At 35.6% G+C, this 53,489-nt stretch overlaps 5 protein-coding genes and 1 pseudogene across 5 annotated transcripts; 2 read left to right on the top strand and 4 right to left on the bottom strand.

The window, feature by feature from the left end:
• Window positions 1–2,314: 2,314 nt before the first annotated feature.
• On the bottom strand, window positions 2,315–7,941 carry LOC110801126 (zinc finger CCCH domain-containing protein 53). Its single transcript, XM_022006445.2, has 9 exons — window positions 6,615–7,941; window positions 6,351–6,524; window positions 5,701–5,880; window positions 5,497–5,591; window positions 5,135–5,377; window positions 4,424–4,562; window positions 4,023–4,223; window positions 3,837–3,914; window positions 2,315–2,862 (listed from the first exon to the last, which is right to left on the bottom strand). Exons 1-8 carry the CDS (start codon window positions 7,781–7,783, stop codon window positions 3,881–3,883), a joined length of 2,235 nt encoding a protein of 744 aa, XP_021862137.2. The 5' UTR covers window positions 7,784–7,941; the 3' UTR covers window positions 2,315–2,862; window positions 3,837–3,880.
• A 10,876-nt stretch (window positions 7,942–18,817) lies between these two features.
• Window positions 18,818–25,472, bottom strand: LOC110800799 (uncharacterized). The gene is made up of 4 exons (XM_056826873.1): window positions 25,374–25,472; window positions 24,915–25,156; window positions 24,565–24,735; window positions 18,818–19,424 (listed from the first exon to the last, which is right to left on the bottom strand). The coding sequence occupies exons 1-4, from the start codon at window positions 25,470–25,472 to the stop codon at window positions 19,331–19,333; spliced, it is 606 nt and encodes a 201-aa protein (XP_056682851.1). The 3' UTR covers window positions 18,818–19,330.
• A 1,451-nt stretch (window positions 25,473–26,923) lies between these two features.
• On the top strand, window positions 26,924–33,273 carry LOC110801134 (RNA-binding protein Y14). The gene is made up of 4 exons (XM_022006456.2): window positions 26,924–27,337; window positions 29,499–29,635; window positions 31,736–31,881; window positions 32,911–33,273. The coding sequence occupies exons 1-4, from the start codon at window positions 27,058–27,060 to the stop codon at window positions 32,957–32,959; spliced, it is 612 nt and encodes a 203-aa protein (XP_021862148.1). The 5' UTR covers window positions 26,924–27,057; the 3' UTR covers window positions 32,960–33,273.
• A 428-nt stretch (window positions 33,274–33,701) lies between these two features.
• LOC110800940 (disease resistance protein RGA2-like) lies at window positions 33,702–41,380 on the bottom strand (annotated as a pseudogene).
• A 4,298-nt stretch (window positions 41,381–45,678) lies between these two features.
• On the bottom strand, window positions 45,679–47,797 carry LOC110801140 (F-box protein At3g07870). Its single transcript, XM_022006468.2, has one exon. The coding sequence runs from the start codon at window positions 47,454–47,456 to the stop codon at window positions 46,275–46,277; it is 1,182 nt and encodes a 393-aa protein (XP_021862160.2). The 5' UTR covers window positions 47,457–47,797; the 3' UTR covers window positions 45,679–46,274.
• A 2,350-nt stretch (window positions 47,798–50,147) lies between these two features.
• LOC110801148 (40S ribosomal protein S2-3) lies at window positions 50,148–53,220 on the top strand. Its single transcript, XM_022006477.2, has 2 exons — window positions 50,148–50,882; window positions 52,863–53,220. Exons 1-2 carry the CDS (start codon window positions 50,214–50,216, stop codon window positions 53,022–53,024), a joined length of 831 nt encoding a protein of 276 aa, XP_021862169.1. The 5' UTR covers window positions 50,148–50,213; the 3' UTR covers window positions 53,025–53,220.
• The last annotated feature ends 269 nt before the right edge of the window (window positions 53,221–53,489 follow it).

Genomic DNA, 53,489 nt, shown 5'->3' with positions numbered 1-53,489 from the left:
GATTAAAATAACAAAGCGTTTAAATCAGGTGAATAAAACGCATCCAAAAATAGGCGACTATTGAACCAATTTCATTTATCTTTAAATGTGCGTTTGACCGTCTCATACAAGAATTAGTCATTTCCTAGAAAAACGCGATATCTTTGTATGATCCATGATCTATTGATCCATCCCTAAATGTTTCATACATTACCTAGAAACACATACCTATAAATTTTTACCCAATGAACAATAAAACTCCTAGGAAATACAACACTCAAAACCAGAAAAAGAATCCCCAAAATTACTCAATTAAATGCTCCACTAAACAAGAGCATGAAAACGAAAATCAGAAACAGAAAAATAAACAAAATTGCCTTTTCTAGGGCAGATCAATCCACCCAATTTAAGAGTGACTAATCAATACGGAGTTACTTCCCATTCAAATTCAAACACACCTTGGTAAATCAAATCTCTCTGACTCAGTCCACCCCAACTTTCAAGATCCTTCAATTTTTTTTACTGTCCACAGTAAAACAGTAAAAAAAAACAGTCACTAGTGGATTAATTAATTAGTCTCTTTGTTTATTTTTTTATTTTTTTTGGTGTTAGGCTGTTAACACCCGGTTCACCCTTACACTAATCCGGATTCTGGACGAGTTCTGGGTGGATAGGTTTCAGTCCCCTCTCAATTTTTGTTGCGGGAGATCGAACACGAGTACTCCCTACCAAATTCAGCTCCAATCACCACTGAACTAATAAGCAATTGGTTCCGGTCTCTTTGTTTGCTAATGCTCTTCCTATTTGGAGTCTTACAACTATTTACAATTTGAATTACGTGCTACGTAGTAATATACGAAGTACTCATACTAATTTATGCCCAATATATAAGAAAAATAATCTAGACTGTGCAAGACAAGATTGAGCAATAAAAATTCAAACCATATCAGACCAGACGATCATACGTCCGTCCATTATTGTTTGTCCCATTGCAAGGCCTACATCCATCCATTATTGTTTGTCCCATTGCATTTCTTAGATCAAACATTAAAAAAAAATTGACCATGAATTCTCATTAATCGATAAGAAATAAGATGGAGTATTACGTAGTCCGTAGTAATTTGGTGTTTTTTTTTTTTTTTTTTTTGAAGGAAATTTGGTGTTTTGTTTGATTTGGTTTAATACATTTTATATACGGAGTAATATAAACTTTTTAGAAGTTTTACACGTGCGAAATATTTATTCAGTATATTTTAAGTCACGTATTTAAGACCATAAAAAGTCAAATGGAGCAAATAAAAAGAAACGGAAGGAATAATTAATTATGGAGTATATAATTAATTACACCCATAAAAAACACAACACCATGACACAAGGGATTGGATTGATTGAGTAGGAAGAGGGAGAGTAGCACCATTACCCATAATACAACCAAAAACCAAGGACAAACACCACTCACCTAAATTACCTTATTACCCCTCCTTAATATTTTCTCTATGTTTTTTTAGTTTTACTTTTTCAATGAGGTTAAAAAACTTTTACAAAAAATAAAAGGAAGTAATATATAGTGATTACAAAAGATGTGTCAGCAACCATGTGACACATTTTGACAGTCATCTTTCTCTCTCACAAGTCTGCAAAAAATAAAATGCAAATGCAAAAACAACCATTCATAATAATTGTCAGCACCCATGTGACATTGTGGGACCCACATCCCTTCATGTCCAACCTAAAAGAAACCCACAAAATGAGACAAAAGAGTCCTTCCCCCCCTCCCTAAAGTTGTTGCCTTTTTTTTTATTTTTTTTTAATTTTTATTTCACATAAAAAGAACTCACCTTTTTCTTTATCCCAAAAAGAATTTCAAAAAAGTTTCAATTTTTAATAATTTTTTATCAATTTTTTAAACTAAATTTCTGCTAAATTTGTAGTTAATTCTATTAAAAATCTCAGCTTTCCTTTTTCTGAAAATTCTCTTCCTCTCCCTCCAAAGTTCCAACCTTTAAGTGGGTTACACCACAGATAGTATTTTTTTTTTAATTAAAATATTACAACAACAAGACCAATATCAAATAAAAAATTCCAAAAAAAAAAAAGTAAAAAAGGGGTAACTGAGAAAAACAGCTTTTCCAATCCACTTGAGTCACTCCCTTTACCTTTTTTGAGTATCTATATAAGATTATCATAGTTAATACTCCCTACTTAAAATATACACTTTCCGTCCCTAAAAGATTATCCCATACTCCTTATTTACGACATAATAATAAAAAATAAAAATAAAAAGCAAGTAAAAAATACGCGTAAAAGAGGGTGAAACGCGATCACAAACCGAACACGAAAAAAATTTAGAGAAATTCTATTTATATATATTAATCATATGAACTTCTACTAGTATAATCAAAAGGGTTACCACTAAAAAAAAAAAACTTTAGTAAAAATAACTAGCTTTTTTTCTTCTTCTTCTTGTTGTTCTTAAATCCTTTTGTTGTGTGGTCCAGTACCAGTACACACCTACAGAGAGGATACAAAAGTCATGAAAGACCCCCACTATCATAAAATCAGTCTATCTGTACCCCTAAGTATGCATTTTTATCTATTTCTTGTAAAAACCAAAATATTTAAAATTAAAAAAAAAAAAAAAACTATTATGTATTTTGTTGAAGATGATGTTGATCATGATCATAATGATGATGATGATGGTGATCTCTGAGAAGACCTTCCTTTTTCCTACTTGATCTTTCTTTCTTTCTTTTTTTTCCTTTGATGTTGTTGAGTATGGGTTGGGTTGAGACGGGTCGGGTCGGGTTTTTCGGGCTGTACAGCTTTTGGGGATTTCCCTTCCCATCTTGTGCAATCTTGAAATACATTGATTGTCAAACTTTTCTGCATGGACAAGGAATTATGCCAAATTATCAAAAAGAATTGCACAAAAGATTTGAATTTTTCCTACTCTATGATGTTAATGTAATGATTGATTAATCCACCCTTCGGTGCAAAAGAGAAAAAGAATCTACTCTAGAGGGTATTTTCGTAAAATCATGGGTTAACACCGAACATAAAACATTTTCGGAAACTGATTTTGCACACCTCTATGTGAGTAGAGCTGAGGATGTCCCAACTAATGATTAATCCATCATTCTACTCTCGAGGGTGTTTTCGTAAAATCATTGGTTAATACCGAACATAAAACATTTTCAGAAACTGATTTTGCACCTCTATGTGAGTAGGAGCTAAGATTGTCCCAACTAATGATTAATCCATCCTTCGGCGGAAGTTGGAAAAGAATCTACTCTCAAGGGTGTTTTCGTAAAATCAGTGGTTTAAACAATGAACATAAACATTTTCGGAAACTGGTTATGCACACCTCTATGTGAGTAGACCTAAGGATGTCCCAAACAATGACTAATCCAACCTTCTACTCTCGAGGGTATTTTCGTAAAATCATTGGTTAACACCGAAAATCGAACATTTTAGTAATCCATCCTTCTAATCTCGAAAGTGTTTTCGTAAAATCATTGGTTAACACCGAACATAAAACATTTTTCGGAAACTGGCTTTGCACACCTCTATATGAGTAGAGCTAAGAACGTCCCAAGTCCCAAACTAATGATTAACCCATCCTTCGGCCTTAGAGAGAAAAGAATCTACTCTCAAGGGTGTTCTCGTAAAATCATTGGTTTACCACCGAACATGAAACATTTACGGAAACCGGTTTTGCACACATCTTTGTAAGTAGAGCTAAAGAAAAGCTCTCACAAAATGTGTGCCAAAATCAACGGATCGTTTTGTATGTATATACGTATAAATTACGAAGAACTATGTATATACGAAACGGAGTAGGAATGTAGGATCCTTACAAGCAAGGGAAGTCCCCAAGTTGCTGTCCATAGTTTGAAACTAGCTACATTCCTAAAGCACCTTGCCCAGGGGAAACCCTATAAAAAAAAGAACACATAATTTAGCCACATTATCCAATAATTTAGCCACATTATGGAGATAATCAAGAACACGAGTCCAATTAAGATCACTAATAAGAATTATACCTCGGCATTTCGAAGTAACACGATTTATGAGCCAACCCAAGAGGAGAAGAGGCAGGCAACGACGAGTCACTACCATTGACGGCGCTATTATTATTATTAATATCAAACTCCGGCAGAAAAACCGACGATCCCCGTTGCTGCTCGGTGGCTGATTTCTTCGGCGAAGCAAAGAGGCTATCAGGAAGAATATGCTCCAAACCACTGCAATTTTCATGATAATCATTTCATGATAATGATTAAAAGTGTTTAGCAATAATAATAATAATAGTGATAATAGTAGTAATAATAGTAATGTGATGATGAATTATGAGGAATAATATTTTGCACGAGTGTGGCTAAATATAGGCAAATAATATGGACTTTTTTGAAAAAAGATAAAGACTTTAATTTATTTCTTTTACCTTTCAGCCAGCTCACTTTCTTCAGTTTTGGGTCTATCTTCCTTATTACTTTGGCCATTGCAATCACTACTCAGACTAGCATTGACTCCTTCCTCAGCAACTTGCTCATCACTTACCCTAGTTGGACTCCCATTATTTTCTGCATAATTTAACACAAAAACATATCATCAAACACCGATAACGACAAAAATCGATGTTACTCGGGTATGGGTTTGGAAACCGGACACTTGATTTGGGTCCAAAATCATGAGTTCTTTTCACAAAATACCCGAGTTGGAGACTTGTGTGGACACATACCCGTTTCCGATATGGGTACCCGCCCGATGTTACTCGGACATGGGTGCGGAAACCGGACACTTCATTTTGGACCAAAATCATGAATTCTTTTCACAAAATAGCCGAGACATGGGTACTCAATGTTACTCGGGGATGGGTACTCAATGTTACTCGGGCATGGGTATGGAAACCGGACACTTCATTTTGGACCAAAATCATGAATCTTTTTTCACAAAATAGCCGAGTCGGACACATACCCGTGTCCAACATGGGTACCCGATGTAACTCGGACATGGGTATGGAAACGGGAACACTTCATTTTGGACCAAAATCATGAATTTTTCGCAAAATACTCGAGTCGGACACATACCCGTGTCCGACATGGGTACCCGAGTGAATATTTTATGAAACAAGGGGTAAAAAACTAACAACAACCTTCTGAACCATCAGGACTGATCCCATTCGGAGCACCAGTTTGATTCGGGTGAAAATGGGTGGGCATATGAGGAGAGGAAATGGGTGATCCAGCATTGTGTTGTTGTTGTTGATTCTTCAAATCTAAAAGCTGCAAACTCATCATTCTTCTTCCTTGAAACTCAAGAGCTTGCTGGAAATCAGCTTGTTCTTCCAACTTCTTCCTCAACAACATTTCTTGAGTACTGTACATCATTCTCCCTCCTAAAATCACACAAAAATGAATCAAAATCACACAAAAATGAATCTAAATCAACTACATTGTCATTTTATTGATTTTTAACACCAATTATGAATTATAACCATCAAAATCAGCAACTAACCAAGCTGAAACTCATATGGATCCCTACAATCATGCCCAGACGGGCTCGAACACGACGAATACTCCCCTCTTTCCATCTGTTGCTGGTGTTGCTTCCTACAAACATGCATAAAAATGATAATGATGATGACATTTAATCAAATTGAAGTAATTTAAATCCAAGAAATGTTCCAGAATTCAAGAAAAAATGGAGAATTTTAATTACTTGTCTGGAAGTTTGCTCTTCTCTTTGTATGGTTTAACAAGAACACGAGAATCACAGACAAAATGAGGGTTTCCTTTAGCCAAAATGAGCTTCACAGTTTCAGGATACACAAATGTAACAAACCCAAACATCCTCTTTTGCTGATATGGGATCCTCACATCTTGGACTGGTCCATATAAGCTGATCATCATCAATCAAACAAAAAAAATCAATTTTTTTTCTCATGAAACATAAAATTATAGTATTAATTACTCTATAATCAAACACCCACCAAAAAAAATCAATCTTTTTACCCATGAAACATAAAATTATAGTACAGTACTAATTACTATATCAATCAAAAACCCACCAAAAAAATCAGATTTTTTGGCCATTTCAAAGTTTGTAACATGAAGTTATAGTACTAATTACTATATTAAGTTACTTAAGTTTGAAGTAAGAAGAAACATCATTCTTCTTCAACATTTTGAAACATGAAATTGTGGTACTAATTACTAAATTAAGTTACTTGAAGTTTGAAGTAAGAAGAAACATCATCATTCTTCAACATTTCAACGTTTGGAAACATGAAAATTATGGTAATAATTACTAAATTAAGGTTAACTAACTAGAATCTTTCTTGTTTTTGCTTTTGTTTTTGGTTTTCTTACTTGAAGTAAGAAGAAACATCTTCTTCTTTGAAAGTGCTATCAGCAGGAAATGTTAAGTAAATCTGTCTAGAACCAGGGTTGGAATCCATGGCAGCAAAATCATTTCTTGACATTCTTGAACGACCATGTAATTTATGAAACTCTTCTCCCATCATCAATGCAGCTGCTGCAGATCTATCCAAAAATGTCACAGATTAAAAGATTAATACCCACATTAAGAAAAAACATTATAATAATTATAATATAAAGTTGAAAAAATGTTACCTTTGAGCTTCAGATTGGAGGAAATTCAACTTGTTGTAAGGTAAACTCATACCACCACCACCAGCGGCGGCGGCAGCCATTAACTGAGCAGCAACTAATCTTTGTTGTTGTTGGGCAAGTTTAGACCTAAAAATCTCTTCTTGACACTGTTCAAAAGCGTCGTATTTGTTGCTACAAGGAGAACCAACCATGGGTGGTGGTGGGCCACAATTATCACCGGAATCTGAAAACCCGCCACCTCCGCCGCAACTACCGCCGCCGTGGACGAACTTACAGGAACTCCCATTTTTGCAGAAGCCTCTAGTGTAGTAAAGGCAAGGCTTGAACCCGAACCCGGAAGTAGAATCGTCAGATCCGTAGTACATGTCGTTGAAGGAGGCACTCCGACGGTGGTGGAAATGAGCGGCGGCCGCGGCTGCGGTGGTGCTATTCTCCATCCCATTAGGAGAAGAAGAGGAGTTTTCCCAGAACGACGGGTAAACCATGGAATCACTCCTGCAACCGGGGCTCATTAAATCCATGGATGACTGCTCGAAAAAGTCGACATTTTTCGAGAATAACGGGTCAACAAACGACATGCCTTGTTGCTCTTGTAAGTGATACTCATCACTACCACTGTTGTTATTATTATTATGATTCCCAGAAAACCCAATTTGAGGAGAACCCAGTGAAGAAGAAGAGAAAGACCCACCATTTGTGGTAGTATTGTTACCGTTATTATTGCAAGTTCCATTAACAACAGCAGCGTAGGAGAGAGAATTAGGGCTTACAGACTGGTTGTTGTTGTGGTGGTGGTGGGCCCACACCGAAGGCGAAGAAGGAGAAGACGGGTTAAACCCGACACCATTACCGGATAATCTCGGAGAAGAGAGAGGAAGTGAAAGTGGGTTGGGTCTAGAAATAGTAATAGGGTGCGAAGAAGAAGATGAAGTAACCAAGTTTAAGTTTGGTGTTTGGGATGATGCAGATGAAGTGTTCGACGAAAGTCCTAAGTCAGTTTTGGCTCTGTTAGCAATTGAAAGTATGAGTGTTTCTGGGCCGTAAGCAAACCGTATCATATCCTTTTCACCATGGTGTAGAAGAATGTAACCTATGATTTTTGATGCGTTTTCTGGATCTATGCTTTGTACTCTGGAGAAAACTGCTCGTGTTGCGTCGTACGACTCCATGGGAAGAGCCGAGGAGAGAGAAAGTTGAGCAGTTTTTTTTTGTTGGTAGAGAGAGAGAAATGGTGGAAAATGGAGGAGGAAGAAGACGAAGAAGATGAAATGGTAGAGATGGGTTTTGAATTTATGGAAGATGAAGATGAAAAGGGCAAAAAATGGAAAAAGAAAATGGGAAAACAAAAATGAACTACCCAAGTTGTTAGATAAAAAAGGTTGTAATTATTGTAAAATGGTAAAATTGTTTGGAAATGTTTTTTTTACTTTTAGATTTGGTCGAACAAATAGGGAAGGTTAATAATAAGTCTCCTATATTTTCTAAAGGAGTATTTGGGTTAATAGAGATGGCAATTTAGTCCGAATTCGATTTTTGAAAAAGTGAAAACCCGATTCCAATCTCGTAAGAGGTGGAGTTTGTTTAAAATTCGACCACTATATGATTGCATTTTATTGATTAATGAGTTAAAACTCTTAGTTTTGTTATTTTAAGTGTTAAGATAATCTGAATCTGACTTAATCCGACTCGATTCGATCCGACGGAAAATCTGATCAGAATCCGAAAAAATGAAACCCGATTCGAATCTCGTAAGAGGTGGAGTTTGTTAAAAAAAAATAGACAAATTCGACCCAAAACTATTGCATTATACGGATAAGATAATCTGAATCTGACTCAATCCGATTAAATTCTACGAAAAACCTGATTAATTAGAATCCGAAAAACAGAAAACCCGATCAAAATCTCATAAGAGATGGAGTTTGTTTAAAATCCGACAACTTCAACCCGAATTTTTTGTTTATTTAAGTGTTAAGATAATCTGAATCTGACTCAATCTGACCCGATCCAAGGCAAACCAATCAGATACAAATCCGGAAATATAATTGGAGTTCCAAGTTAAAAAAAAAAAAAAAAAAAAAAATTGAGCCCGAACAAAAGAGGGTCCGATACTAAAATCCTATAGAGGTTGTGAAATCCGACCCGATCTGATCCATTGTCATCCCTGACTCTGATAGTTTACGCATTTCTTTTAGGCCGGATTACCGGGTTCGGGTTGTGGGTATTAGAAAATTTAAGAGCCACAACTTTTGGGAGAAGTGCTATGCTAATGCTATTGCTATTGCTATTGCTATTGCTGCAGCCTTGGGAGAGTAAAAAAACTAGGACCCTTTTTCTTTTGGTGTTGTGTTGTCTTGTTTTGTGATGTGTTTATCTCCCCTCCTTTATCTCTCTCTATAGTATGGTGTACAACTTTTGAAAAACCCATTTTTGTGTAATACGTTCATACCCATAAGATTTAAAAAAAATATATAAATAAAATATGAAGCACTGCGTATTACTAGTGGTGTTTATCCGTAGATTCAACTAGTTTAGTTGGTAAAGTATTTAGGTGTGTTGCTCAAAATTTATGATCGAATCTCGTCTACATCATTTGTCGTCTTGCCCTTTGTGGCTTTCTATACACCCAAAAAATAAACTAGCGGTGTTCGCCTGTTCTGCAGTGAAAGAACTCGTTTCATGCAATGTTCATTCCACAAATGTTTCAGCCATTGCCTTATTACCAAGGTGGAATTGTCTCATGATATGGCGCAAAGAGCCTGTAAATCTATATCTCGTATACTAATTTTCTATTTGTATCCTATATCGTTATCTCTTAAGTCTTAATCCATAAACTATATGTCAATTGGGTTATACTCCGTATAAATAACACATTAAAAAACGAAGGAAGTAATGAGTATGGAAAAATTTAATGATTTAATTTGATCTAATGCTTTCTCACCAAAAAAAAGAAAAAAAAAATTGAAAAAAAAAATCGATGCTAGGGGATTTATATATATGCCACTCTCTCGATGTCCCTAATTAAGTAACAAAAGGTCTTGCGTGCACAAGTTGTACAATAAATTTATTGTGCACCAACATAACTTTAATCCAGTTTTCTCTAACTTTTACTCAGTTTTCTCTAACTTTTATACTATTTAAAAAAAAGTAAATAGATAAACATTTTAACGTGTTAAATGATTAATTTTATACATTATTAGTGATTTTAAATAAATATTTTTGACTAAAATAAAATTTTTTATTATTAAAAAGTAGCTAACTTTTACATATATAATGGTGACTTTTAAGCATTTTACGTCAACTTTAACTTCGGTGTACAATATTTATCGTACACCTCATGTAAATAAGAATTTGTGATTAAGTAATTAGGGCCAAGTGCCAACCAGTCACCCAAAAATATAAAAAATATAAAAAATAAAAAAAAAGGGTTAAAAATAAATTGACTATTCAATTATTGTACTGTACTCTGTGCACGAGTGCAACCATTCGATCTATGAATGTAAAATAATTGAGAAAATGCAATTATATCTTCCAACTATAATAACCAATGATCTGTCTTAAAAGATTCTGTAAATATATGAATATGGTTTCACCTTGGTATTTTGTTATATGGATTAATTGCCTTACACTTCAAATTATCAGTTTGTGTCGTTCACTTGATCTGACCTTTCTAATTTTTGGTATCGATTTTTGTTTTTACGGTTCTAATTTGATATGGTATGATCTAAAAAGTAACAAGAACAAAGTTATGGAGTAATTTATATTTGATTACTTAAAAAGAAAAAAAAAATCATTATCGAGGTAAAACTTTTAAAAAAATACGGAGTATACAAACACTACAATAATTTAGATCTTTAACGACAACCTAATTACGACGGGTCAAAAATCCTGTCGCAAAAAACTTTTGCGACAGGCTAACAACCAAACAATGACGGGAATAACCGTCGCAAATGTCTATTACGACGGGTTTACGATGGATTTAGGACGGGATTTCTATTAACGACGGCCCCCTTTTATGACGGGTTCACGACAGGAAATCCCGTCGTTAATCAACGATTATTGGCCTTTCGCGACGGGATTTCCCATCGTTAATAGTACAATTTCTTGTAGTGAAATACTACAAATGTTCACCACAAAATTCAATACCAGATGATTTTATATTAGAAAAACATTGTTAGTCTTTTACAGTCATAACAAAAGTTATATTGTGTTACTCGAGCTCTCAAATGATGAAGCGTGTATCACGATTATCACTCGTGATAAAAGAGAACCACTTCCATAGTTCTCCTGTCGTTAGATCTATTCGAAATAGAGCTAATATAAACCTTTAGAAAAAATCAGGAAGTGGTTTTCTTAAATAAATGTGGTATCTCCGGCGACTCAAAAACATTGCATGATTAACATTCTTGAACTAATTCGTAATCAAAGTTTCTCAACTTTATAAAGGTTTCTTTAAACCACCCTCTCTTTATCATTTAATTTATACAATCTTCTTGCATTTTACCCTAATTGGTTGACATATCAGATACAAACTTCATGTAACTTAATTGGTTGACACATCATATACAAACGTCGTTGAGTGTGAATATGCAACCCCAGAAAATTATAGAGCAAATACGTAGAGTTTGAGAAGAATAAATAATACAAAAAAAATATGTCAAGAAAAACACAAAATGGACTCACATCCAATGTGGGAAAATCATAACATCGATAAATCGACTATATTTAAGTGTAGAAGAGTATATAAACCCTAAATCATTGAAGAAAATGCTTAAAACTTTCAACACACAATCAAAGGAAATAATCAAAGGAAATAAGATGGTAGATACAAACATATTGTAGTTGAGGAGGATTCATAAGGTGGATCATGGTAGTCCCTCCAAATGTTGCCAAACATCTCACATATATATAGGAGGTGGTGTAAGGCTTACTTGAATCGGCATATCAAGAATAATGTAGAGCTTCTTGATATTTCAAAAATGATTTGTCTTGCCAACCCTAATAAACTAGAAGTATCATGAATCTTCAATAAACATATTACTAAATTAGAAATGTCTAGAGAATGTCATGTACATGTAGATAATCCTTGTCATTTGTTATTTACTACTCCGTACAATATTTACTAATATGTAGTTCAGTTCAGTTCAGTAGAATTCTGCTAAAAATTAAATGGCTATACATAGCAGCGCGATAACGATAGAATGAAATTCGAGTCACTTAACCTGACAACAATAACTATGATCTTGTTATCTTCACCTGATCTGGTCTGATTTTTATGGTTTCTGGTTTGGCCTGAATGTTTTTTTGTCAATGTTTTTTGCTTTATCTTTTCTGGCATTATTTGATCTGGTATGATTTTTTTAATTTTATTTATTTAATAAGTAATAAGGATAAGATGGAAAGACAAAACTTATACACACTATACAATCAATTTTTTTTTGTAAAGTTACGAGTAAGTATTTTTTCATATCTAATATGTGATTGCTAATGCATATCATAACATAAGACAAAAGTAGGGAAAAGACAAAAAATATACCTTTTAAAATAAAAATGAGAGTACCTTTTTACAGAAAGATACTTTTTTTTTTTTTACAAAATGGTACTTTTAGCTATTTATCTGATATTCGAAAAAACGACCCGTAAACTACACGTACAAAAATTACAAACACAACATAAATCGATCAACAATATGACCACAATAAAAGCTTGTTAATCTTTCGACTCTTCATTGATGCATAGGGACTTCTATCAACAACACATAATATATTTGCTCAACCAAATCCAAACCCCACTATATCCAAAAGGATCAATTTTTTCTATTTTTCTTCCTATTTTATTTGAAGAAAACAAAAGTAGTCATGTTTAAATTGTCAGTTAAAATCAGATATTCAGAAATAAAAATAAGAGCATGAATGTCACATACAGTTATAGAAATTTCAAATTTTGGGGAGTGATGAGCACGCTCTTTAGCATCACGTGTGGGAAATCACTATTTTAAACCTGCATTTGCAAAATATAAATATACATAAAATTAAATAAATTAAATTAAATATATTAAATTAAATACACGACCCAAGATCATCCAAAAAAATCTGACAAGCTTACCCTCACCGTACAAATTTAATTATGGATTTGACATCTCTTTTGTGTTTTGAATGCTCATACTTGATCCTTTTTTTAGTTGCAACGTTTTAATTTTTACGATATATTATTTGACTATTTACATGTAAGTTAAAATATACAGAGTACGTAGTAGTAATATACTCTCTAGTAATATGAGATCTTGTTATATTCATCTTGATATTACTTGATTACATGCAATTACGGATATTAATGATCAACGATGTATGTTGACAAACGTATAAGTCAAAATATTGCAACTAAAAGAGAACAGATGAAGTATCTAGGATATAAATAAGCTGATAAATCTATATATTTAGAACAAACTCAGTGAAACCTTGATCAAAAGTCCTTTATAGCTCGTTTAAACAAGTTTAATTAATGATTTCTTGACGTACTGGTTAAAATTGAGGGTTTTTATACAATAGGTATCAGGTTCAAATCTTGTCGGCTCTATTCGTAATTTGTATTACCCTGTTGTGGCTCATTCACTTAAGGCTCGTTGACTAAATGAGTTTCGCTCCAAAAACGTCATGTTCAACTCGTTTGTGTTCAAGAAAATCTCGTTTATAACTCATTTGATTTCGAGCTCGAGCTCGAGCGCGAAATACAGACGAGCAAGCCCAACCCCGACGCAGACGGATACTTTACTAAACAAGCCTAGTTAAAAATTTTAATTTTTTTTTAAAAAAAGCTCGTTCAAATTTGAGCATCAGAACGCTCAAACTCTATAAACACCCATTTTCCTTAACAAGCTTAGCTCGAACACTCTAATAATCCACTCCACTCTGTTTATACCAAACCAAACACCAAAATCTAAAATCAAAATACTTTACCAATCTAATTAAAATGGTCTTATACAATCCACACCGTACATTGGATTTGAAAAATCTAATCGGACGGTGGGTAATAAGAGTGGATCAGAAAACACAATAAAGCATGAAAGTAGTGACAAATAAGCACGAGGGTGAGGGGACATTGAAATTCCCCCACTAAGTTTTTGTGTGTTTTGGTGGGTCAAAGTATGCTCTTCTAATCAAGGCATGGTTTATTGTTTTTTCATATTCGAGGTTTATTACTAATTTAGCTCACTTATCCATAATCATTAGTGATTACTATGCTTGATTTAATTTGGTCCAATAAGTTTCAATCGGGTATATATCTTTACGTTTTATCAGGTTTAATCAGGTCCATATATTGATACCGAATAGATTGATAGAGTACTCCGTATATAGTACTACAAAGAGTAAATAGTAACATGAAGTAGTCAACATATTGTACTATAGTTTGTAATATGAAGTACTCCATACTACGTATTATGTTACGCGGTATTTAAATATTTATCTTCATAAGAAATGTCATTTAGGCTATGTTCATTTTACTTTATTGTTATTGCTTATTATTTATTTTTCTTATCGTCATATCGGACTAGAAAAATAAGATTAGACCAGGCCCAGAAAAAATAAGATAAAACTAGATCAGAAAAATAAAAAACACTCACATAAAACATTTAAACCATGGCCCTGTTCGGCGAAACTAGTAGTAGCGGGTAGCATTTAGCGATTGAGTAGTGACTAGCTGTTGAAGTAACATGTAGCGGTCAATAGTAGCGGGTAACAGTTGGCTTTAAAAGTAGCGGACAACTAGTATGAGTAGGGGTGTGCACATGCGGGTCCAAAACCGGACCGGAACCGGTTGGACCGGTGGACCGAAATTTTCAGAATTCGCGGACAAAGGACCGGACCGGAAAGAATCCGGTCCGGACCAGAAAATTCAGGTCCGGTCCGGTTTAGGACCAGCTTGGACCAGTTTTTTTTTTTTTTTTTGCGATTTACAATCTTAAATCAATTTGTTTTTACAATTTTATTTTTTTACGACCTATATTTCTCTTTAAGTATAGCATACATCACATGATAAGCTTAATTCAAAGAGGATAAAGGCCACTGATATACAAAAATTCTCAAAATTCTCAAATTCTCAATGTATGTGGGCTATAAATTGGGATCTTCTATCTAAAATTTATATTTTTAATATTATATTTCGGGTCACCGGTCCGGACCGGAAAATTCCTGGTTTTAACCGGACCGGACCGGAAAACCAGAATTGTGTATTTTCAAGGACCGAGGAGCGGACCGGAATCTATTGGTCCGGTCCGGTCCGGTCCAATTTCAGTCCGGTTCCGGTCCAATTTTCGGTCCGGACCGGACCGGACCGTGCACACCCCTAAGTATGAGTGTTTGGTAAAATTAGCCGATTGAGATTGCAATATACAATAAAAGCTATATATTTTGTTTAAAACTTTATTATAATTTTATCAAAAGCTATCCGCTACCTTCAAACGCTACTGTATTTAACATTTGACAAAAGCTACTCAACCGCAACCTCTACCGCTAACTCCTAACCGCTACCTTACCCGCTACCACACCAAACACTTACATACTTCCTCTATTCCTTTTTAAATGACACAATTATTTAGGCACGTTTGCCAATGCACGATTTCAAACGTTAATATCTTTTATTATGGATAAGAAAAAATTATATAAAGTTGATATTTAAAAAATATTTATTGAGACGAATCTAATAAGATCCCACACGACTATGTTTTTTCTTATGTATAAATCACAAAAGTAAGTCAAAGGAACATGTGTGAATAGTGTCGAAAGTACAATTGTGTCATGTAAATAAGAATGGAGGAAGTACTTTACAAGTAGCATTTTGAATAGGTTAAAACGCTACCCGCTCCTTCAAACGCTATCGCCGAACACACTCCATAGCAGACCATATGAAACTAGACCAAGATGAGAACCATACCAGAATAAATCAGATCAAACCAGACTAAAAACTAAAAATCAGACCAGGTCAGATTAGGTGAACAAAACGGAACACATTCATCAGCATTATTGGCGATGTGTAATTTTTGATAAAATTAAATTGTAAGCATACTTTTTATAGAAATAACTCTTCCAATCACTATGTACACCCCTTAAATAGTAACGCAACAAATGGATCCACCTGTCTATGTTGAACAATTATTTGTTTCAAACATTATAGGACATGTTTTTTTTTAAAACTCTCATAAAAAATGCTTTTAAAAAAAAAACAAATTCAGCCAATTATCTCACTTTGCAATTCTTGAAACTTCAATTTTGGAAAGGGACTGTAAAATTTCCAATCGCAAAGGTCTATTGTAAACTAATGCAACATATACTTCGTACTTCTTAGTTCATTTTTGTTGTTTTAAACGTGACAACTCTTATGCCATAAATTAAAATTATCTTTAGATGTCTTTGGTCTAATAGCATAGTCTATTATCTAGGTCAATCTTAGTCTTAGGCCGACTTTCGTCCCTGCTCGACGGGTGGGTCTTGCAGTCAAGCTCCCCTTATGCCTTTGCACTAGAGGGCCAATTTCCGTCCGGTCCAAGGAAACCTTTGCACGCCTCCATTATCTTTTGGGAGGCCTATGCCGTAGGAGCCTTATTGTCAATTGTCCCTACATTTTTCGTGTCTCTCCAAATATTTAGAACTTTATAAAGTTATAAGTTCCATTGTAAAGTTGTATCAGACGTGTCTTTCGTGCAATATTTATTTGTTATATTTTTTCGAGTTATAACAAATAAAGCATTCTCATAATGAAAAATAATTCTCCTATACTCCGTCTGTGTAAATTCTATGTACAGTTTTTCTTTTTCCTCTGTATCTTCTAACACCGTGTGAGACATCATAATAAGATAAGTCACTGAGCTAAGTATTCATATATAGAGTATTTAAAATTACTCATAACCTTCTTAAACAAGGCATGAGTATTGAAAACTAGTACTCCGTACTTAAATCTTAAAAAAAAGACAAATAAAACATTAAGCAACAAAACGAGTAATGTAATTGATTTCGCGATTTCAAACACAGTGTTATGTGTTAATTTTGTTGGTTGATGAAGAAAAGTACCAAACTCCATGTACACTTTTTTCCCCTCAGTGTCTTCTAACACCGCATGAGACGTCATAATAAGATAAGTAATTGGACTAAGTATTCATACATAGAGTATTTAAAACTACTCTTAATCTTCCTAAACATGGCACAATTATTGAAAACTACTCCTTAAATCTTTTAAAAAAAGAGACAAATAGAACATTAAGGAAGAGAACGAGTAATATAATTGGTTTCGCGATTTCAACAGAGTGTAATGGTGGTAACTTCGGTTGGTTGATGATGAAAAGTACCAAACTCTATGTACACCTTCCCCCTCCCCCCACCCCCCTCGGTATCTTCTAATACCGTGTGAGACATCATTATAAGATAAGTGACTGGACTAAGTATTGAAAACTTACTCTTAAATCTTAAAAGAAAAGACATATAGAACATTAAGGAACAGAACGAGTAACATAATTGATTTCGCGATTCCAAATACAGTTTATGTAATGGTGTTAATTTTGTTAGTTGATGAGGAAAAGTACCAAAGTTGGAAATTGAAAGAAACAACTCAAAGAAGTTGAGTAAATGGAGCCAAAAGTGGCCACAAATAAACAGAACAACCTCTCTGGGTTCACCATTATTTCACATGGGTCCATATTTTTGATTGACTGGTGGAAATATGATTTCAAGGGCCCACACGAAAAAGCCCAAACATAGGCTTAATGGGCCCACATATTCGGGCTTCAAACCACACCCCCCAACTTGCTCACTTCTCAGCTTCCTCATGTCCCAAAATAGTACGGGCAGTTAATACTAAAAACTGTACAGTCTGTGTACCTCTATGTTATTATTGCAAATTAAGATCCGCTAAAGTTAAAGATATACTCTCTCCGTCCCTCAATATTTAACCTGTTTTGACAGGACACGTTTACCAATGCACAACTTTGACCACCAAATTTTTTAACTACATATTATAAAAACTTATAAAAATATTAATATTCTGAAAACATATACTCTGTATTAAGATGAAACCAACAATATATTATATACTAACATTTGTTTTTATATATACTAGAAATAAAACAGGGTCAAAGTGAATTATGTGAATAGTGCAAAAAGTCAAACTGAGTCGAGTATTAAGGGACTGAGGGAGTATTGGGGAGAAACGTTCATACAAACTAATTCAGAATTACCTTTTGTATCCTATCTAACCACAAGTTGAGCTACAGTATTCCCTGCTATCTTAACATGAGAAAAACTAAAATCATTAACATCATTATTGTTGTTATTGTTGGGATGTACATAAAATAATCATAATATAGAATTGAAATAGTTTGTAATTGGATTTTTCAAAATATCTTTGACTAAAATAAAGATTTTTTTAGTAAAATATACACGTCTACGCATGTTTCTTAATTTTAGAAATTTGGATCTTCTTATTGAAAATTTTAAAAATAGTTCGGAATAAATATGTATACATAGTAGAAGTCATAGAGCGTTAAAGAATATAAATGCATCAAAACTTTACAAGAGTTGTAACTAGATAAATCGGAGTTTTAAATACCTCCTCCCCCGTCTATGGAGAAAGAGGGGGAGGGGGATAACTATTTCAAGTTTCACCGCCATCAACACTCTAACCGTTTATGAAGAAAGGGCACGAGGGCTAAGGAAGGAAGAAATTTCTTCGTAAATGCACAATTTGCGCAATTATTTGCTTGGATAGAGTGACTTTCTTGGATGTTTGTACATTCGAGTCATGTAATCCTCGTATCCCAGGAATGAATCACGAACTCACCATAATAGGTAGGAATCTCATGATTTGGTGTTTTTTTTCTCTGTATGAATGAGCCACCAAGGCCAATACAATCCAAACAGGGGAAGGGATTCGAACCTGACACATATTATCATTCATATATCATCAGTCTTAAGTCTTAATCCACTAGGCCAAGACCTCAGTAGTTCTGCAGTTGTCATTGTTGTAGAATTGGGACAAATGAAGCAAACATCCCTCCCCTACTCCCCTAACTAATTCAAACAAATGACAAATAATACAAAGTCCACCACATTCATCAAATACAAGAATAATAATTGAACAAAAATGAATTATTAAAAACCAATTTATAATTTGTCCAACATACTTAACTATTTAACATTGTCTTCAGGAGCCAGTCAAAATCACTTTGAATGCAAAATCTTAAATTAGATATTTTGTGTTTGTTCCGTATCATTGTCTCCCACTTAAAATACATACCATTTCCTTCTAGTTCATTTGGGGTCCCTTTTATGAGCCCTTAGAGGTCCGGCATGTCCTTATCTTTAAATGCTCCAATTTTATTTTTTTTTAATTTTTTTTTTGGAACACAAAAAGAAAATAATGATCACAATGAATTCAAAATTTTAACTTGTATACTGTCAGATGCAGGATTCAGACCTGCTAAACATCTTCAGACCTCTACAAACCCTGCTCGCTGAAATACTCGAGTTTTCCATACAACAAATTGTTGTATTTTTCTTATGGAGTTGTAGTTTTCACTTCAGCAATGTCAGTTTTCTAAAGGGAAAGATGGATTTACCGGTGTTTTTATGCGATCTTCTCTTGGATACTGAAGCTGATATGATGGCAAATCCAAAACTGTGTTACAGGATCCGGGTGCTTGTGTAACGGTCTGTGTCCCGTGTTTGAGTGAATCATGCATGCTTGAAGAGTTTCATGCTTAGCCAGTGGAAATATACAGCAACAACTAGGATGGGTAGTGATAATGGCACCAAGAAGCAGTAATATCTGGGCAAAACAAATCCATGATTATTAGATAGTTAAAATCAACAAAAAGAACAACAATTATAATGATGTAGAAATGTATCATTAAAGGATTTAAAGCACAAACCAGTGTTGAAATTCACTTGGACAAAGAGTGTTCATGGAATGAGCAAAATCAATAGTAGTCTTGGACTTGTTGGACTGCGATTTTTATATCTTAAGAGTTGCATTGTCAAATTTCCAACATACCAATAAACTGAAACTACAATCCCGAAAATGTACCCTATTTCTAGTTTTACTCAACTTTTGTCACTCTCACCAAGTGAATCAAGGTTGGGGAGGGAAACAAGCTGATACCAGTGAAGAGTTTATCAGATAAGCTGATAGCCTGATTCAGTCAGCAAGCAAATTCTGTGAAGTGTTTCAAGCAGTGTAGTAGATTTTAATGCAAGCACACTATCAGAAAATTGTGTTGCACATGTAAAAGATGGTGTTTTTGATGATGATTATGAGCTAAACCATCTGTAATCTGGTGTTGACCTAGTATCCAGAAAATTGTGTTGCACATGTAAAAGATAGTGTTATAGATGAAGATTATGAGCTAAACCATCTGTAATCTGGTGTTGACCTAGTATGCAGAAAATTGTGTTGCACATGTAAAAGATGGTGTTATTGATGGCGATTATGAGCTAAACCCTCTGTAATCTGGTGTTGACCTAGTATTTTCCTAGTCTGAAAATAAATGCCAGTTGGCAATGATTAGAGCGAATATACCAAATGGCCATGATGAGAAAGGGAGCTCAGAAGATGGAGACGGAGTACTTTGCAAGTCGTACAAGGGTAAATTGGTCAAATGATTTAGATCCTTTAACTTTATGGTTTAAAGAACAATGTGACTATATATTTCCAGCTGTAGTTTAGACATTCGGTACACCCGTGAGGATGTTGAGGCCTATCTGATAAACCAAAAATCTTATCAACTTGGTGAGGGCACAAAAGCCGCTGACCGGCTGTGAATGCTTATGCGTCTAATACGTCTAAGTAACACCTCGAAAGCATTCACAAGATCTATCATTGAAGATTTCGACGAGACGTTTCTTAAGTTTAAAGAATGAGAGACTTACATTGCACATTTGCACAATTTCTATTCATGTCCCACAAGACTGTCAATTTTGTTTTGACGGGGGAACAAGAATGCTACTTGCTCTGGAAAAGTTGAGGGAAAAAGAACCCTATTGCAATGGAACTAGAATACTATATCCCTGATCAAATAATCTATATTCCAAAATACTCAACGGCAAGCCAAATTCCTTTTCGAGGAATAGCTATGGATCTTCATCATATTAAACTCGAAATTAAGAGGGCATAGAGATGCAGCAAAGGATGAGTTAAACTATCAAAGCATGGGGAAAAGTAGAACATACTCTAGTTTTTGGCTTCTTTCTAACATCACCTCCCACCCCCTCAACAGAAACTAGACGGACCCCTCCTCAAGCCCTAGGAATATTTTAGGCTTTTGTAGCACATGTTTACAACAAAGTTCTAAGAATAGCTTTTATATTAAAAGTCAAGAATTCGGTAAAGCAAGAGGTAGAGGATAAATTGAAGCCATTAAACATGAAATCTCAGTTCAAGATGACATTTTTTTCAGCTAAAGACCACCGAGATATGACCATGAGATTTATCTGCTAATATCAGCAATCCAGGCATCCAGCAACCTCAATTGGTGCATATACTCCGTACTAATAATTCCCAAAATGGCAAGATCTTCGGTTTAAAAATCGAAATACTTTCATCACATAATTTCTATTCATGTCCCGCGAGAATGTTACTTGTTCTGGAAAATTGAGAAAAAAACCCTATTGCAGTTGGACTAGAATACTAGATTCCTGCTCAATTAATCCACATTCTAAATTACCCAACAACAAGCCGACTTCCTTTTCAAGGTATAGAGATGGATTTCATCGTATTCAACTCAAATTTCAGAGGAAAATAAAGATGCACTGAAGGATAAATCGAAGCACAAGGGAGAATAGAACAAACTCAAGTTTTTGGCTACTTGCCAACATTAACTTGAAGAAACTAAAATTTCTACACCATGTTCGCAAGAAAGTTCAAGAGTAGAAGTAAATAGCAATGCACATCAACACTATGACATGCATTCAGCAGAAGACCATTTCTCACAAGTCACAATAGCTAATACAAGGTTATTATAAAGTCACATACATGATAGTTCAAAAAGGCATTTTTGAAATCACAGACCACCGAGATATATACATACATCCAGCAGAAACTATGACCCTGTAATTTCTATGCTAATACTAGTATCACCAAACAAAGATAACTCCACATGTAAAGAACCAACGGGCACCATCACAAAATCAATACCCCAGTGTCTCAATCTTCAATGGCACTCTCCCTTAGAAAGGGAAGAATGAATGCCAGTACACAAAAGTTAATTTTAAGTATGAAGCTTAACTATCTTAACACAAAGAAATCACGTGCTATGTTGCCAAGAACCACATTTCTACATAAATAAAACACAATGATGAACCTACTGATTAATTACAACAACAATCCCATTTTGCATACAAATCATCAGTACTTAAACTACCCACAAATTAACAAACCACCTCATCAGCAGAAAATTGTGTTGGAACTGTAAATGATGGTGTTATTGATGATGATGATTATGATCTAAACCATCTGTAATCTGGTGTTGACCTAGTATTTTCCTAGTCTGAAAATCAATGCCGGACGGAAATGATTAGAGCAAATATGCCAAATGGCCATGCTGAGAAAGGGAGCTTAGAAGATGAAGAGGGAGTACTTTGCAAGTCTTACAAGGGTAAATTGATCAAAATAATTCAAATCCTTAACTTTATGGTTTAGAGAACAACGTGACTATATATCTCCAGCTGTAGTTTAGACGTTCAGTACACCCATGAGGATGTTGAGGTCTATCTGATACCCAAAAATCTTATCATATACAGAGTAATATAAGCATCATGCACTTGCTGAGTGGGGAAACGTGGCTGGCCGCCTGTGAATGCTTATGCGTTTAGTACGTCTAAGTCTAAGTATCTAACTGTCTAAGTAACACCTTGAAAGCATTCACAAGATCTATCATTAAAGATTTTGACGAGACGTTTCTTCAGTTTAAAGAATGAGACACTTACATCACACAATTTCTATTCATGTCCCACTAATGTTAATTTTGTTTTGACGGGGGCACAAAATTGCTACTTGCTCTGGAAAAGTTGAGAAAAAAAAACCCTATTGCAATGGAACTAGAATACTCAACGGCAAGCCAACTTCCTTTTCGAGGAATAGCTATGGATCTTCATCATATTAAACCCGAAGTTAAGAGGGCATAGAGATGCAGCAAAGAATGAATCCAACTACCAAAGCATGGGGAAGTTGAACATAATCTAGTTTTTGGCCTCTTTCCAACATCAACTCCCCACCCCCCTCAACACAAACTAGAAGGACCCCTCCTCAATCCCCTAGGAAAATTGTAGGCTTTGTAGCACACGGTTACAATAAAGTTCAAAAATAGGAGTAAATAGCAATGCACATCAACACTACAGCATGTATTCAGTAGAAGACCATTTCTCAGAATAGCTTTTATATTAAAACTCAAGAATTCGGTAAACCAAGAAGTAGAGGATATATTGTAAGCCATAAACATGTTAGTTAAGTTCAAGATGGCATTTTTTCAGCTAAAGACCACAGAGATATGACCCTGAGATTTCTCTGTTAATATCAGCAATCCAGCATCCTCAAATTGGTTATAGCTTATACTGATAATTCCAAAAATGGCAAGATTCTTCAGTTTTAAACTGAAATATTTCATCACATAATTTCTTTTCATGTCCCGCAAGAATGTCACTTGGTCTGGAAAATTGAAAAAATAACCCTATTACAGTGGGACTGGAATACTAGATTCCTGCTCATTTGGTCTACATTCTAAATTCCCCAACAACAAGCCGACTTCGTTTTCAAGGTATAGAGATGGATTTCATCGTATACAACTCAAAATTCAGAGGACATAGAGATGCACTGAAGGATAAATGAAAGCACGGGGGAGAATAGAACAAACTCAAGTTTTTGGTTACTTGGCAACATTAACTTGAACAAACTAAAATTTGTACACCATGTTCGCAAGAAAGTACAAGCGTCGAAGTAAATAGCAATGCACATCAACACTATGACATGCATTCAGCAGAAGACCATTTCTCACAAGTCACAATAGCTTATATAGTAAAAGCCAAGATTATGGTAAAGAAAAAGGTACAAGGAAATAATAAAGCCACAGACATGATGAGTTCAAAAGGCATTTTTGCACTGACAGACCACCGAGATATACACATACGTCCAATAGAAACTATGACCCTGTAATTTCTATGCCAATACTAGTATCACCAAACAAAGATAACTCCACAAGTAAAGAACCAACTTCCACCATCACAAAATCAATACCCCAGTGACTCAATCTTAAATGACACTCTCCCTTAGAAAGGGTAGGATGAATGCCAGTACACAAAAGTTAATTTTAAGTATGAAGCTTAACTGTCTTAAAACAAAGAAATCCCATGATAGAGCATGCTCTCAAGCTACCCAGTATTCCATTTTCGTGGTCAAATGTGTGCACTACTCAAAGCATTGGTAATGTTACAATCTACGCGAGTAGAAGGAAAAATGTGTGAGAACTGACACAATTGGCCAAATTCATGATCACACTAGATATGCGCATGAGCTACGGCAAGCATCATAACTAGATTGTGTAACTGAGACAATGTAAAACTAGCTTTCTTCGGATCCAAACAGCTGGTTATCAACTTATCATACGACTCACACTGCCATTTATATTTCCAAATACTTCTCCAATTTTTAGCATAAACACCAATCATTCAAATTCAACTCACGCCCTATGTTGCCAACTATTCCAAGAAACCATATTTCTACATAAATCAAACACAATGATGAACCTACTGATTAAGTACAACAAAAATTTCATTTTGCATACAAATCATCAGTAATTAAACTACCCACAAATTAACAAATCACCTAACTAGTAATTAACAACATTGTCAAACAATAAATTCCAAAATACACAAAATGGGGTGCAAAATACTTTAAAAGATCAAAAACAAAAAATTACCTGTCTCTTTGTATAGCTGAGATCAAAGGATTATCTGATAGTGGCAATAGCTTTGAAACAACGGCAGCATAAAAGAATGCTCCAAACGAAGTTAATCCAAATGAAAGAAACATAACCCCCCAAATTCGCTGAGAATTCGCAAACATGCCCATACTTTTTGCTTCACCAACCCTAAAAATCAATTTGGGTATACGAATTCAAATTCAGGGAAAGTTCATTTCAAATGTTAAATTCACTGAATGAAATCGATTATACTGAGATTGTACCCCGAACATGCTTGGTAAATTGGAATCTCTAATAAGTAGTTAAGTACATTATTGAAAACAGAAGATGGAATTGTAGTTAAATACCTTGATGATCGTGAAGGGTGAGGTGATTTCAGGCGAGTTGATGTCGACGGAACTTTCAATACATGGCTGAGCCGTGATGCGGAGGAAAGAGGTGGGTGGCGCTGCGGCGTTGAGGAGGGCGTGTTGTTGCAGCCTGCGGTGGTGGGTAGGAGGTGGTTGGAGACTTGGAGGAGGGGTGGTGCGGTGAGGAGTGGTTGCGGGAAATACGGGTAATTTTGGGGAGATTTTTTTGGGGTTAACTCCTAAATTTTGATGACGTGGCATAAAATTTATCCTCCATTTTACCCATTTTATTAAGGGTCTGTTCGATTTATCTGAATTTGACTGAAATTAAGTTATTTGGTGTTATTTGAATTTTATTTCGTTGAAAATAATTTAGGCATCTTATTCGAGAAAACTAATGGTTAGCGATTGAGTAGCGGATATATATTAACGATTGAGTAGCGGATAGATGTTAACGATTGAGTAGCGAATAACTGTTAACGATTGAGTAGCGGATAGCAAAGGGTAACTACTAACTAGCACTCCATTCGTTCCTAAATGATTGGCTAATTGCATTTTTTTTGGTCAAGCTTTGAAAACTTTGCCCGTGAATTTTCGTTAGCTTATAAGACTAATATATTCATGTTTTGAGGTGCTTCGGTCGTTGATGTTTGGATTCACCCTGTCTGAATGAAGGTTGTGTTGTTTTGGATTGTTAGTAGCTTTAAAATTTGATGTTAAACTTTTTGAAAGCAAGCCAAACCTTTTGAAAACAAAAAACACCTCCAAAAAACTTCACCAATCCTCCAAGTTCTATGAACCATAAATTGTCTTTTGTTCCTCCCGTTCCTCCTAATAAGCTTTAGAAATAACTCAAAACCAACTTCTCCTTTGCTCACAACTAATAAGTTTTATCGTTTTCCAAACACACACTTCGTTGATGCTATGTAGGTTATGGTGATGCCACTAGGTGATACAACACTCTCACACTTTGAAAAAATAAGGAGGTTTTGAAATTTCATGAACTTTTTTCCTGATTCAGAGGGATTCAGCCCAATTCTTTATAGTTATAGTTTTATACTCGAATGGATAAACCGAAAAAGTAATCGATACCATTTTTGTGGGGCCAAAGTATTATTCTTCTTCTATCACAAATCTCATAATTCTACTTTTGTAGTCGAAGGGATATAACGAAAAAAGAAACCAAGACCATTTTTAAGGGATGAGGGAGTATTTGGTTTCAATCAATGGCGCATCTTCACGATGGTCGGGGTGGGCCCAACCCCGCATGCAAAAAATTTCGCAGTGTATTTTTAGTTCTGCTACCCTAAAATTTTAATATAATAGTATAAATTTAATACTATATCAGTACTTAATTACTTATAAATTTGTTCAAGACCCGCCACGACCTTTAGGCTCATTTCTATTGGACTTATTTTGACTGAACTTATTACCTGAACTTAACTGAACTTAACTTATTTTATCTGAACTTATTTTACAAAAGGTCTTGCGTGCACAAGGTGTACAATAAATTTATTGTACACCAAGATAACTTTAACTCCTTTTTTTTTGTAACTTTAACCTAGTTTTGATTAACTTTTATATTAGTAAAAAAATTGGTAGATAAATATTTTAAAGGATTAAATGATTGATTTTATACATTATTAGTGATTTTGAAGAAATAAGTTATACTAAAATGAAAAAATTTATCATTTAAAAATAGATAACTTTTACATATATAAGCTTAACTTTTAAGCATTTTGAGTTAACTTTACTCCGATGTACAATATTTATTGTACACCCATTGTAAATAAGAATTTGTGCTTATTTTATCTGAAGTAAGGTTATTTTTGTGTAAAAATATCCGAAAAACACTTATTTTTGCTGAACTGATATTATCTGAACTTAACTGAACTGAACTTATTTTATGTGATATTCGAAAGGATAGACCGAAAGATAAACATTGACCATTTTTCCAAGGGCGGGAGGGAGCACACTACAAAAGGGCCACGGCCCAACTCATTTTACCTCTTTCATTCTGGTCTTCCCTCCCCAAATCACACTACCAGTCTGCTACACCCAAAGCCTTAAACCAGAAGAAGAACCCTTTTCCCGCACCACCGAAGAGAGAGAAAAACCAGAAACCGAGCAGAAAACAACAATGGCGGCAGTAGACGTTGAAGCGGTCGACTTTGAGCCAGAGGAAGATGATCTCATGGACGAAGACGGTGGTGCTGGAGATGCCGACGGTTCTCCTAGAGCTTCTCACCCTAAGCTCAAGTCCGCCATTACCGGCGCCGGTGACTCGTCTGGCGGTTTCGGAAATAAGAAGACTAAAGGACGTGGTTTTCGTGAAGAAGCTGATGCTGAGCGTAACAGTCGTATGGCTGCTCGTGATTTTGAATCTCTTGATTCTGATGGTGGCCCTGGCCCTGCTCGCTGTCAGTTATCTTCCTCTTTATCTTGTTAATTTTACTTCATTTCGATTTTGCTATTAGATTGCTAGGTTTTAGTTCAATTTGATTTGTTTATGATTGCTAGGGTTTAGTTCAATTGGATTTGTTTATGATAGCTAGGGTTTTGGAAAGAGTAATTGGGGAATTAGGTCGTGATTTAATGATTTTGGTGGAGGAATTAAGTGGTAAAACGACCTCATTTTAAAGACATAGCCTAGGTTGACAATGTGTCTCATCTGTAATTTAGTACTAGTCTTGATTCATTGCTAGTTGAATTGTGGAGAGAGATTTGCGGATTTAGGTTAGAACTCAGTCGACAGTTATTGTGGTTTTTAGATTTTGCTATTAGATTGCTAGGGTTTAGTTCAATTGGATTTGTTTATGATAGCTAGGGTTTTGGTAGTAGTAATTGGGGATTTAGGTCATGATTAGATTTTGATGGAGGAATGAAGTGGTAAAACGACCACGTTTTAAATACCTAGCTTAGTTTAGAAATGTGGCTCATATGTGATGTAGTATTAGTCTTGATTCAATGCTAATTGAATTGTGGAGATAGAATTGCGGTTTTAGATTAGAATTCAGTCGACAATTCGACATTTATCTTCTTTTGATGTGTGTGGCAGTTTAATGTAACAACTAACAAGTTAGCTCTTTTGGAATGCTACTAACTTATAAGCTAGCACTTTGTATGTCAACTGGATTTGTTTTGAATTGCCAGGGTTTGGGGACTCGATTTCTTCTTAGTATTTGCGTGTGCTTAATTTTGTGGATGTTATGGTAGATTTGGGTTGTGATTGATTGATTTTAGTGTAGGATACAGACGGGTGGACCAACATATAAGAGAGTTAGGGACAGGGTCTATCTGTATTAATCAGACATGCGTTTGATAGCCTTGATTCAGTGTATTATCTGCTATTGTTGATACTTGAATATTGCGTCTGGATTGTAGTTTAAGTTTATGATTGGTAGATACTTAGGGTTTTTGGCTCTTAGTTTACTTTTGTTTGAATTACAATTAATAATCCATTTTTTTAGTAACAATTGAAGCTTAATTTTCTTCGTAGATATTAGCATATTTAAGGTTCCTATTTGTTCATTTTCGTGGAAGGATTATTTCGTACTTGGTCAATTGGTGATGGCATGGACACGGTGCTGCATTATGGATTTTTAGACTGTTCCAGATATGAACGCAAGTGTTTGATGGTTCTAAGTAGCTCGTGGTTATCTCCTTTCTATATTGACTTTCTTCACAGGCTTTCTTATAAGGTTTTTATATGATTTCATGAGCTTGAATGGAAGCTGCGTTATATTGTTGGGCTATCAAATTCATCCTTGATGATGTTGGAAAAATATTTCTATTGCGGAATTTCTTTTTAGATGTTTCAGTTGGTTTGTTTTGTTATTGATGCTACTGCTTTTGTAGTATATGACCGGATTTCTCATTCCGGGTGTTTAGGGTGACTTTTAGGCTTTTAATTGTACATTTAGTTTTGATGATGGAGCAACATCATGGGAAATGTAAGAGCATTTTCCCTTTCTTTCCATATCTACCCCTCAGACACGTACTCATGTCTAACACTTGTACCTCCAGATAACAGTTGGTATTTATTTTTTCATCGTATTTTAGTTATGGGATTTTTCCAAACCCTGTAAACATGGTATGAAGGGATTATACTTTTCTAATGCTAGCATACATTTGACACAAGTTGACTTTCTTGTATTGTATGAGTTGACTTTCTAGAGAACAAATGGAACATACATGTCCACTAGGAGTGCCATTTATGTTGGACTTAGGGTTGTAACTACCAATATTTCAATTTCTTCAGCTGGACTTCCGTTTGAGGTTAAAATCATCTTCTTGGAGTTGAAGTCTTGGTGGATAATCTTGAAATAAACAAGGGGTCAGAGCTTGTTTCCTTTCCTTAGATATGGAAAGGTATTTATGTTTTATTTCAAGTTTCTTATATCTAAAAGGAAAGGATACAAGCTCTTATGTACGTACTGCTGAAGTCTTGCTTGTGGTTGTGAATTTCAGAGTTGTAGTAGTTGAATTTTAAATTTCCCTGTATTTCTCTTTTCTTTTATATGATTATATTTTAGTTGAAATTTCTGCAAGCAGAATTCTAACAAAGTTGATTCATTGCAGCAATTGAGGGCTGGATTGTACTTGTCACAGGAGTGCATGAAGAGGCACAGGAAGAGGATCTCCTTAATGCCTTCGGAGATGTCGGTGATATTAAGAACCTGCATTTGAATCTGGATCGTCGTACTGGATTTGTTAAGGTGAGATTAGTTGTTACACTCTAAGTTCTGTTGGTTATTTTGATTTGCTGCATTTTTCCTTCTATTTGCCACCTTTAATACGGAAGTTTGAAGTGGTTATTATCTCTATGCTCCAATTTGTTTCATTAAGTTCTGGTGGTTAGGATTAGTTTTGTTGATTTAGTCAGATGGCTCAGATATACATGTTATTGCAAATATTTGGTATGTTGCCCGAGACTAGGTAGCTTTCCCGATACCTTAGTGGTGTTGCTTGTCATAGACGTTAGTACATGATGTTCAAATCTCATGTTTTTTATACTTTTGACTTGTGAGTGTTCATTTCATCAAAAGTGTTAAAAAGAACACAGGGAAAGTGTATTGACTTTTGATCAAGGACAGTGTCTATCAGTGATTACTTTACATTTTAAATGTCAGCAGCTTTTTTCGAAGCATATGAGGGTGTCAGGTCATCACAGCAGTTAATGGAACTAATAGAGGCATATCCCTGGATCGATATGTCTTAATTTAAAGAATAAGAGTCGAATGCTGTTATGACTTACATTAGCGGATCCCGAGGATTATTTTGATGTTATTGTTGAATGGTTTCGTTGACATATTGCGTGTCATCTTTTTGAGGCGCTGCAGTAAAAAACATGCAATGTTGCATTGCGTGTAAAGCGTGTCTATATTTCCGGAGTGGTGAGAGAAAGGGATTGCCTATCCCTTAGCAATTAGCATATAAAGATAAAGGATGGACTGTAATTTTGATGAACAATTGAACACCGGAGGATTTTGACTATTTCTAAATCTTATGACTTGTGAAGAAGGGATTCATATTTGGTGTCATTTTCTCCATCTGTTCCAGTATGCAGTGATTATAGATGTCTGGTAAATGTGCAGCATGGCTTGGTCTGCAGCTTTTTTAGATTGGTAAATTTGGGTTAGTGACATAAGATTGATTACTTCATAATAAACTATTTGGTGGATATGCCATAGATGGGGAGAGACCGAGAGACTTATTTATGTAAAATATGGTTACTTTTGAAGTTCTGTGACTAATACAGTTTTACTATTTTCATTTTGGGGAATAATGAACGTTGGAGGCAGTTGGAATATGCTATGCATGCAATTCTTAGATGATTTAGGGTAAAATAATCGATTTCATTCAAATTTTGATTCAAAGAACTGCGCTTACCCCCCCCCCCCCCCCCCGGCTCACTAAAGCTCTAAGAGCTTTTGGGAGGAGGGATTGTCATCTTCTTCACCTGACTTAGGCAACTAAAAAGTTCGACTGTGATTGCTCTTGTAAAGCTCTGTGGTGAGGGTAATAAGCTTGACCAGGGGATGGGTAAGAAAAGAGGAAAGGGTCGCCACTGCTACTAAGAACCTAACAAGACTTTTCAATAGCATTTTATGTGAATGACGTGTGCTTAAGCTAAGGGTGAAGAGGCCTCAAAAAGAAAAAATCACAATGTTCTATTTGTTTGTTTGTGTTAAGCTGGTGATGTGTGCTATTCATTGCTTTTGGTGTTGTACATTGCTAATTTTACCATTTACCTTTTGGGAAAGATACATGATATTACATGAAGTCATGGAGGACACTTGAGAGAAGTGTTAATGTCCGAGGACCTTATGGACAATAGCAACTCAGAAGTCAGAACTTCAATGATATGTGCAAAGATGAACCGTTGGGCCAGATAGTCTACTTCTGTGTATTTCCGTTTGTATTCTTATTGTCCTGGTTGAGTTTTATGGTTCTCTTTGTGTTTCACACTCTAGACTGTTTAGTAGCCAAGTTGAGCTTCTATCTGGCAGTCTGGCACCACCTCTCTCCCCCAAGTCCTATTTTTCAACATAAATAGGTCAAAGCCTGCTAAAGAAGGGACCAGTTACGCTTTTACTCTAGCTAATTTGTAGAAGATGGTTAATTTTTCAAACATAAATCACCATAATGGAGTCATATATGTGTTGCTTTCTGTCTGTGAATGTGTTGGAAATCTGCATGTAGCTCCATTCTAGCGATTTGTGTTTGTCAAATGTCGACATACTATTTTATGTTTCAGTTTATGTGCTGATTTTCTCATGTATCATTGTTCACTTGTTTATTGTTTTTACCTTTAGGGTTATGCACTGATTGAGTATGGAAAGTTTGAAGAAGCACAAGCTGCAATAAAGGAGATGAATGGTGCCCAAATGCTTGAGCAGCCGATAAATGTTGATTGGGCTTTTAGCAACGGGCCTTACAAGAGGAGGGGCAACCGTAGAAGGTTTGTCCTTTTAACATTTTGCTGTGTTACTTCATTTACGTTCCATTATTGTGTGGTACCAAAATACTGTTGCTTTCTGGAGTAATTACTTGTTCCGATATATCTCTTTGACTGTGTAGATTTATTTTATTTATATCAACTCGTAGATGCTCATGTTTGTCCACCTCTCTTCATTTAAGCAAGGCACTAGTTTCTCTTTACTACGGAGTAAATAGTTGTATACTACAGTACTCGCAATTTAGAAGGTGGGCCATGGTGCACAATGACTATGGTACACCTTAAGAACACAAATACATAGTTAAAAGAACATTACCTTAAATAAAAAGAACATGAACATATTTATTATTTATTATGGTCCATTGTCCACTAATTGGTCAGTACTAGTTCTACTTCCGTTGTTTATGTTGCATGTGAAACTCTCTGTTCCTCGTGTATAACTGTGGACCTTTTGTGGGACAGAGGCCACGAAGCCTTTCTGTCATGTCATTAAAAAAGGCAGTCGTTCCTCATTTATGAATAAACGATCATCAGTATTATGCAATTACACTCATAATCTTGTTAGAAATGCTGTTGTGTTTAGGAAGTCAGTAAAATCAACTGACAGTTTTGTAAAAGAGATCTTGTATAGTTGTATAAGGTCTCTTGTAGAAGTTCTGATGAACAAGAGCTAGATTATTGCCTGTTTAGGGTAGCTGCTGTTTGGAGTTTGGTGGTGATGTAGTTCTAGAGGCTAGTGCTAATTGACTACCTTTGGTTATTTAATTAATACAAGCTAATATTAATTGCCAAAAAAAAAAAAAATTACACTCATAAATACAGATGCTTTCTCCTCCATATGTTTGACACAGTGTTACCTGGTTCGCTAGTATGAGATTGGGTACGGGTTCGCAATTCGCTACCTAATTTGCTAAATTAGACCAAAATTATACCATTTTGATGTTGTAATTCGCTTTTTCGATTCGCGGTTCGTGGGCTGATTGGAGGATTAGGTAATACTGGTTTGACAAGCTTTTTTATATTTTAATGCAGATCACCACGAGGTCATCGATCAAGGAGTCCTCCTAGAAGAAGATATTAATTCTGTTTGTTGCGCTCGTGGAAATTGTGGATACCTTCTCCTGATTTCGAAGTTCAAAGCATGCGGTGGAGCTACTTCGTTTTTTTGCCCAATATAGTAAGGCATTTGGGTCTGTATTTGTTTTGCTGAATGAATGATTCATCCGTATACATGCTTTTGTTAACGAGTTCTCGCTTCTCTTATGAGAACATGGAAAAGATTTTTTGATCGTCGTTGAGTGTACACAATTTCTTTTAATTGTATTGATTTTTAGCCCTTTTTAGCTGTATGAATGTTTTATTCGACTTGTTTCAAACGTGTGGATTTTTTTTACAGTTCTATGCTCTAATGTTTAACTATGCCTATTCTATTTGGGCTCGGAAGTTTTTAAGTCGGTACTCGAGTTATATGTTTGTCTCGTATCGAGTTGGATTTGGATAATTTTAGCACTTAAAATCACAAAAAATAAGAGTTTTAACACATTAAAATGTAATTTAAATATATTTGTTGGTGACGTTTCCTTGAGGTACCTGTACAATACTCATACTGCAAATAGAAGTAGCCGTGCAACGTAGGGACTCGTAAGCACCATTAAATTATTTGTCATTTTTCAAAGTGAATTAAGCACAATTTGTGTATACATGTTGCACGTTCGAGTCACTTCTCTCACATACTTCGTATGTAATTTGTAAAGCTCTTGTGGTTCATTATGATATTAAAGTAAAATACACCTACTGTACGTGTAGTTGCATACTCTGTAATATACAAAGAATTTGTCTACTTGTCATTTCAAAATGCCTGTAATAAAAAATAAAAGTGACTATCATTTCTCTCATATCAAAAAAGCGTCTCACTGTCAGAATTATACACGGCATACATCAACACGCTAAAATTGGAATTTTATTCACAATTTCCAGTCGAAAAACATAATTAATTTCCCACAATATCCACACGAGAAGAATACGACATTGCCAAGATATGCCCTTTGAATCTCAGGACTGGGGAAGCATCTTATTCAGACATGCACTCTTTCTATAAAGCATCTCTGGAATATTTTTGCCTGTAAATCAGCAAGAAGCTGCAAATAAATGGGAAGAATTAAGAGCTTTAGACCAACTCGAGTAGTTTTTTAATATTATTATTGAATTTTATTTTAAAAATAAAGTAAAATTTAAAAAATGGATCAATTAGGAGAAGCTCCAACTTATAAAGGAAGCTAAGAAAAAATATAATTAGGTTAGGCTCCGTTCTATTGGATTTATTTTGACTAAACTGAACTTATCTGAACTTATTTTATCTAAAAAGAACTTATTTTGTCTGAAATAAACTTACTTCTGTGTTTAAATGTCTGGAAAAAAAAACTTATTTTTGCTTAACTTATATTATCTGAACTTATTTTGTCTGAAATAAGTCAAAATAAGTCGAACAAAACAGAGCTTTTATTAAATAATTATCTTTTTAATATCAGTAATCAAATTGATTTTATAGAGAATTTGAAACCTGGGACTTCTTGACTCAATTATGTGTTGTTGCAACATTCATCTGCTCTGAAGTTTCCAGGTTATACCTGCATTCAACCACCCAAAAACACAACTTTATTTTGACTTTCGAGCTTATCCTATCAATTTGTTACAAAATCTAATGTCACTCGTAGAGTCGGTTCATGATTTTGAACTTACCCTATTTGCAGGATAGGAAGTTCAACAACCCTTGAGACTGAGCATGCTGCTGTCCATTTATCAAGCTACCAAAATAGTTAAATTCCATAAACATCAAGGTTTTTACAGGATAAATTAAGCATATGAATACCAAAGAGGAAGAAATTAATTGTGCGTGAATTAATTATTTAAAAGTTACCTCGGTTTTTAGAGACTTATTAGCTTCCATTAGTGGATTTTCCTGAACACAAAGTAAATTGGCATCAATCTATCTTTGCTAAAATTGATATTATAAGGTTCAAAATTGCACAAAATGTTCATATGTATAGTGTATAAGACCTTATTTTGAAGGTCGGTAAGTTGATCCGCCATTGATTGAGTCTACATATATATATAGCAGCAATCACAAACATGTTTTTTCGAGTTAGTCCACCTTCAATAAAAGATATAGAATAACCTGCCTTCTGAGTTGAGGAGATTAGTTGTTACATGCGCTTTGCTATAGCATAACATGCTGCTTCAATTCATCCTGCCCATTCATAAGTCATAAAATATCAAGATTCCTCCAACTCCCTGCTACACAAATTAAACCATTAATTTCAAATGTTAGAAGAAAGCGGCGGAAAGAAAAATGGCATGAGCATGGTTATGGAAGAAGGTATCGACCTGAATGGATTCACAGATAAATTCGCTTCTAAATTGTAAGTAAAATAATTGTTGATACTAGATATAATTATAGACGAAGAGAAGATATTACTTGATTGTAGATCTCATGAGAATAGCGTTGTGCCGTGGTATGGAGGCCAATTTCGCCACCCTACCGGTGCAGGACACCTCCCAAGGTTAACACAACACCTCTGAATTCTACACCCCGAACTCAAAAGTTGAAATTGCTATTAGGGTTTTTGTTTAGGGTTTTCTGTCTACTGGGGTATTTAACCCGACCGGGCCCAAACCTGAAAAACTCCGAATGCATTATTATTTCCAACATGAAATGACATGATGTACAAAATTGGATGATATCATGAACGTCTTTTGCATGGTGTACTCCGCTCTGTCACAGATTCAATCCTAGGGAGTAAGAATATGGGAAACTCATTTGTGTCTCTCGGAAAAAACAAGAAAAAGCATTCAAGGGCAGAAACTAAACAACAGACATTAAGTCATATAGTTCCCATACTTAAGTTTTATTACAAAAAATTTGCTGCATTCTCAAAAGCAAGGAGTAGTGAGTAAAATTCTTCCTTTATCCCAAAGTTAAGTTAATATATACCACTCAAGATGTCTAAGAATTAAAATTTTAAAATAAGTATATGCAACACTTTGGTAAGAATAGACCAAGAACAGAAACGTAATTGCAAAATATCGTTCATTGTATATCAGGATTTCAGTTCTATGGTTCCATCCTATATTTTCTTAAAAATAACACAATTTAAAGCAAAGTTAATCAAGTTTGACAACTCAAAAAAAGTACAAATTCAAGTGATTTATGATCTTTATAACACCAAAAATGTGAGGAATCGTCTCAAATTAGCACGAAAGAAGACCAATCAAGAATACCTGAATGATTCGCCTCCCTTGGGATGTGACTGATTCTAACCTCTTGGAAACATTGGCGTATTTTGTCTTGTTGGAAGAGCTCCATTAACCCTCTTACAATCTGTGAAAATGATAATTATTATATCTCTGTTTCGTATACAACTTCAGTCGTCCTCTTGAAACTTGCATAGACAATTGAAATTTTAAAGATGTATATGCAAGATTTTGGTAAAAATAGACCAAGAACAGAATGTCAGTTCTATGGTTCCATCCTTGATTTTCTTGTAAATAACACAAATTTTAAGCAAAGATTAATCTACTTTGACAACTCAAAACAAGTACAAATTCTAGTGATTTATGATATTTGTAATACCAAAAATGTGAAGAATCCTCTCAAATTAACACGAAAGAAGACCAATCTAGAATACCTGAATGTTGTGTTGCAGGAAAAAGCAGCAATCCTGCACAAGTAGCACAAGTAGATACTTTATGGTAAATCACCATAAAATATAACACAATTTTAAGCAAAGCTTAATCTACTTTGACAACTCAAAACAAGTACAAATTCTAGTGATTTGTGATATTTGTAATACCAAAAAAGTGAAGAATCCTCTCAAATTAACACGAAAGAAGACCAATCTAGAATACCTGAATGTTGTTTTGCAGGAAAAAGCAGCAATCCTGCACAAGTAGCACAAGTAGATATTTTATGGTAAATCACCATAAAATATTTCTAATGACGATGTCCGTGATGTGTTGAATGTAGGGCCAATCCTCCCCCGGAGGATCTTTTTGACATCTTTTCTCCAGACTTTCTGTACATTTCCAGAGCTCAAGTGTGCCGAGAGAGGTGAGTTTCGACATCCAATTCGGCATTGATTCCAATGTTTTGCAATCCATTATACAAAGGTGTTCGAGGGCGGCCAAGGATTGCATCCAATTGGGAAGATTCACTAGCTGTGGGAGACTCTTAAATACCAAGAAGAGGAGGGAGTGGTGAAGCGATCGCCATGGTGCAACTTCTGATAGCCTCACATTCGGACAGTTCTCTATCCGTAACTTCTTTAAGGCAGTGAGATGCTCCAATGCTCCAGACATACTCCTTAGTTTGTCGAAGCCTCTAATATCCAAGTCTTGCAGAGAAGACGAACAGTTGCAAAACACCTTATTGACTTCTTCCAAGCTCTCCAACGCCCCCTCAATGCTTTCATCTATAGCCAGTCTTTCAAGACCCTGAAAAGCTTCCATAGGCAGTGAATTTAACCACACCACATTGTCTATATATACCTTTCTTAATGTAGGAATGAGAATGGTAATACTATTACTCCTTGAATTTTCAGGATAGAACAATAACCGCGATGGAGATGGAACCTCTCCTAATTTCTCATCTGTTTTGATACAAGTTTTCATCATTCGCAGCCTTCTATTGAATTTACTTAAACTTAGGGATTCCAACCCAGGACAGGGAAGCATACATGTCAACCTCGGGCACTCTTCTATTTCCAGTGACTTCAACTGAGAAAGACATAGTCGTAACTGCAATAGTATGTCATCACAGTCATCAAGGAGCAGAAGATCAGCTCCCGCGCCTACTCCTGCCCACCCTTTCAACTTTGGCAAACAATTTAACTCAAGGCGTTTGAGGGAGGCAAAAAATGATACACCTTCTGCACTCCCCGATCCAGGGGTTGAATTGAAAACTGATGGATTAATTTCTACGTACTCCAACTTTGTCAAATCTTGAAGTCTGAGGTATTCAAGATGGCGCAAGTTTCCCAGACATGGAAGGTGCCCCAACTCTTTACAATTTTTAAGAGAAAGACGAACAAGATTTGGGAGAAGGGTTATCCAACTAGGCATTCTTACTCCACGGTACATATTCACCTTTAGCGCCTTGAGATTAGAATGTGGTTGCAACTCTTCCATTAATCTTCTTGATTCCTCGGTATCCATATCTCCGTCGTCATCCTCGCAGTTACGAAAACCAAAGTTAAGGCCCTCTAGATGTTTCTTATTCTTTAGATATAATCCTTCAGTTTCGTTGTCTACATTAACAACATTTGTAACATTTTCAGGCCACTGAAATTTAATTTTAAGATCACCTTTCAGGTTGTTGAGAGCCTTCAGATCTTTCAGCCCATCAAACCACTGCTTCGAACTTGAACAACTCCCTCCACTACCCACTATAAAATTACTTAGACTGCGAAGGCAAGTCAAATTTACCCATCCCCTTCGGCATACAAGTTATTCTGTTGCAATCCCACATAGATAAGGCCCTAAGCTTCACCAGTCTGCTCAAATCTTTTGGCAACTCTTTCAATTCGGAGCAACTATCTAACTTTAACATTTGTAGATTATATAGTTTAGTAATTGACTTAGGGAGCACTTCCAGTCTCTTGTTCCATGTGAGATCTAAATACCTCAAATGCAACAGTTCGCCTATTGATTCAGGAAGTACTTTAATAATTGAAAAAGACAGATCCAATGCTCTTAGGCGTGTGCAATTAGCAAATAATGCCAACTCGAAGAACGGCTCCATTGCAACACGATTCCAGTAGTCGGTGACACAAAGATAAGTTCGAATATGGGTCTTATTACTCTTATATAACGAGTTTTCTGCAACTCCGCTTCTAGTAACAGACAGATGGCGAAGTTTATTATCCATGTTGCCGCCTAAGGTATTTGCTGCACATATTTCCTTTTTGGTTACAGATTGAGCAACGTCGTGCATGAGATCATGTATCTTAAAAGACTCACTATCATCGTGTGTATATTTGAGTACATCTTGGAAAAAACATCTTCGCAACAAAATTGAAAAATATTCTTCACCAGCATCTTCTATGCTTTGACCTTCATCTAAAGGGACAATATAGTCTTGTGCCATCCAAAGGCTTATTATCATCTCCTTGTATATCCGACGATCCTTAGGAAACAACGCACAATAACTGAAGCAACTTTTCAGTGGAGACTCGAGATTATGATAACTCAGCTGCAATATAGGCATGATGTCATTTTGACTCTTTCTGAGGTTGGCTAATCCGATTTCTTGAAATGATAGCCACTTACTCATGTCTTGACCATATAAGAGACTCCCTACCACTCTTATAGCAAGAGGGACTCGAGCACATCCTTTAACAATCTCTTGCCCAATCATGACCATGTCGCCAGGAGGGTTAGACGATTGTAATCCAAAAGCCATCCTTTCAAATAAGCACCAAGAATTCTCCTCTGACAAGCCTTGGAGCTCGTATGTTATACCATTGTCTATAATTCCAGCTGTCCCTAGTGAACGTGTTGTTACCACAATCCAGCTTCCTCGTTCACCTCCGGTTAAGAATCCTGCCAGGGCAAGCCACTGATCACGCTTCTCAGACCATACATCGTCTAAAACAAGCAAGTATTTCTTGCCTGCTAGTGCATCGCGTAGTTGTTTTTGTACCTGATCCTTGGTGGAGTTCTCATGAAATTGGCCAGTAGCTGAAGCCAAAATCTTACCAAGAATTTCTTTTACATCTAGTTGCTTCTGATCTTGATCAGAGACACAAGTCCACAACCTCAACGGAAAAGCAGTTGTAACCCTTGGATCGTTATGCACAAGTTGAGCAAGGGCTGTTTTGCCCAACCCCCCAATTCCCACAATTGTGAGAACAGATACATTGTGTTGCACATTAGAATCGAGCATAATACCAACAATGTTCTCCAAGTCATCCTTTCTTCCAATGATATCCCCTGTATCCACATAAGAACAGGTCTCGGCCCTTCTCTTCCGTATAGGCTCGGGATCAAGCTTAAAGCTAAACTGAGTATTGTAAGCAATAGCATCCAGTTTCTTCTTGATTTTCTTAACCCCTCTAGACATCCTGTAAGCAACGCCTAGTGGGTTGGAGTCAGAAAAGAAGCGACGCACCTTTCTAGAGAGACTCACACCAGCCTCCATGAGTTGCTTTTGCTCGGCGAGAGTAACAAACTCGTCTAACAGATCATCTGCTTCAAAGACTGCAGCTTTCAGCTCCTCCAACCAATGTTGTGCTTCATGGGAGAGTTCCTGCTTGGCCTCTGCATCAAGAAGGACAGCATTGATGGCAGAGACGGTGCGTTGAAGATCATCAAGTTGGGATTTGTAGCCAAAGATTGAAAGAATCTCTTGCAGCTCCGAACATTGCAGCGCTGCTAGCAAAGTTTGAGCAGTAGATAGCGTCGTGCCAACAATATCCTTTTTTTTTTTCCTATGGTGTGAAAAAGATCAGAGGATGTGAATGATCAAGATAATGATCAGCACCTTATGCTATATTTGATAGATTAAAAAGTGATACCGCAAGTGCACGGTGTCTGTTGTTAGCAGATACTTAGCAAATACGGGTCGATCCCACAGGGAGACAAGTTCTATTAGTTTTTGCCCAACTATACGAACTATTTCAATAACGAAAGTTGAGTTGAATATTAACTACTAAAGCTAAAACAATAATAAAAATGCGTAATTTATCAATGAATTAAAGGTCTAGGGCGTCTGTTCGGTTCACCATGCTTATACCAATCCAAGAACATAAATCAATTCGGAAATGAATAAACTAAGCCGAGTAATTAAAGTACATGCTAAGCCTACGGTCGGGTCTTAACACTTTCAATTCAACATATGTAGTACGGTCGCTAACATAATCAGAATTGCCAATTGCACTAAGCCTCTAAAAATACGATCTTTCGATTCTAATTCCTATTAGCTAGATAATCAATTCATGAAATTGGCCGATAACATGAATCAACAATTAAAACAAATCAATCGGAATACTCAAGCAATAATCTATAAATTAACAAACTTTATGCATAATAATCATGGTATAAACATGGTTTCCCTTACTTAGCCCTAGAATACGACTACTCGCTCATAATTGAATTAACAAACATGATAGAAATAATAAACATGAATTTCATAATCAAAGGAAAATTTAAACTAAGGAACGAAAACAATAAGAAAGAATAAAAGCAAAAGAAATTATTGAATTACCTCTAGATTGATGAATTGAAAATTGAAAGCTAGGGTTCAACAATGGAAAAAGGGAAGAATAGAAAACCAAAACTGGCGTTCAAGTGTTCTCCCAATTGAAAAACGTAAAAGAAAATAAAAGCATAAGGGAATACATTCATTCCCTTGAGGTATTTTAGTGTTTCCTAAATTCTAAAAACAAAAAAGGAAAATAACAATTACATAAGCTATGATTTTATTGGACGATCACCAAGACGAAAGCATGAACCCGCGTGGAAGTAGCTGGGCGGAGAAACCAGCGGGCCCGCTGGTGGGTCGCTGGTTTTCGCGCCCAAGGGGAAGATTGGGCCATCGTTTTGGGCTTCGGGCGAATCGGATAGTCGAGCCATCTTGTTTATGTCATAACTCTTGTTCTACAATGCCTATAAGGACGTGTGACCTGTCGTTGGAAAGCTCTTGAAGTCTACTTTCTAGGCCAATAAAAATCGCCTCATTCCGACATGTAGAACTTGAGATATCATCAAAAGAGTGAACGCCTGTCCGTTTTGATGCTTAGAAAAATAGCGTTTAGCTTCGTTATTGACTCAAAATTATCCCTAGAGATATGCAATGATCCTCGAGTCAACATTCCATCCGTTCATCATCCAAATCAACTCATAACACTCCGAAAGCATCCAAATGACCGTAAAATCACCTGAAACATTAAGAAAACACAAACGGGGCGTAATAGAGTACGACAACGATAACTTATGCAAATGTGATCCTAAATGCAACTAAAATGATATAAATGCCTAATAATGCAACCTAAATGCGCCTAAAATACCCTATACAAATATGACTCATCAATATTCCACCTAAACAATAGTATTATAATGCAAAAGTTTCAGCATTGTAAAAGCGAAGGGAATTTTGCAAGAACATCAAGTTTGTAAAGTTTTTGTTTTTGTTTTTATTTGTGGGCGTCGGTGGACCACCCATGACTTAACATGGCCATAAGCACCATTCCATGAACTTGGTTATTTCTTTCCTGGTTGTTTCACTCGTCAATTGGGTATTAACTTTATAAAGAAAAAAAATGATGCAAAGAACTTGTAATCAGTACATTGTAAGATCTAAGCAACTTGTAAATTGTAGGAGTATCTTGAATAATGTTCTCCTATGCCAGGACCTTGTGAGGATGTACAGGAAAGGTCAGAAAACTAAATGTTGTTTGATGAAGATTGATATACAGAAGGCCTACGATACTGTTAACTGGGATTTCATTAGCGATATGCTTCAGTGTCTTGGTTTTCCTCAACAATTCACGGCAAGGATTATGACATGTGTAACTAGTCCTACTTTTACATTGATGCTTAATGGGTTCACCACTGGTTTCTTTAATTAAAAACGAGGGTTGAGACAAGGGGACCCGATATCTCCTCTCCTGTTCGTTCAGTGCATGGAGTACCTGACTAGGATTATGACTTATGTGGGGAAGCAACAGGAGTTTAAGTTCCATTCTAGATGCAAACCAATCACCTATGTTTTGCAGATGATCTAGTTTTGTTCTGTAAAGGTGAAAACAATTCTGCACAGATGTTGATTCAGGGGCTTAGATTGTTTTCAGCCACAACAGAACAAGTCATCCTTATATGGTTGTGGTCTGACAGGTAGTGAAATGCAAGAATTGGCTAATGCTTAGGGTTTTAGTATTGGAAGCCTCCCTTTCAGGTACTTAGGAGTTCCCATAAGTGCTAAGAAATTAAATGTTGCTGACTGTGAGCATTTGATTGAAAAGATGGACAAAAGAATTAAAATTTGGAGTTCTAGAAATCTTGCCTTTGCGGGTCGTTTGCAACTGGTGAATGCAGTGTTGTTGAGCATTAATGTGTATTGGGCACAAATTTTTATTTTGCCTAAAACAGTCTTTAAGAAGCTGAATGCAATTTGCAGGTCTTTTTTATGGACCGGGATGCATAATAACTCCAAACCTGGGTTACATTAGTTGGGATAGGATATGTAGCTCTAAAAAGAGTGGTGGACTTGGCGTCAGGAACATTATTCTTTGGAATAAGGTGGCTGTGGGAAAAATGGCTTGGCATGTTGCTCAGAAGACCGATAACCTTTGGGTGAAGTGGGTCCATACGATGTACATCAAGGATCAGAACTGGCAGGAGTATAGGGCTCCAGTTTATGCCAGTTAGGCTCTTAAGCACATTTGCAAGGCTAAAGACAACCTGACACATCACTTAGGTAATGTTTGGTTAAATCAAAGTAAGTTCTCAGTTGCTCAAATATACTCTAAACTAGTTGAGCGGAGTCAAAATCTGCATTGGTGTAAGCTAGTGTGGAATCATTACAATAATCCTAAACACAGATTTGTGGCGTGGCTGATAATGCACGAGAGGTTACAAACTAGGTGCAGACTTCACAAGATAGGAGTCTCCCAGAGTGATCGTTGTGTTATTTGCAATCATAGTTCTGAATCACACAAGCACTTGTTCATTGAATGCCATTACAGTTCCCAGTGTATAGAGTTGATTAAAGAGTGCCTTGGTATAAGGGCACTTACCACATAGTTCCCCAAACTGTTGTCTTGGGCTCACGGAAGATATAAAGGCTCACGATTTAGAAAGTCCCTGTAATTGCCTAATTGGTTCTTACATGTTGTTTGGCTTTGTGCTTGTGTTTAAGTTGTTGTTTTAGGAAGCTGGGTAGAGTCTTGTCTCTACTTCTTTCCTTTTTTGTATACTTTCAGTTGGAATAAAATTTCTCTTACTAACCCAAAAAAAAAAAAAAAAAACTTGTAAATTGTAATCCACTGCATCTTGCTATTTTCTGCCAATTTTAATCAGTAATTTCATTATTCCACCTGTAATTAGGTAATTTGACATCAATCAACTGCATTTTCTCAATTTATCAATCACTAATCAGCTTGCCAATTTTCGGATTAGTAGTTTTTGTAATCAATAATTTCATTTTTTTTAACCAGTAATTTCATTATTCCACCTGTAATTTAGGTAATTTCACATCAATCAACTGCATTTTCTCAATTTATCAATCACTAATCAGCTTGCCAATTTTCGGATTACTTGTTTTTGTAATCAATAATTTCATTTTTTTTAAACCAGTAATTTCATTATTCCACCTGTAATTTAGGTAATTTCACATCAATCAACTGCATTTTCTCAATTTATCAATTACTAATCAGCTTGCCAATTTTCGGATTACTAGTTTTTCTAATCAATAATTTCATAAATATTTTCCAATAAATATTTTCCAGTCACACAATCAAAATCATTTAGCATCATCACAGAAAGAACAAGTCAGTGAAGCTAACACGCAAAGCAATTGAATTTTGAAATGTCGGGAAATCAGCATAAAATTTGAAAAAATAATTAATCAACTACACAGCAGAGAGTGACATAGATCCACAAAAAGAAATCAGAGAGAAAAAAAAAAGTATAAAGATGAAGGAAGTAGAAAATGAGAGTAAGAGAGGAGAAATTACTCACCGGCGGGAGACAGAGACGGGGACGGAGACGTCGAAGACCTCGCCGGAATAAGATGAAGGGAGTCTTGGAGTGAGAAGTGAGAAGTGAGAAGTGAGAAGTCCGAGAAAGTCAAGTTAATCTCAGTGATTGGAAATTCATCAAATGGCATTTTCGTAAATATTTTCCTTGAAAACTGTAAATATTTTGCTTGAAATCGGTAGGTGTATAATGTTTGATATTGACTGTATATTTGTAGTTATAGACGGCATATTACTCGGTATTGATTGTATACCACTTCTCGTTGCGGTATATTTTATGATTGTTGGGGAATTACTAAAATGCAATATTATTTATTGATAAATGATTAAATGTATATTTATAGTGGTAGATTGTTTATTAGTAGAACCTTATTGTATAATGTTAGTTGTTAATGTATTATGAAAATATAATAATAACCGTACATGTGATCAACATTTGATGACATGTCATTTGATGGCATTTTCGTAATGAAATTATCAATTATTTACGAAAATGTCATTTGATTGGAAAAATTTCCCTATAACTGAGATTAGTTGTTCCATGCGCTTCGCTAGAGCATAGCATGTTGCATCAATTTTATCCTGCCCATTCATAAGTCATAAGTGTCTGGCCAAAACCCGCTATTTTGGCCTTTAGATCATTTGGGTCAGGTCAAATTTATACCTAAAACTGACTTAATGTTCTTAAGTTGGCCCGGCCTAGTGGGAAGAACTTTTAGTTGTGACCCGACCCGAACTCAGTCTCAGCCCGCAATTTAATCAGGTCTATGGTGCAAAGCCCAATGCTTGAATGTGGACTATGTGGTACACAATCGGGTTACACGTGAATATACGATTGACCGGTAACCGGATCCTCTACCGTACACAACACAATAGATCCGATATTCAATTGCCTTTGTATACTTGTATGTTGTATTGGTATTTACATGGATATTGCAATATGACAAGACAATTATGAATGGTCTTTTTTAAAAGATAAAACGTGCTCTATAACAAATAAAACAACCAAAAATTGAGTAGAGTCGAGCTTTAACAAAATTTGGACCAATCATTCTCTCAAAAAATTTATGATAAGTAAGGATTTCAATAACTTTTTTGGTATAATTTCTTTTCCTTTTTCCACCCCTCTTTTCCTTCTACATTTTACAGTCAAAGATACTACTAGTACAATACAAAACAACAATCAAACTTTCCAAAAATGGTTAAAGACATCAAGTTCCTATAATAGACTACTTCATCCGAAAAAATGCCGTATGCAGTCCGCCTGAATTTTCTTTCCTAATCCCGATTTGTTTTCCTATAATAAACACTTCCTACTAAAAACATGAATTGCAAACCCCGTTCATACAAAATTACTTCAATCCGTCTGAATTTTCTTTCCTAATCGTGATTTTTTTTTCCTGTTAAGCATCACTTGCAACCCCATTGATACAAATTAACTTCACTTCCAATCCCCGTTCATACAAATTTACTCCAGTCTGCCTGAGTTTTCTTTCTTAATCACGATATTTTTTTCCTCCTATAATAGAAACTTCCTACTAAGCATCAAAATGCAACCCCCATTCTTACAAATTAACTTCACTTGTTCATACAAATTTACTCCAGTCCGTCTGAGTTTTCTTTCCTAATCGCGATATCTTTTTCCTCCTATAATAGAAACTTCCTACTAAGCATCAATTGCAAACCCCATTCTTGCAAATTAACTTCACTCCCCAAATTCCTATAAACCCCATTTCCAAGTTCATAAAACCCAAAACTTTGCCCCCCAATTTTCATCAAAATCTCCCCATCATCCTTCTTCTCACAATCACCACCGTTGATTCTAATCAAATGGCCCAAAATCCTCACATCATGATGATCAATCCCCATAAGATCAATCCTATACTTCTTCTCCCACAAATTAGCAAAACCCTCATTTTCTTTCCCCATCATCCAAACATCCATGCTCGATTCCCAAGGCAATCGATCAGTTAAACACAAACAATCCCTAATTTCCACCAAATCCAAGCATTCAACTGAACGATTTGAGCACGATTTGGGGAAATAATTCATCCCAAAACCCTCGATTTCAATATCAAATGACATGATCTTCACACAATCTGGGTTGAATTTCTTCTCCCCTACAAACCAGTAGAATTTCCCATCAACAAATGCGTAATTCTTCCTACCCAGAACATCAAACGGGCATTTCCCGAGATTCTCCCAATTCTCATCTCCTCGGGTATCGAGCCCGAGATCCGACCCGGGTTTTGTTAGTATCTCGCACATTAGCTCCTGTGTTTGACAGTAATGGAAGTTGTCGAATTCCTTTTCAGTGGTGTAGAAATGCAGAATTTTGAAAACGTTTCGAAACGGGGAAAACCCGAATGCCCAGCTGATTGTTGAAGACGACGATGACCCGAACCCGCGTTGTTGTCGGGTCGAGGTAGGGAGATTGGAGAGCCTCTTGGTGATGGGATCATATAAAAATGCGTTGGTTTTCGAGATTAAACAGAGGATTCCATTGCATGTGAGGATTGAAACTAATGATTGATCAAAATTGGTCGAAATTTGACTTATTTTTGTTCCATCAATTGAACAAGCAGACAATCTGGTTGATGGGGTTTCAGTGATTTGTTGACTGAATAGCAAAATTGGGCTGAATTTGTGCTTTTGATGGTAAAAAACTCTGAATTCTGGGTTTTGATGAAGATAAAACAGCCATTTATGACAAACACAGCGTAGTTGATAGAGGGTTTTTAGTGGGATTCTTGAAAAAATGTCGAAGATTATGTCTTTTGGTAGATTGTTGAATTCTACTGGAATTGCTGGTTCTTCTTCTTCATCCATTTGATGAAGTAAGGGAAGAAAAGAAAGAGGATGAGGAATTGAGGATGAGGATGAACTTAAGATAGAGGAATATTTTTGAAATGAGGTTGGTGCTAGTTATAAAGTGGGGTTTTGTTGTCAACTGTGTCAGATTGATTAATTTCGGATATTAACTTTAAATTTGGTTTTACTAAGGATTATAAATTGAATTGATTAATCTCGGATATTAACTTTTAAATTTGGCTTTAGGGAGAATTATAAATAGAATGAAAGTTGAAGAGGAGGGATGTTTTTTATTGAGATAGTTGTTGGCTTGTTGCTAGTGGAGTATAAAATCGGGTTTTGTTGACAACTGTGTTAGATTGATTAATCTCGAATATTAACTTTAAATTCGGCTTTATGGATGATTGTAAAAGGGATTGAAGTTGGGGATGAGGGATGTTTTGAATGAGGTTGTGTTAGTTATAAAAGGTCGGGTTTTGTTGACAATTGTTGTGTAAGACTGGTTAATTTCGGGTATTAATTTAAAATTCGACTTTATGAATGATTACAAATGGAATGAATGTTGAGGAGAAGGGTGAATGGATGTTTTGGGACGAGGGATGTTTATGAAATGAGATTATGCTAGTTATAAAGGGTCGGGTTTTGTTGACAACTATTGTGTGAGACTGATTAACTTCGGATATTAACTCGAAATTCGGCTATATGAATGATTATAAATGGAAAGAAAGTTGAGGAGAAGGGTGAATGGATGATTTAGGTTGAGGGATGTTTTTGAAAAGAGGTTGTGCTAGTTATAAAAGGGCGGGTTTTGTTGACAAATGTTGTGTAAGACTGGTTAATTTCGAATATTAACTCGAAATTCGGCTTTATGAATGATTATAAATGGAATGAAAGTTGAGGAGAAGGGTGAATGGGTGATTTAGGTTGAGGGATGTTTTTGAAATGAGATTGTGCTAGTTATAAAGTGATTGATTAATCTCGGATATTAACTTAAAAGTTGTCTCTAAGGGTGATTAATTTATTAAAAGTTGATTATAATTAAATGGAATGGAAGTTGAGGAGTAGTAATATAAGAAGCTTGACTTGTGAGAAAGAACAAAGAAGGTCCCCAAAAGGTTGTTTCTTATTGGTTTGGTTTACCTTTGATTTTATTGACTAATTAATTAAGATATTGATACAACAAGGATGGATAACTCATGACTACACGTAATAAATTAAGCTTTGCAATAATTTATATGTACTTTGGAATAGAAAGTTTCTTTGGAGTACTAATCTGGTTAAATTTGGTTACGTACTTCTTTTTCTTAAGGAAATTAAACGGTGTAATAAAAATCGCGATTAATGTAGATTAAGATTTCTCAATCATATCACTATGTCCTTTTCATATAGAGTTCATCAATCATCTCTTATTCAATTGTACATGTCTCTAGTGTTAATAGAAACTAATGATTTATTCTTCTTCTTGCTGGTTACGGTTTAGTATTAGGCTGAGATTCTTGCCAACATCATATTATTCTAGATCCGTCACATAATTATTGAAACGGACAACGATAGTGATATACGTGCAACATTAATGATACTACTTGTCATACAAGTCTAATAGTTTAAGTTATCATCCAATTTTCAGAACAATATCACTTGGGAAAATCGGTTGTCAATAATATCGATTACTTTGTGCAACCCTTGAATGCTAGATAAACCCAACAAAAATTTATTGTAGGTTATACAGAATATAAAGAAATAGTCCCAAAAATCTCTATTCCACAATTGGTGTACCATTTGTGTAACACTTTTTCATATTGGTTCATATTCGTAATTAGTTAACCACTTTTATTTTCATATCTAAAATTACATTAATATCGACCAGTGGGAAAAAGTGACACACAAGTGGTACATGAAACGTGAAACAGAAGATTCAAATTCAAAAAAGTATATCGGCTGGTTTTTATTTGATTACTAAATTATTAAACAAAGTTATTTTAATCTAACTACTATGTTGTAAAAATATAAAATGGTGGACCTTGTAAACGAGGTGGAAAACGAATATTTAAGTCAGACACATTTGAGTCGAGTCCATCGGTGGAGGTAACTTTTGAGCACTTGTGGGGTACAAGTCATATGTGCCTATACGAATAACAACATTTTCGGTTCAGGCCTATCCCATTTACGTCAAGTCCAAATTAACTTTATTCGGTGAACCTAATCTAATCTATTTCAAATACAAGTTTTTTTTTCTTATTCAGTTGGTGCAATTCGAGTCCATTCCAAATTGATTTCGGGTGCGGGTTATGTTCTTTTTAGTTCCAGGTCTTAGTTTTGGTCTTGTATCTCGGGTTAGACTATATTATATTCAACTCATTCTTATTGCTTACCACTTGCTCCGTGTTTTTCAGAAAACCATATCAGACAATATTAGCCCATAAAATTTTAGACCAGATTAAAAACAAGAATAATCAAAAGTCACTCACATAAAACAATCAAATCAAATCAGACCATAAACTAGAAAAATCAGAACATACCGAAAGAGGAGAACAACAATTAGTTATTTTTTTGATAATACAAAACATTAGTTAATGACTTAATGTTACGAATATTTGTAATGGACCTTTGTATTGGGTTTTAATAGCCCAATAGTTGGATGGGCCTTAAATTATGCAACCCAACATCAAACTCCGTTTCCGTATATAAAATCACAACCCTTTATTTTCCCACTTCTCTCACTCAAACCCTAGAATCAGAAAACCTCAACCTCAAACAAAACCCTAACCCCAAAACATGGCAGAAAGAGGCGGAGAGCGAGGTGGATTCGGCCGCGGCTTCGGTGACCGTGGTGGCAGAGGTGGAGACCGTGGAAGAGGAGACCGCGGTCGTGGTCGCCGTCGTGCTGGCCGCCGTGACGAGGAAGAAAAATGGGTGCCAGTCACAAAACTCGGCCGACTCGTGAGAGACAAACGTATCACCTCAGTGGAGCAGATCTACCTCCACTCTCTCCCAATCAAGGAGCATCAAATCATCGATGAACTCCTCGGAAACCTAAAGGATGAGGTGATGAAGATCATGCCTGTTCAGAAGCAAACTAGGGCTGGACAGAGAACCAGGTTCAAGGCTTTCGTTGTCGTCGGTGACGGTAACGGTCACGTCGGTCTCGGCGTTAAGTGCTCCAAAGAAGTTGCGACGGCGATTCGTGGTGGAATCATATTGGCTAAGCTGAGTGTTATTCCGGTGAGGAGAGGTTTCTGGGGGAATAAGATTGGGAAGCCACATACAGTGCCGTGTAAGGTGACCGGTAAATGTGGTTCCGTTACCGTTAGAATGGTGCCTGCTCCTCGTGGTGCTGGTATTGTTGCTGCTAGGGTTCCTAAGAAGGTTCTTCAGTTTGCTGGTATTGATGATGTTTTTACCTCATCTCGTGGGTCTACCAAGACTCTTGGTAACTTTGTTAAGGTATAATTTTTGGAAATTCATCGATTTTGTTTATTCTATTTTTGGTTGGATTAAAGGTTATTGATTGATCTGCTTTTGATTGGATTTGGCTGCTTAGTTTAATTGTTTGTTAATCTATTGATCTCTGATTATGACTAGTATGAGGATCAGCATTGATTAAATTGCTAATTGGTATTTTCTTAGATGATCTGATACTGTTTGCATGATAATTTTCAATATTTTTTGATTTCCTAACCTGAAATGTTCTCAAATTGATGATAGTCGCAAGTGTATACTGGAAATTGGAAAAATTACAATGTACAGTGAGTTTATGAATGTAGTTTACTGGAATCTCTTTGCGGTCTTATAGTGTAAATATAAATACAGCTAGTTTTCTTGGTCTTATACGGAGTACAGGTTCATAAATATATAGTGTAAATATATCTAGTTTTTGGCTCATTGTTACTTTCTCATGATGCACACTTTGATTATGCGAATTGCTACTGTACATCCTCTTTGTTTGTTAGTTTGTATTGTTACCCGTGATCTATGGTTATTTGGGAAAAGATATTAACTTGGTCACGTGATGTTTGGTTCTGTGGTTGTGAATAGAAGTTTTTCTTGTCAATGAGTTTACCTTCACCATGGTCTATGGACTTGAAGAATTGGGTGGTAGCATGTCCATTGGAATTGTTAGTTTTTATGGTCATGTGGGAAAAAGATGTTGACTTGGTCACTTGATGCTTGGTTTTGTGGTTGTGAATTGAATGGAAGTTTTTGTTTTTCTTGTCAATTTGTATACCTTCACCATGGTCCATGTACTTGAAGAATTGGGTGGTAGCATATACATGGTAATTGTTAATTTTTATGATTTCAATGATTGGCTCTCTTCTGGGTAACTTGGATATCTTAAGGACAGATTTATAGGCTTCATGCAGTGAAGTTGAATTGTTATCTCATGGTTCTCTGAGGCCCTTAATTCACTTATTTGTGTGCCTATTGAAGTGCTTAATCAAATTTCATGTTGCATTCAATAGAATTATCTGGATCATATTAAATTATCAATGGAAAACTTGTTATGTTATCTCTTGGTTCTTCGAGGCACTTATTCGTGTGCCTATTGAAGTGCATAATCAAACTTCATGTTGCATTTCACACTCTTATCTGGATCATATTAGATCATCAGTGGCATGGCAAACTTGTTATGTTTTGTCTGGTTTTAAATCTTTATCTCGTGCTTGGTTGGTCATTTGATGATATTCTATTTCAAGTACCCTGTTCTAATACTTTTCTGTGTCGTTAATGTATGGTATATAGCATTGTCACCAAGTAACTTGCATTGGGTGTTCTTTGAGGCACTTATTCACTTATTTGTGTGCCTATTGAAGTGCTTAATCAAACTTCATGTTGCATTTAATAGAATTATCTGGATCATATTAAATTATCAATGGAAAACTTCTTATGTTATCTCATGGTTCTTTGAGGCACTTATTCGTGTGCCTATTGAAGTGCATAATCAAACTTCATGTTTTCATAGACTTATCTGGATCATATTAGACCATCAGTGGCATGGCAAACATGTTATGTTTTGTCTGGTTTTAAATCTTTATCCCGTGCTTGGTTGGTCATTTGATGATATGCTATTCCAAGTTACTCTGTTCTTATACCTTTTAGTCTCATTTGATTTATGAATATATTATTGCATTGTCACCAAGTAACTTGCATTAGTGTTAAATGCTTCTTCTTCTCTGTGTATCGAATGAAATAACAACTTCACCTCTTCATACCGAAAACTTTTATTCCGTTTGTTTATATTCTAATACTTCAACCTTGCCTTCATTAACCTTTTCATGTATTTATTTCTCATGTGCCATTGAGATTCCACTTATATTTTTGTTGTGCAATCCTCATTGTTGCTTATACCTTTTCCTTAGCTAAATTGTATTTTCCAGTTATATTTTTCTTAGCTAAATTGTTGCTTATACCTTTTCCTTTTCGCAGGCAACCTTCGATTGTCTATTGAAGACCTACTCTTTCCTGACCCCCGATCTATGGAAAGAAACCCGCTTCACCAAGTCACCATTCCAGGAGCACACAGACTTCCTCTCCAAGCCAACCGCCAAGGTAGCCTTGATCGAAGATGTTGACAGGGCCGAAGCCTAAGCTTTTTTCACATGAATGAGCAAACAAAAAACTGTCTTTTATTTTAGGTTATTGAGTTAATAGGTTTTATTTATATCGGTGTTTTGGCTTTTGTAGTAATGTCCATTTTGCTTTAAGAGAAACCATCTCTGGAATCTTGCAGTTTTGTTATATGGTTGCTGGATTTGGTCTTTTTATTTAAAAGAGCCATTCTTTATGAGGACTACTTACTAGTTAATCTTTTAATTCCCCCTTTCTGTTGATTTCAGCAAAATCAGTCTTTTCCTTTTCCTTTTTGTTTTTATTTGTTATTTAGGGTTTTGGTTTTGCCTCGAAGTCTTTCAGGAAGGTGTTTGGTGTTCTACTATTTTCATCAAATTTCTTTCAGCAGGGTGTTTTGGTCTATTCCCTGAGGCATGAGCTTAGTGGTTTCAGGTTTGAGACTTCTTGAATTTGGCCATGTTCAACCTGAACAACGATCCTGGC

The sequence above is a fragment of the Spinacia oleracea genome, chromosome 4, assembly GCF_020520425.1.
Source record: "Spinacia oleracea cultivar Varoflay chromosome 4, BTI_SOV_V1, whole genome shotgun sequence".
NCBI classification, from domain to species: Eukaryota; Viridiplantae; Streptophyta; class Magnoliopsida; order Caryophyllales; family Amaranthaceae; genus Spinacia; species Spinacia oleracea.
The sequence above is the reverse complement of the archived record's forward strand: the minus strand, read 5'-3'. Positions and strand labels throughout refer to the sequence as shown.

Excerpts from the sequence above, each read along its gene's own strand:
- LOC110801148 (XM_022006477.2), top strand. The coding sequence starts at position 50,214 with ATGGCAGAAAGAGGCGGAGAGCGAGGTGGATTCGGCCGCGGCTTCGGT. Across the intron at positions 50,883-52,862 it reads CTCTTGGTAACTTTGTTAAG|GCAACCTTCGATTGTCTATT; the intron begins GTATAATTTTTG and ends TCCTTTTCGCAG.
- LOC110800799 (XM_056826873.1), bottom strand. The coding sequence starts at position 25,472 with ATGCAATTAGCCAATCATTTAGGAACGAATGGAGTGCTAGTTAGTAGT. Across the intron at positions 25,157-25,373 it reads CAGTTATTCGCTACTCAATC|GAGTTAACCCCAAAAAAATC; the intron begins GTTAACATCTAT and ends ATCAAAATTTAG. Across the intron at positions 24,736-24,914 it reads CACCCTTCACGATCATCAAG|GGTTGGTGAAGCAAAAAGTA; the intron begins GTATTTAACTAC and ends ATTGATTTTTAG.
- LOC110801140 (XM_022006468.2), bottom strand. The coding sequence starts at position 47,456 with ATGGATGAAGAAGAAGAACCAGCAATTCCAGTAGAATTCAACAATCTA.
- LOC110801134 (XM_022006456.2), top strand. The coding sequence starts at position 27,058 with ATGGCGGCAGTAGACGTTGAAGCGGTCGACTTTGAGCCAGAGGAAGAT. Across the intron at positions 29,636-31,735 it reads GTCGTACTGGATTTGTTAAG|GGTTATGCACTGATTGAGTA; the intron begins GTGAGATTAGTT and ends TTTTACCTTTAG. Across the intron at positions 31,882-32,910 it reads AGGAGGGGCAACCGTAGAAG|ATCACCACGAGGTCATCGAT; the intron begins GTTTGTCCTTTT and ends ATTTTAATGCAG.
- LOC110801126 (XM_022006445.2), bottom strand. The coding sequence starts at position 7,783 with ATGGAGTCGTACGACGCAACACGAGCAGTTTTCTCCAGAGTACAAAGC. Across the intron at positions 6,525-6,614 it reads CTCCAATCTGAAGCTCAAAG|ATCTGCAGCAGCTGCATTGA; the intron begins GTAACATTTTTT and ends ATTTTTGGATAG. Across the intron at positions 4,224-4,423 it reads GAAAGTGAGCTGGCTGAAAG|TGGTTTGGAGCATATTCTTC; the intron begins GTAAAAGAAATA and ends TGAAAATTGCAG.